The sequence below is a fragment of the Gossypium hirsutum genome, chromosome D09 (genome assembly GCF_007990345.1).
Source record: "Gossypium hirsutum isolate 1008001.06 chromosome D09, Gossypium_hirsutum_v2.1, whole genome shotgun sequence".
Lineage (NCBI taxonomy): Eukaryota > Viridiplantae > Streptophyta > Magnoliopsida > Malvales > Malvaceae > Gossypium > Gossypium hirsutum.
This window is the reverse complement of record NC_053445.1, coordinates 983281-1055369: the sequence shown is the minus strand read 5'-3', so window position 1 is coordinate 1055369 and position 72089 is coordinate 983281. Positions and strand designations below refer to the sequence as shown.

The 72089-nt window shown below is 32.1% G+C and overlaps 3 protein-coding genes and 1 pseudogene across 4 annotated transcripts in view; 2 read left to right on the top strand and 2 right to left on the bottom strand.

Moving 5' to 3' along the window:
- The window catches only part of LOC107931311 (uncharacterized), a 2454-nt gene extending 1434 nt beyond the window's left edge, over positions 1 to 1020 (bottom strand). The window contains exon 1 of the mRNA XM_016863170.2: positions 604 to 1020. Coding sequence (XP_016718659.1) covers positions 604 to 957 — 354 coding nt within the window. The 5' untranslated portion in view covers positions 958 to 1020. The remainder of the gene's footprint in view (positions 1 to 603) is intronic.
- An 11481-nt stretch (positions 1021 to 12501) lies between these two features.
- LOC107931331 (NAC transcription factor 29-like) lies at positions 12502 to 15039 on the top strand. The gene is given in 3 exon segments (NM_001327328.1): positions 12502 to 12781; positions 13909 to 14186; positions 14651 to 15039. Coding segments are annotated over 3 exon segments (783 nt in total). The 5' UTR covers positions 12502 to 12561; the 3' UTR covers positions 14936 to 15039.
- A 25311-nt stretch (positions 15040 to 40350) lies between these two features.
- Positions 40351 to 42779, top strand: LOC107931317 (protein DETOXIFICATION 44, chloroplastic-like; annotated as a pseudogene).
- A 2564-nt stretch (positions 42780 to 45343) lies between these two features.
- Positions 45344 to 58785, bottom strand: LOC107931342 (protein CHROMATIN REMODELING 24). Of its 2 annotated transcripts, XM_016863214.2 has the most exons (22): positions 58447 to 58785; positions 58218 to 58331; positions 56699 to 57630; positions 56488 to 56618; positions 56343 to 56397; positions 55927 to 56058; positions 54341 to 54448; positions 54158 to 54213; positions 53997 to 54087; positions 53074 to 53208; positions 52901 to 52978; positions 51958 to 52167; positions 51804 to 51875; positions 49934 to 50014; positions 49742 to 49860; positions 48674 to 48785; positions 48313 to 48381; positions 48121 to 48215; positions 47284 to 47412; positions 47090 to 47155; positions 46869 to 47001; positions 45344 to 45879 (listed from the first exon to the last, which is right to left on the bottom strand). In XM_016863214.2, exons 1-22 carry the CDS (start codon positions 58550 to 58552, stop codon positions 45715 to 45717), a joined length of 3189 nt encoding a protein of 1062 aa, XP_016718703.1. In that variant the 5' UTR covers positions 58553 to 58785; the 3' UTR covers positions 45344 to 45714. The 2 variants fall into 2 exon arrangements, with proteins under 2 accessions (XP_016718703.1, XP_016718704.1); XM_016863215.2 differs by lacking the exons at positions 45344 to 45879; positions 46869 to 47001; positions 47090 to 47155; positions 48121 to 48215 and having other exon boundaries at positions 47283 to 47412.
- Between the last annotated feature and the right edge of the window lie 13304 nt (positions 58786 to 72089).

Here is a 72089-nt window from a genome sequence, read left to right as displayed (position 1 = left end):
TAGCCCCGGCTAAAAAGGGAATCCTCTCCCCCTCCTGCAAGCCAACTGCTATAAATAACAGCAATATTAACTTTAAAAGACTCTCTCCTCTTATGAACATTTATGTTCTGCATATTCCTTTCTCTTAACTTCATCCAAATTCCTGGCTCAGATATGGTTAGATGGAACATAACTTCTGAGAATATATTTTTAATACAATCCAATCATCTCAAACACACCCACACCCACACCCACACCCACACCCCTACACACTACACTACCACACAGGCGAATCTGCGGATCAACCTTGATCTCAGGTACAAATGAACTCTCTTTCATAGGGAAGTAAATTGAAGCATAGAAGATGTTTTATGGTAAATAAAGAATCATGATGTTAACTGCTAAGGATATATATATATATATCATTTTTAATTCAGTGAATTGAACTATTAGCAAGAAAAAGAAAACACCATTGGGAGTTTATAGACAACAGGTAGAATCGAAATATGGCACAAGATATTGCAATTATACCAAATGCAGCTAGAAATATGTAAAGCAAGCACAACAAAACGAACCCAAGCTAGTATTTTTTGGTTTTAAAGAGTGGGGGATTAATTAATATACCAAAGTAAAGAAGTGAAGAGCTTTGGGGAAATCACCCTGAGCCTGCAATTCCTTCCCTCTCTCCAACAACTCCACAGCTTCAGATACTCTGCGACTGATGAGGGAACTGGCGTCTTTCTCAGCTTGACTCACTGGGTCAAAACTGGAAGCTAAAACATCCATGATATTGGACTGAAGCAATTTAGCATTGTCTAGGGCAAGACTGTTACTGCTGGGAAGGATAGGAGAGGAAAGGAAGAACAAAAGGAAGCGCCTGCTGGTGGTTCCAAGGTTCAAAAATGGGGTTCTCAGGGTTTTAGCGTTAGGATTGGGTGAAGAAAGGAAATGGGGAATTGGTGCTTTGTATGCACCCATTGCTGCCTCTGCTCTCTTTCTCTTTTCTTGTCCAATTTTGGGCGGTTGGCGTTTTTGTAGGTTTTTATTATTAAATTAGAGCCACAAACAAATTTATGCTTAATTCATATCCCCTCACTTAACACCAGTGATTTAAATTGTGGTCGCGGTCGCGTTTTCGGTCGCGTCACGTTTATCGTGATCGCGGATATAACGGATACTATTGCGGTTACTGTGGGTATCGCGGTCATGAATTTTTTTTTAAATTTCGCACAACTTATTATAAAACATAGTAATTATAATTATAATTATAAAAAGTCATTTTTAATGATTTTTAGAGTTTTGAATATTTAGACTTTGATTGCTTTTTGCTGTTATTTAGACTTCTTTTTCCTTTTTTTTTGAATAACATCAGATTGGGTTTTTATTAATAGAACAAAATTACAAAAACTGCACACTTATAATCCTAAGAAAACGGGACAAAGCAGATGGCCAAAGGTAAAAAAAATGTAGATATTTTTAAACTAACTTCTAGAATCAACATTTATTGCACCGATTCTTTGTCCAATCAGAAATTGCTGAAATCTGCCCTCTCTTCTTCCCATCATTTCATTTTCAGTTTGACGATTTCCTTTTTCAAAACTTTTCCTTCTGAACCGTTCCATTTTCTTATTGTTTTGAAGCTTTCTTCCTTCCGTTCTTCCTCTCCCGATGCTTTCTAGTCTGGTTCACATAGCCAATCGTATCTTCTTTGTTCTTCAACGTACTCAGGCCCTCAGGGACCTCCATTTCCAAGTATACCTCCTTTTTTTGTTCTTTGTTCTTTTTCTCGTTATCTTCTTTGTTCTTTTTCATTTTTTTGATTGAACAGTGTTTCAGTGTTTCTGTTGATTTTTGTTTAGAGGAGATGATTTTTTTTAATTTGCTGTTAACGGAAAATAACGGGAATAGCGGCCCATTATTGCCGCAATTGGCCGTTACCCGTTAAATTGCGGCCGCGATCCACCGCTATCGGTGTGACTCCGCTTCACATCGCTATTTTCAGCAATTGCGATTTCGGACGGCGCCACTACCGCTATATAATGGCCGCTATTTCGGTAACGGACCGCTATTTAAATCCCTGCTTAACACCCTGCCAACGGTTTTAACGGATTTTTTTATTTCAATACATCTAAACTCGAGTTTTAAAGCTACTCCATACTCATGATAAATAATACATCTTCATTCTAGTAATGCCCCGAGAACTAAACACATGCAGGCTCAAGTTACACTCCTTGTACGTTGCTCCATTTCCTTTTCTCTATGTATGTCATAAAATCACCTCTCAATCCTTCACATTTTGATCTCTAAAAAATACTCGTTTCTCATTTTGGTATTTAATTTTTTTCTCAACTTAGTACTCAAAATAATTTTTCCATATATATTTTTGTCCAATTTTGTAACGATGTTTTAAAAAATAGATAGATCTATAAAAATATACCACGTGATGTTTTTAATTAAAAAATACATATATTTTTATCATATATTTATATATCAATTTAAAAAATTATAAAACATAAAAATAAATATATAAAAAATAAAGAAAAATATATAATAATAAAGTACAAAAGACAAAATTTATAAAAAAAATCCATTAATTTCATAAAATAATCAAATGTTTTTAACACAAAAAAGTCTAAAAATATTTTTGGTATTCTTCTTCGTGTTCATCATGCTCTTCATGTGAGAAAAGAGAAGAATTAGATTATTTTTAGTTTTATTCATAGTAATTTAAACAAAAACAAACCCAAATTTGTTTACAATTCCCTTTAACTAAAATTTTGTTTAATTACATTTATTTTACTTAATTTAAAATCCAAATCATCTTTCTTTTAAAGTTTCAAACCAAAATTAAACTAAATTTAAGAAATTTCTAAATTCTAGCGTCAACGGCCACTATCGACCGCTCCTTACCGATAATCGTTTGAGTCCAAATTTTATCATTCTCTTGTTTTTAATCCCCTATTTTCATTTTTAGTATTTATTTTATTTTTCTCTCTGTAAAAAAAAGCATTTATTTTTTTCAAAAGAACACTAGATTTTTGTATATATACAAATAAATCTCGAACTTCAACACTAAATCTAGGAGTTTTTCACCGTCAAATTGTCTTCAAGTTTCAATATATTCTTTTGCTCTTTATAAGTTTCTCTTTCATCGTTTAGATCGACCAAACAATACCCAAAAAAATCCATTCTTGCTTTAGCTGAAAATTGGGTTGATGATTTTTTATATCCGATAACACACGTAATTGACATATTTTATTATTTATTTTGATTAATTTTGGACATTAATTTTACCTAATTTGGCACTTAATCAATCAATTTCCATATAGATATAATTATTGTCTAATGTGTCGAGAAACAAATGAATATACAAGTTACATAAAAGATTTGACAAAAGAACTCGAGTTGAGACACAAGACAAAAAATTTTAAATTATTTTATTAATATTATTTTTATTAACACTTCTTTATTTTTAAACTTGTCATTGTCTTCACCATTCTTTTAGCTTTGTTTTATTATAATTATATATATAGGAGTAAGCGCTCGACCGAATCAAGTGAAAAAATTTTAAGTTAATCGAGTTGATGTCATCCTAAAATTTCAAATCGAGTGAAACTGTTCGAGTTAAATTAAAAAAATAAACATGTCAAATTAAAATCTTGTTATAGTATAACTAATTCCATGTTAGAGCACATAAATTTGAAACCATATATATTTAAAAACTTTTCAAAGCAAAATAAAAAATAAAAATATATTTTAGTATGACAAACTTAAATCATTAATTAACTTATTTAGGTCCCCAAAATTATTATTTTAAATTATTTTAAATTTTTAACTTTTTTATATATTCTTTAGAATTTTCTTACAAATTTTTATAAATTTTTAAAAAATATAAATTATAACGCCCCAAATTTTAAAAATTTGTTTGATAAATTTTATCAATAATTAAATATTTGTTTTAGTGGTTGAGTGTTTTGTTTATATGTTTAAGATCGGGGGTTCAAGTCTTCCTTCTTTAATTTTTACTGTTTATTTTGGTTCAAGCCCTATCCTTAAACTCTCGACTTAAGTTTATTTTTATGTTAATTTGTGTTAAGAATGAGCATAATGGTTCAAAGGTTAAACTTCTATATAATCTTTACTTTTGTGTTCAAGTTTTTGTGTAAGCGTGGGGTGAATATTTTATACTAGTCCGCAAATTGGTCTATTTTAAATTGATTAGATTAGTCTCGTTCCCTCTTTTCTTTTACGTTCCTCTTTTACTTATTTTTTTTCTTTTCTTTTATTCCTTTTCTTCATGTCGTTTCTTCTTTTCTATTACTTTTTCTTCTATTTTATCTTTGTCAACTTTCGCTGTTGTTACAGCAAGGAAGGTTTCCTAGTTCATTGTCTTTCGATTGAAGGTATAATTGCGTAAGTTGTGTTGATGAAATTCTGTGATTATATGTTCTTGTGTGTCAATTGCCAAAAATCAATTTCTGCTTGTTTTACCTGTTTAAGTGTGCAATTAGTTGTCTTTTTAGGCGAGGATCCTAAAGGTAACGTCCCTTCAACGCGTTAGTTTCGTATATCGTTGTTTTGTACGAGGTGAGTGTGTGAATTTTTGAGATTTGGGTTTCCTCGTCGAAGCTTTCGACATAACTCTGTTTTGTTCGACTTTTTGAGCATTCGTTTGGGAATTAACTGTTGAATCAGTCATTGGTTGTTCATTGTTAGGTTTCGGAATTGTTCTTGTTGCTTCTATGTCGACTCTACATCATGTGCGTAACAAAAACCTTGATTTTTGCGTTCAGTAAAAGCCGAAAAACATGGTTGTCGACGCCACACGGTCGTGTAGTAGGCCGTGTGAACCACACGGCCATGTGTTAGGGCGTGTGATAGGCCGTGTAACTCATTGTTTTGAGCCACACGGTCGTGTGCTAGGCCGTATGGACCACACTGGCCAACCATCCAAGCTATGTAGATCCACACTAGCGTGTAGGCCAAAAACTATGATTTTTCTTTGGGGCCGTAAACGTCGTTCTAATAAAACGTAGGCTTACCATAGGGTCCGTACGATCTGATTTGGGTTTTAAAACCATTAACCGATAATTTGCTTCTGTACAAGTTGTTAATTATATATATACATTCGATATGTAGACTGATGAGTAAGTGTATTCTATACTAGATGTGTTTAATTTGAATTTGTAACACTGTATGCTTATATTTGATATCTGTTAAATCTGCATCTGTATTGGGGATTGAGATTGAATAAAGGAAGAAACATGAGCAGTTTAATAGTCTACCAAGACTGGTGGCTAAGCCACGTATATGTATCTGACTCTGACGGCTTATCGCACTCTATTCTGCTAGCTAGTCTGTGACATTTTGAACGTGACATACAATCACTATGCGGTGTGTAGGGATGGATGGGTACTCGATGCCCTTTTTGGTGTGTAAGGTGGGACAGAGATGGTGTGTGGTGGATGGGGTAGGAAATTTGTATATGCATCTATTATAATCTGTATCTATAATTAATATATTTTGTTCTGCTTCTATATCCAATGCTAATAATTTTTTGAATACTTAGAAACTGAATATTTGTTCGGTAATTTATGCTTAATAAAAATTATAAGGTGTGCACTGTGTCTGTAAACTCATTTTGTCTGTTGATTGATTCCAAGTAACCTACCGATTTAGGCAGTTCAACGTAGCAGGAGCTCGGTCATTCTTGGTTGGATTATTTTAATATTTTATTTGAAGTTATGCTATTGCATATGTTTTACTTAGATTGCCTATCGCTTTTAAAGACGGTTTGACTAGGTTGTTTATGTTGTTCTAATGGTTTGAAAACTTTTAAGTTTTTATTATTTAAAGTTGGTTGCCTTCAGAATCAATTAGTGTAACACTCTAAATTCGATCATAACTTTCAGGCCGGGTTTGATGTGTTACATAAATGTAACACCCCTAACCCATATATGTCGCCAGAATAGGGTTTCGAGACATTACTGAGTAATCATAATCTGTTCATTCATTTCAAACATTTCAAAAATAATAAAATGATTCATCATTAACATGCATAGAGTCCCTTATTAAGCCTTTGAGGGTTTGAAAACACTTCCGAAATGATTTGAGACTAAATCGGGAACATTTGAAAATTTTTGGAAAAAGTTGGAAAATTTTTAAACTGCAGGGTTCACAATTTGATCCACATATCATTTAAACAATAACATTATTCATTCCATATCCAATTCATGAGTACATAACTCGTGTATCTCATTTTTATGTTTCGAATAACTATCCCATTTTCAATTCACATGCAATATCATTCAATATCAATCATAGTACCGTTTTATTTAATTACCCCTATTAACACGACTCGAACTTGGATAGATACACGGATCCAACCAACACACCGGTTTGATACCCAGTGCCTCATCAGATAAATCCGAAGTAGTAACTGCATCCAATGCTATATAAATTTGACACCTAGTGTCTCACCGATTAAACTGAAGCAAATTGGCACCCAGTGCCTCATCGACTCGAAGTTGAAGAAATCCTTAAACTTTTCCTATCCTATGGCATGCCATTTATATCCGACTCAGCCTGATACAGATAATAGTAATTTAATTCACTTTTCAAATACAACCAATATCCAATTATCATATTTGCACATTATCACATTTACACATATATATTCATTTCAATTCAAATAATCAATACATTCATAATATATAAATCAATTCAATCCATTTCAATCAAATTTAATTCAATTCAATATCAAATTGCCAAATACTCACCTCAACCACTTACCATATGCATTAAATCAAAATACAATTAGTAACTAGGTTCGGATTATAGAAATACAAGCCGTGAATTCCGAGCTATTCCACATCGATTTTATGTTTCCCCATTTTAGTTGAGGATTTCGATACGATGTTAGCTATGAAATTAAAACAATTAAAATTCATCAATACAATAAAATTTCAATTTCATATTGAATATTGAATATTTCAATTTTTACTCAATATTTGCCTAAATTTCAATTTAGTCCCTGGAGCGAGACTAATTTTTATTTTTCACATATAATTCTATATTTTCATACAAATTCCACTTTAAACTAAACTTAACTCCTTATTTTCACTTAAATCCCTAAATTTCAAAATTTTCACAATTTAATCCCTAATACTCAAAATTTTCAATTTGTTCTACAATTTAATCCTTTTCCATTTCTAACTTAAAAATATATCAATTTAATCCCTAATACTAAAATTATTCAACATTAACAACATTTAAAAACTCAATCAATGCTAAAATTTCAACATGGGTCTGGTAATACTTAACACCGGGATTCCAAAAACATTAAATTTACAAAAAAATGACTAAATTGACTAACCAATTAAACTTTGAAATTTTGGAGCCCTAGCCTTGCGTGACTTCTTCTTTTCTTCTTTCTCTTTTTCTTTTTTTTTTCTTTCAAATTTTGTTTGGCTTTCTATTTCTTTTTCTGTTACTTATTTGTTTTATTTTTATTATATAATATATATTTACTTAATACTTAAGATAACATATTATAATATATTTTAACTTTAATATTATAATATCTATAAAATAAATTTTCACATAATTTACCTAATGCCATCCCAGAAACAATGGTAAAATTGTCTCTTTAGTCCCTTTAATTATTCTTTAATCTATGATTCAACTTTCACCCTATATGCAATTTAGTCCTTATACCTAATTACTTCTAATTCAATTAAGTTCACTTAACCGAAACCTAATTAACTACACAACTAATAAATATTTACGAGTCTGATTTACGGGAACGGAGTCCCGAGAATGCACTTTTTGACACCCTTGACTATCAGGTCGTTGCAATAAATTTTAGAATTTTCTAAAATTATTTAGATTTTTTTTGCATTTTTTGTTGGCTGAGAGATTAATTTACTCAATTTTGAAATTGACAGGGACAAAGGGGTATTTACAGCAATCTGTTATTCGAATTATTCAGTTATTCGAATTGTAAATTTCAACTAGACTCAAACTCAAAACTTAAATAACTCGATTAGATTAACTCAAAATTTAAAAATAAATCGAATCGAATCAATTTTACTCACCCTAGAGAGTTTAGAATATAAGTTGAGCAAGTGACAACCACATTTATTTTGTTTTTAGGGTTTATTTTATTTAATACACGTATTAAGGATGGGTTTGGATAAGCGGTGTGTTTACCTGCGATTAGTGTAAATAGTGATGACGATGAGATTATATAGTATAGCGATATTGTAGCGTGAGACAAAAAGTAAGTTAAACACACCGCACTGTACTACACCTCCCATCCAAACCCACACTAAGATAGAGATACTGAAGAGTGAGGCACATTGGCTCACAACCAAAACCATTGTTGTTTTTTTTTTCTTTGAATAAAATTTCTCCTTTTCATATTTTCTTTTATTATTATTATTTAATTTTATATATTAGTTTGATATAGATTTTGGTCGATAGTCAATTCGGAAGTTAGTTGTGAGATCCAAACTCGCACTTAAAAATTTCATTTCAGTATTTTTTTGTTTCTCCGGTTTAAGAGATAGACACCGTTTTCTCACAAAGTTGTACTGACATTAAGTCAAAAAGAGCTCATTGATTTGATGTTGATAGGCATACAGTTGGAAGCACGAATCAACAGTCGGTCGTATTTGGTCTATTGAATAACACATTGGCATGTCTAATTAAATAGTTGGTTGAATATGTCAAGGGAAATAGCAATTGGATCTAATCGACCCACGCGGTTGAGGCCATTGGTTCAAGCTGGGTCCTTCTAGTACGCTAGGCTATAGGAGAGCTAAATCGTGAATGTGTGTTTCATGGTTGTTCATTTGGTAAATGTTAGTTGTTGGGTGTTCCAGCAATTAATTTACACACGAAAAGGTTGGCGGTCTGAGGTGTCCTCGATCACTATAACTGGCTTATCGATTGAAGGAGAAAATTTGTTATCAATGATTAATTTGAAACTGGAGCAAGAGTTAAGCCTGGACCTAGAATTTCATCATATCAGTTTATTTAATTAAATTTTGTTTCTACTTATTTTTGTTGTTATTTTGATTTCAATTGTCTTTATTATTTTTTACTTTTATCAAATTTCATTTCTCTTTTTTATTTTTGCACAAATCGTCATGCATCATAGGCACAGTAGCTGCTTAGACGCGAAACCTAGTTGAACCAAACTACAATTTTACATATATCAGTCTCTGTGGGATTTACCCTACTCTCTATACCGTTATTTATTTACTATTTAGGCATAAGAATATTATTTTTGGTGGACTCGACACCCATCAAATTTTGATACCGTTGCTAGGGATCATGTCTACAAAGACGAGAAATAATTCAAAGAAATATTGAACTGTGTAGTAAACCTATTAAGATAATGAAAATTTTGCTTTAAAGGTTTTTATAGTGTAAGCAAATGTATCCTTTGTTAAAAGAAATTTTATAAATGCATAAAATGCGTCAATGTGACATTTATCAATTACACCGATTGTTGAATCGAGTAAAAATATTACAATAAAATTTATAATAACTCATGGTGACATAAGTTATTTCTCAAAGGATAATTTAAAAGTTGAAATTTGTTAAAAAAATTGTCGAGAAACATATTTTTATAGTATATTTGTCTTAAAAATAAGAGTAAACTATCAAATAGTCACATTTGTTTACTTCACGTTATATTTTAGTCACTTATGTTTGAAATATTACGTTTTAGTCACTTAAGTTAACGTGTTGTAACGTTTTAGTCATTGAGTCGTTAATTGCCATTAATAGTGTAACGATAAGTTGACATGACACGTTGAATCATCATTTCAAAGAAAGGTTAAATTATACAATTGGTCCCCATATTTTTTCGTTTTTAGCAATTTAATTTTTTTTCTTTTATGTTATTTTAACTTTCATTTTTTCCCTTTATTTTCCATTCTCTTTTGTTTCTCCCTCTGTTCTCCATCTCTTTTAACCTAATTTTTCTATGTTTTCCATTTGTTAAAACTAAAAGGGAAGAAGAAAAGAAAAATAAAGAAAAAAATAAAAAAATAAAAGTACAGGGACTAGTTTTAACAAATGGAAAACGTAGAAAAACTACGTTAAAAGAGATAGAGAAGGGAGGAAAACAGAGGGAGAAGTAGAAAAGAATGAAAAAAAAAGTTAAAAGAACATAAAACAAAAAATTAAATTGCTCAAAACAAAAAAATGGTGATCAATTGTATAATTTAACCTAAAATTTTTGTTTGAAATGATGGTTTAACGTGCCACGTCAGCTTATTGTTACATCGTTAACGACAATTAACGGCTCAGTGACTAAAATGTTATAACACGTTAACATAAGTGACTAAAACGTAACATTTTAAACATAAATGACTAAAATATAATCTGAGGTAAACCAAAGTGACCATTTTGATAGGTTACCTAAAAATAATTTAGATCACCTTTCAAAATTGATTCTCTCTCAACGAGGTGATGTGATTGCGATCATTATCGACAATCTAGGATCATTACCGCATAGAATTATTTACTTTATTTAACAAATTAGGGGGTAATTGTAAAACTATAGTTTGAATTCTAATATTTGGAGTGACAAGAAAGACCTTAACTATTATTATTCACTTATAAAGGCGTTACTATCGCATATAATTTCCATATTATTATTAAATACGGTAAAAGTATTATAGAGGTCATTATGTTAAGAATTGAATTTCATTTTATCTTATATATTAAAAAATGGGTAAATTGATCATTGTACGTTAGATAAAAGAGTAAATTGATCCTTCTGTTAAAAATTTATTTCATTTTTACTATTAAAAACTAGTCCATGTACGTCATCATGAGGTACACATGACACACCACATGTAATTATCTGGTTATTTCGTCTTAGCCATGCCCGTTTTTAACAGTAGAAATGGATGAAATTTTTAACAGAAAGGACCAATTTTCTATTTGATCTGATGTACAAAGAAAATACAATTTAACTCTTAGTACAAGAAACTTTTTAATACTTTTACCTACCAAATACAATTATTGATAATATTAAAAAACATTGCCCCATGCTAGATCCCATATAAAATATCAATCCTATTTGTAGAATCTAAAAGATCATTTTTGTCGAAAACAACTTAAACTTTTTAAGTAATTGGTACATTTCCTAACAAAAGGCCGAGGTCTAAGGTTTAATTTTTGTCTTTGATTTAATGAGGGTATTGTTTTGTATTATAAATTTTTGTTTCAGAAACAAATAGTAAAAAATTAGGTAAAAATATCATAGAAACTCTTATATTAAGAATTGAATAATAGTTTGCCCCTCTACTCAAAAAATAGGCAAATGAGTCCCTCTATGTTAGATCAAACAACAAATTAGTCCTTTTATTAAAAAAATCATCTATTTCTACTATTAAAATCTAAGCCCTGTACATCAGAATGAGGAACATGTGATACACCATAAGTAACTATCTGGTTATTTTGTCAACCCCGTCAGTTTTTAACAATAGAAATAGATAAATATTTTAACAGAAATGACTAGTTTACTATCTGATCTAACATAAATAACTAGTTTATCCATCTTTTAAGTAAAGAGGCCAAAATGCAATAATTTGACTCCTAGTATAGGGTTTCCATGATACTTTTACCCAAAAAAATTATAATTGGAAGTGAATAAGTAAATAATCTTGTAAAAGTATCATAAAGGACCTTGTACTAGGAGCCGGAATGCATTTTGCCCTGTCTACTAAAAAAATGGGCAAATAGTCCCTATATATTAGATCAAATATCAAATTGGTCATTTTTGTTAAAAATTTCCATTCATTTTTGCTATTAAAAACTAATCATTGTACATCAGCATGAGGTACACGTAGCATACTACATGTCACTATCAGTTTTAAAGGATAAATCCCAAGACTATACATGAACTATGGTTTAATGTGCAATTGTATACACAAACTTTGATTTTGTGCAATTTTGTACATGAAATTTTGACTTGATCCAATTCTTGTAAATTATTAACACAATTTTTTATATAACATCATTTTATGTTTATATATTGCATGCATAAATAATTATATTTATCTAATATAAAAATAAATTGATGTATTTTTATTTAAATGTGTATGATTAAATCAAAATTAAAGCTTCCAGTATATAATTGAACCACAATTAGAATTTCATGTGTATAATTGCACTAAATTAAAGTTCATGTATACAATTACACATTAAATCAAAGTTTATGTATAATTTTGATATTTATCCCTATTTTTAATAGATAAATAAATAAGACAAATTGCTCTTTTACCTATTATACAATGACTAATTTATCATTTTTAGGTAGAAAGTGCAAAGTACAGGGACCTTCGTAGTACTTTTAAGATAATAATCCTATACAAAATAATATGGCCCGAATCTTAATTAAATATTTCACTTTTTCCGTTGAAATAATTAGATAAACTTTGACTAAAAAAGATAAAAAAGCAGTTGCAATTTTAGAGTGAGTTGGACTCTTTCGCATATATATTATCATCTTCCTTTCAATAGCACTGAAATTTTTTTAAGAAATCGAGTTCTGTAAAAATGTCGAACAATTTCGAATTGGGTACAACGGAAAATATTAACAACAATGAGGAAGATGATGAAGAGCTGTTGAACTCATTTCCGGCGGGTTATCGGTTCAAGCCACGCGACGACGAACTCGTCCTTTTTTACTTGAAGCCCAAGCTGCTGAATTTACGATTACCTCCCAATAGAATCAGGGATGTTGAATTGTACCATTACAATCCACAGCAGCGTATAGGTATGATTTAATAATCCCTTTTTCTACTTTCATTTAAGTATATTGAAGATGCTTAATGTAGTATGTTAATCAGTTCTATTGAATTTTGCTTCTTCTTTTTTCTGCGTTATAAACCCTAATGAATATAAACACCATGTTAATTACTTCGAACTTTTAGGCTTCGATTAGTTTTATTTTGATTAATTTTCTTTCTTTTTTACAATTCCAGTTTTTTAATTGATATATCAATAATTTCGATTTATTTTTGTTCATGAGATTCAAATTTGTTAAATGCTATTTTTTTCTTTAAATATGGAAAAAGATTATTTTTGTGTGGAAACACAGTAAATTATTGTTAATTTTACACACTCCATGATAGAATTACAAGAACTCATGAAACAGGATTTAAAATTTGGATACCAAATTATTAGGGCAAAAGCATCATTGTTAATTTACAAGCTTCAAGATTTTTAATTTCTTAGTTTAAGAGAGAGATTTAGTTAGCTAAATTAAACTTTTTACCTAAATTTCTCTTGATTTTAACTTGAAAATAACTCCATGAAGTGAGAGATGCTTCTTGATTTTTTTGGCTAAAAGAAAATTATATCATAACCCAGAAAATAACTAAAGTAAGCGATTTAGAATTCCCATCTAAAATATGTTTCAGTGTTACTTGTATCATAAGATTTTGATTTTGTATACTTTAATTTGTACTAACATGTACCAATAATTATAATTATTTTTGTCACATACTCATGATAAATAATGTAATTAACTTATGCTCTACTAATATTTTTGTATTAGATAGAAATTTGTAATTACTTTGAACTTTTATATTCATATTTCATACTACGTGGTTGAAATTTATGTGGTAATAGTGAGATTTGTAGCTGAATGTGTATTTAATGCAGATAAAAAAAATATAGTGTTTCTTCAATTGTTTTCCTATTTTAGTTATATATATATATAGCTAAGAAAGGGTACATGGTTCCAAAATGGTAGATTTGTTATTTAGCCCTTTAATTTTTCATGAAATTATATGTTGTATAATAGTAAAATTATAATAATTTATGATTCATTTCTGACTTCAAAAACAATTTTCTGGCTTCGTCCCTGTTTAATGTAAGTTGTAATATTGATTGATATAGAAAAGTATGGATCATATGGAGAAGAAGAATGGTATTTTTTTACACCAAGAGAGAAAAAATACCGAAACGGATTTAGACCGAACCGAACAGCAGGTGATGGATACTGGAAAGCCACCGGAGCTGATAAGATCCTTAGATCTGAAAGCCATGAAATTGGATATAGAAAGGCTTTGGTTTTCTACAAAGGAAAACCCCCTAAAGGTGAAAAAACAGATTGGATGATGCATGAATTTAGACTCAAAGATCCTCCCGCTAAGCTTTCTCAAGATGAAATGCGGGTATTCCTTTTAACTCAAAACTTTCAATTATGATTTGATATTGTACCCTTAGAAGTATTATGTTTGGGATGTCTATGCTCGAATATGCATTGGGTTTTGTCTCCCGTACTCTAAAAAGAAGTTTACAGAATTTAGGGAACACCTAAGCATCAACATTTGGCTTTATTGGGGTTTGAACCCAACAATGCCATATAAGAGCATAGGTTGGAACCCTACCAAGGCTAAAAATGCTAAAAACATTTCTTATTGGATCAGGCATTCCCACCAAACTCCGTGAATACTCTGAGCTCTCCTCGGAGTAAGGAGACAACTCTGAGACAACTTCGAGTGTAGACACTCCAAACACAATACCTCCACCGTTGAAAGTTCAAGACGGACTCAGATAATGCCGTCCACTCAACAGATATTATTATGGTTTTTTTATACCTCAAACCAATCGCTTTGAAATTGTTTTTGTTTTGCAGTTAGATGATTGGATATTATGCAAAATTTATCAAAAGAGTGATAAATCAACGAAAAATTCAGCTTTAATATCAGATAATCCACAAGGAGTCGTGAGTTTTGAGTATGGAAGTGATGAATTTGGAGAAATGGATGATAATCTTTATTGTGATTATCTGATGTTTGACCATAATCCTTCCTTGTTGCTGGACGATAATTTTTGTGATTATTATGATCCGAGCTTAATTCCAATGGCGATGGTGGAACAAGGTAGAATGGACAGTCCTGATAAAAAAACCACATCATGACGACAAACATTTCAATTGAATATTTATTTTTGTTTCATTATCAATGTTTGCTTATAAACATTTAGGTTTGAATCGTTTAGATGGATAACGTATGCATATAATGTGTTTCCCCATAAATTATAGAAGTGGACAATTGTCCTCCTTTACACACTCCAACTGATGCACTCCATCTATGAATAGGATTTTTAGCTTAAATATCCACAATTTTTAGGTTGAATAACTCAACTCCATGAATACGGAGGCAACTCCCCAACCGTACGACTTGGACCAAAAAGGTCTGAAAAAGAGAATATTCTTTGATCATTTAAGTGTGTTTGGTTTGTATATTTCTCCTTGGTTATTTGTTGTTTAGCTTGATACAGGAGCAAAATTGACCCCACTGTTTATTAATCCTTTACTTGACATTCTTCATTTTGACTTGAAAATGTCCCTTTCCAAAATATACGCCATAACTTGGAAAATCTCTATAGCAAACAAACCACGGTTTTTTTTTCTTTCACCTCTTTCTCCTAACACCCTATTCCAGCCCAACCCAAAAAATAGTCTAATTTTTTTATCGAACCTAACTTACATTAGAACTGCTAAACTCAAGTCTTGTTCTTAGTGTTACATTATTTTCAAGCCATATGACCAAACCCATGAATAGTTCTATCTTGTTCTATTTCTAATCAATTTCTAATACTTATTTCTAATTAGAATTTCATACATTTATTTAATAATATTTTATGTTAATTAAATTATATTATTAAAAATATTTCATAAAGATAACTTTGGTGTGTATATATCTTTCCAAATATATTTTCATACATTTATTTAAAAATATTGTATGTTAATTGAATTATACTAAAAGTATTCAATAATATATTTATAAAAATAACTTTTGCATGTATGCATTTTATACACAAAATTTTGCAAATATATATATGCCCACCCATATACCTACTAATTTGCTCTCATAATGGGAAATTATGCACCAATAGTTATAATTATTTCCATCTATTATTTATGTTTACCACATACCCATGATAAATAGTGTAAATAACTTTTACCTTACCATATCTTCAGTATTACATCGAAATTTGTAATTACTTCAAACTTTTATATTCATGTTTCATAGGAAGAAGAAGATCCCTTTTGAGTGGATATGTCGTTAAAGGCTTTGTTGAAACAATCAATGGTAGCGACTAGTTGTTCGTTCAAAAATAAGGGAGATGTAACATCGCCGGAAAAAAAGAGACAACTTTAAGGCACATTAGGGTTTGATTGGTCAAGCAAAAATTCAGGGCTTTTTTCGAGATATGGGTATTCATGACCGGGTAGGTGCAATTTTGGGGATAAATTTGGATGGGACGGTTGCAGGAGATAGGTCGTCTGGAGAGTCTAGGGTTGTTACTGCAATGACAACTGTGGAATATTTTCCCATGGAGATTGGGGAAGGGAAAAACGATTGCGTACTTCACTATTTTCTTTGGTTTCTATGCTACCAGATTTAACAATAACCTCGACTAAGTATGATATTGTTCAAGCTTTTGATTCACCGACTGACCCTCTCTGGCAGGGCATCTAGTCACCATGAAAATCCTTAGTTGGAATGTCCGGGGTTCGGAAAATCCTCGGGCAATTCGAGCCTTCGGCGTATGCTGAGGAAGACAAACCCCACTTTAGTTTTTCTGATGGAAACAAAACTACAAAATTCACATATGGAGAAAGTTCGACAGAGTTAGGGATATGTCCACAGTTTGAAAGTTAGTAGTGTGGGTACTAGAGGAGGATTGTCACTTTGTTGGAGAGAAGGATGTCTTATTACTCTACGTTCCTTTTCAGGAAATCATATTGATGCTTTGATTGAATATGATGCTGATGGTCACTCCTGGAGATTCATGGGTTTCTATGGTCATTCAAAAGTATTTAACTGATAGTTGTCTTGGGAGTTGCTGCAAGGTCTCTCGGATGGGGATCATACTCCTTGGTTTGTGATGGGCGATTTTAATGAGATTCTCTTTTCCCATGAGAAATAGGAAGGTTGATTGAGGGATGAACGTTGTATGGAGGCTTTTCGTGCTGTTCTTCAAGATTGTGTGTCGAAACTATTTTTTTGAAAAATAAAAATTTTAGGTTGTCGACTTTAAAAAATGAAATTTGGGAGTCGCCACCAATCTTTTATTAAGATGTAATTGGGTCACCTAAAAACGACTTTGGTCTACGAATTTTAGAAAAAACAGGTCCGGGAGTCGGTTACGTATGAGGAAGGATTAGCACCCTCATTACGCCCAAAAATTGGTACCTAGTTAATTGATTAATGTCTTAAGGTCGAGAATTTGGAAAAACGTAATCCTTAGCAAAACTTAAAAGGCTACGTATTAAGACCCTTATTATTTCAGAGAAAGAAGTAACCACACCCAATGCGTTAGGGCACAGCATTCTAATTTTCCCCAAAAATGAATTGGGCCAAAATACTTGTGCAATAAAACTTTAAAAGAACATCCACTTATCCAAGATTTAAGAAATCACACCCAATACGTTAGGGCACGATTCCTCTAAAATCCCAAACTCGGAATATTTCCTTTACTTTAAAAGAACATCCACTTATCCAAGATTTAAGAAATCACACCCAATACGTTAGGGCACAATTCCTTTAAAATCTCAAACTCGGAATATTTCCTTTATTATTTTTAAAAGAAATCTTCATTTCAATGCGTCACATCCAATACGTTAGGACACAACGTGTTAAATTCCCAATAATGAGTTTTTAGTTGGTTTAAAGAGCAATCCTCGATTGTTAGATTTTCAAAAAAATCGGAACCCAATACGTTAGGGCTCAATTTCCTTGAGCAATCCTAAATACGAGTATTATCTCAATTTTGAAAATTATATTTTTAAATTTGAATTTTTTTAAAAAAAATAAAAAATAAAATGATGTAACATTATTTTATATGCGCAAATGTCATAATAACAATGATAACAAGTACAATAATAGCATAGAAATAATACAAACAAATGAATATAAATAATGACATGCAAAAGATATTAAATAAATGAGCAGAAAATATGCAAACATAAATTAATAATCGAATAATTAAAATAAATAACAAAAAATACATACAAGTACACATAAAAATACATAGGTTTGAAATAAATAATATCAAAGATAATTAAATAAATAAAACAAGTATATATATATAAGTACGCGAAAAATACTAATTTGAAAAAAAGCATAACTACATGTTTTTTTTAAAAAAAAACATATATACAATATAATAATAATTACATATAAGAGTTATAAGATAAGATAAAAACAATTGCATTATCAAAAAAATATTGATTTTTGAAGAAAATATGAAAAAAGGACTAAATTGGATTACAAATAAAAAATATGGGGTAATTTCGCAAATAAATAAAGTCTGGAGGACTAAATTGCATACGCGAATTACATAGAGGGGCTGGAAGGGAAATTTTCCCTTCTCCTCTAAAACGGTGTCGTTCAAGAAGGGTTAAATTGAAATTAAAATAAATTAAAGAGCGAATTTAAAAAATAAAAAAACCTAATTATAAAGATATTTAAAGGCGGGGGGGCTAAAAGCGCAATTTGCCCCTCCGCTAAAAAACACGCGGATCCTGGGTCCGGGTCGGGTCGACACGCGGATCCTTCCCTCAAAACGGCGTCGTTTTCAATTGGCTATTTAAGCCGAAATTAAAACAAAAATTACATTTCAAAATATTTAAAAAAAACAAATCTTTCAAAAAAAACTCTCTCAGCTCCTCAGTCTTCCGACCATCGGTCGGTCATCGGACGGTCACAGGTCACCGGCGACGGCACCGCCGTCTGCGGTGGCCGGAAAAGGAGAAAATCTCTTATTTAAACCTTCCAGCTCTTCCAAGCTCAGATCTGGGTTCAAACCCTTCGAAAAAGCGACAAAAACACCCTAAAAGCCCTCGGAACCTTTCGACTTCCAATCGTCTATCCTTGGAGACGAACCTCGGCCATTCCAACGGTGATTCAGAAGCAAACCAAAGTAAGTTCTTTACTCTTCGTTTTATTGTGTTTTAGTAAAGTAAAAATAATAAATAAAAAATAAAAGAAAACAAAGAAATAATTGATGCAAAAATAAAATATCAACCTTTTTGAGTTTTGGTTGATTCTGTGTTTGTAAAATATCGTGCCTTTTTTATTTTCAATTTTTTTGGCCTATTACAATATATGAATGGCTCTTTTATAGCCGAAGTATTAACAACATAAAGAAACAAATCTTTGATTTGATTTGCAAATCTTCAATTTCTTTCCATATCTGTTTGTTTCTTCCTTTTTTTGTTTTGATGTGCAGACAAAGATTCGGGAAGGCGGCTCGTGCGAAGGGTGCGAGACTTGCGGCTACGGCGCGAAGGCTTCTTCAGAAACCTTAGGGTTTCCGCAAATGATTTGGGCCACCGAGCTTTGGGCCCCTGTTGTATTTTGGGTCTGGGCCATATAGGCCATTTGTAATTTGGACTGTTTATTTATTGTGGGCTGGGTAAAAATATGGGTATTACATTGTGATCTTTCAGATTTGGGTTTAGAAGGAAGGTGATGTTGGATATGGTGCCCTAAGTGTAGTATTTTCATCAATATACACTTGTAATTTTTTTCAAACAGATTGATTAATAAAAAATATTCATTGATTACATTAATATACTTTGTATAATTGTCCTCACATGGTTTTTGAACACAAAGCAAAATGGAAGCAAATGTTACTCACTGGTTGTCTAATGTTTAACTAATACTAAGCGATATTACGTGGCCGAATCATAATACGAAAAGATAGCTTGTATTAGTAGACAAACTTAAACATGTCCTTAGTCTAATTGGAAATTAGCAAATCGATTGAAATACTAATATGCCGTCTATCAAGTCTAAGAGAGGAAATTTCTTGTCTTGGGCATCGGAGCGGATGACTCGTAGAATATAGAGACATATATATGATTGATTGGATTGGCAGTACATCGAACATGGCCAAGAAGAATAGATATTTAATCCGTTTATGGGTTTATTCACTTGTGACGTTCATAGTGTTACAGACCTAAATCCTGAGTGGATAATGGACTATGTATGTGTGACTCGTACATTTTGATGTAAGTAAAAGTCTGAGTTCAAATAGATAAGGAACCAAAAGCTAGTGCGTTGGATGTATGACTTTCGTAGTATGTAGCGTCATTCACAACAGTGGAATTCATAGCCCAAAACATGAGTAAATAATATCCTCACATTGGCATTACATGGTTGATGAAAAATAAACACGGCCACGAATCGTCCGTCTTTGTGATGGATTACTTGATCACCATTTGATAGCGACTGACTTTTCATGAAGAAAGATGTAATGGCTACCATGAGATAAATGTTGGGAAATGTGCCCATATTGTATTAAATAATAATTGTTTTCTATTTATTTGAATAATGAATAATTAAATAAAGTTAATTTCATATTTCACTATTATGTTTTTTGTATTTCCGTCTTTCATATTTTGCATGAATAGCGAAATTGTGACAAGTAAATATTAGCTCATTCATTGTCTAAACTCAAACTAATGATAAGTGGCATTGTAAGAACGTTTACATTGCAAGAAAGACAACTTACTTCAATAGATAATCTAAACGAGTCCGTAATCCCATAAAAGAATCAAAGTGAGCATTTGATTCAAATATTGATAAGGATTTTATGTCGTTTACAATTCCAATTGAGGAAATGACTAGTCTTGGCTATCAGAGCAGCTGACTCCACGGGTAGATACATAGATGTATTTATTGAAAGAATGATACATTGGACTGGACCTAAGATAAATTAATTCTAAATTCGTTTGTGAATTAATTCACTCGTGACATTTATGGTGTGGTTTACCTAAATCCTAAGTTAGTCATTGACCATACGTATGTAACTCATATGCTTTGATACGAATGAAGGCTTATGCTCTAAAGATGATCAAGTCGATAGCCAGTATGTTGGGCACATAATTGTTGGAACGCCGACACCCCCACGGCGCAGCAAAAATTAATACATCCGGTGATCCAAACCATGGATCCATGTGTGAGGAACAAATTAGGGTGAAATAAGGTTTCGAAATTATCGAATCTTTAAACTGAATAGACAGCGACGCCTCGACAATGAGTATTCTATTCTACTATTGAACCAAGCCGTAACCTTTAGTGACTCCAGCGTCTACGCAATCCACCCAGTTGACAATGAACGAAAGAAATCCCCAAAATTGTTTTGAAGAAGACTTTGCTTGACGGCTGCTAGACTAGTATATTTTTTTAGGGTTTTTTCTTTTTAAAAAAACTGTCTAATATATTCCTCTTATAATTGGTATATATAATGAATCATAATTCATTAAATGAATCAAATAAATATAACAATATTTTAAACCGAAAATTATAATTACATTAATTATAATAATGACTTCGGTAAACTATATTTATTTGAATTTATATACGAACAAAAATCATATAATATGTTCTCATTATGTGTACAACAACCTTGTACACATAATATGTTCGATATTTGATTACCCAATTAAATTAATTCTACAATTAATTTAATTCATGTGACAACCAAACACAATACAAACCATTTTTTATTCCGTTCATTTCAACCATAGGGTGTGATCCTGTAGGTTCTTGTAACGTTAGCAGTAATACTAAAACAATTCTAATGTTACAAACAATGAGTGGCATCTAGCAATGCATCATTGCTACCTAAGTTATAAGAAATCATGATTCGACATAACCTTTTTGCAATTAACCTTCCATGCATTAATCCTTAAGTCCTTTATGTCTGGGTTCGACACAAGTCATGGAATAGTCACACTTGCATAGTCCATCCCATATTCCTTGATATCTTGAGTAGACTATGATATACAAATAAGTACGACATCTCATATCAGCTTATTTGAGCATGGCCATGCATTTCTAGTCTCACTCAATCAAGTGGCCTAAGATATTACTCCCACTATATCGGAGGGACTTATCCTATATCGATCAACCATATCCTTCTACATAGATCGTGGTATATCCAACATCAGCCTTTATAGAACAACCAGTTACGGTGTACATTTGACTGTATCAAAAAATACAACTGACGATGTTGGGATAATGATGATATCAAGTCTGAGGATCATATACATATTAATCACTATGAGTAATGTTGTGATAATTACATTATAATCTAAGAAACATACACATAACGGGTCAGTCCAATATGTTGTTCTCTAACATACATATTCATGCATTGATTTTGACACTCCATATCAATGGCAACTCTTTATCATCAATCAACTACATGTTAGTCTTAACGCATTATTGTTGTTCTAACCAACAATAATACTTGACTAAGGACCCTTTTTAAGAATAATCATATTATTCTCAGGACATTATTTTAAAACAGTTTATTTATACACATAGAAAAGAAACTGAAATTATAATGGTAACGCCTTCTATTAATAAACATGATAAATCAAGTATGTTATTACAACCATCTCATGATTGATTTTTTGGCATACTCTAACAATGACTTGTGTAAGGCATGGTTTTACTAGCAACAGTGGAATTCATAGCTCAATTAAAGAGTTAATGATATCCTCTCATGGAATTGTGTGGATTGATAAATATAAAACGTGGTCACGAGTTGCTTGTTCTCGAACAAACAATTTATCACAATCATTTATTGACAATGATCATATTAATCATTAAGACGACATAATGGTGACAATAAGATAAAATAAGATTATATTAAGTGAACGAATTTAACTCAAAGAAATCAAGAATATCATATGAGGGTAACACACACATGAAAAGGTCATTGGACAAAGCAATTGGATAAACTGCTTTCGTTAAGAGTATACAATAAAAAGTTTTCAATTATGGTACTTCTTGTATATTGATTCCATAATTAAGTAATTGCGAATTATCGGAACGATACTTTTGGATATAATTGCAATTACTAGAGCCTAATTATATATGTTTGATTGATCTCTCTGCTAGCTTAATAAAAGCACGATCGAACTGCTTTTGAATCAGAAGGAAATTCTACGACTTTAGAAATAATTTAATTGAGTCGATTTATTCGATGTGGAACTAAATTTGGCGGTTGTAAGAATTGTTCAACTAAAGAATTTGATTAAAGAATTTTCTTGAAAAATTAATTTGGAAAATATAAGTGATTTTTGGGAATATTAATTTTGATAAAGTAAAATTAAATTAATTAAATTAATTAAAAGTAATATAATATTTTTGAAAATTAATTTTTAAGTCAGGAAATTGGCCCAATGAGTAATTGAACTTAAAAATTGGACATGCGATCGTAAATTGAGCCCAGGAACACAAAACTAAGACCAAAATCCAAAAACTGGTTGAATCGGGTCTGGTATGTGAAACTACACTGACAATCCAACAAGTGGCTGGACCGGACCGATCAGGCCGTCATTGTCTCGAACTGAACTGGCAGCAACGAAACTAGCCCGAGGTGTCGGCGGCTGCGACGGCGACACTCTGGTGGCCGGAAATGGTCGACAACGGTGGGTCTTCGGTGATTGAGCAATGGAAGAATTACTCTTCTACCGGGTCTCTACCAGAGAGTTTGATTTCAAATTAACTATTCCAAAAATAATATTATTTTAATAGATTTAATATTTAATTTAATACTTATCTTAATAGTATTTTATTAATTTAATATTAAAATGATTATCTTAATATTAAATTTAATTTAATGTTTATCTTGTAGATAAATATTCTATTAATTTAATAATGTTTAATATTAAATTTAAACTAATATTTATTAAGATAAATATTAAGATAAATATTAGATTAAATTTAATATTAAAATTATTAAGTTTAATCATAGTTGAACTCTCTAAACTCTCTCTATATAAAGAGAGCTTTGGGTCATTATTTTCATACACTTGAATTCAAGAAAAAGTTGTAGAGAGAAAATTCTCCGAAAAGATTATTTCAGATAATTTCAGATAATTTCTAGACATATTTTTCTTATTTATAAATTGGCCTAAAAGTTTAGAGAAATTGTGAAATTACCTCACTAGTAATTTTTGTGAAAAATTTTCTAATTCGAAGCGAGTCCGCACTCAGTAGATATGAGCTTGAGGATAGCGGAGAAGACTACTTAGTCGAAGAGTTCGTCCTAGACAAATCGAAAATGAACAATTTTTATTAAGTGTTTATTACTTTAGATATCACAACCAAGTTCTCGTTTTGGAAAAAAAATTAAAACTCTAATTTTTCCCTAAATTTATTTTCCGCTACGTTTTTCAAACTCGATTTTCTAACAATTGGTATCATGAGCTAGGTTCTGCTCCATCTATAAGTTTAAATAAATAATCAAAATAAATTTCTCTTCTTCTTGAATGATTGATTGCATAGAAAGTGGCATTCTTTAAATCTTATGCATGTTTTGAGTTATATATGGAAATGGATGCGATATTATATATTTGTTATATAAATTTTTTTTCTGCCAAGGTTGTGGTTCTTAGGAAATAAATCGTGGACTATCATCTCTGCGTAAGACTTTTTTTTAATTCATAAAATTTTTCTGAGCCAGAAACGGACATAATACTTAAATGTAATTTTTTCAAAAGAAATCCATGACGAGGAAAAGATGGAGCGATGGTGGTTAAAGACCGAACGAATGCCTTGTGATGAAAAACTATGTAATTTTATTTTTTCAATTATTTTCTAAAAATAGAACCATGGAAACTTTGACTGGTAATTTTATTTTAATTATTTATCTCAATATCTATCTATTTTATAATTATTCATAATATTATTTAATTGTTAATATTATTTATATTATTTATCTCCTTATCTATCTATGTTAAAGATGGAGCGATTGATGTTAAAGACCGAAAGAATGCCTTGTGGTGGAAAACTATGTAATTTTATTTTTTCAATTATTTTCTAGAAATAGAACCATGGAAACCTTAACTGGCAATTTTATTTTAATTATTTATCTCCTTATCTATCTATTTTATAATTGTTTATAATATTTATATTATTTAATGTTATAATTGTGATATATATATGAGATGATCCACAGTTGATCAATTAAAAATAATAAGTGTGGTAATGAGAAAATACATGTGTTGTATTGTTCTATTCACTTCTTTAGATTATTTGATTACTGTGAGAAGTGTGGTAATGAGAATGTGCATGTCTAGGATTGGCTCTGGTTAGGAAAGACTTGATTTTCAAGCAATCAAATTTGGCTTACCTTCATTTCCTGGGACCCTACCTAGTGCACAGTTCATATTCATTTCTTCAATTTTTTTATGGTTGATTGATTCTTGTGTATGAATGAATGTGAATATTATAAAATTGTCATAACATTCCATGCATATTGTGACACCCCAAACTCGACCGAGACGAACCGGCCCGAATTTGAAGCATTAGATTAGTCACCTAAGTGACTCTTTGGCTAACGACCACCCAAGACACACCCCGATCTTATAACACCTCAATCTTATCTAATTATTAGTTATTTATTAATGTGGAAACAAATTATGAGCCAATTTTAAACTTTTCTTAGGTAATTTAACCTAGTGACATTTTTGTCATTTTACCACCTATGGTAAAACTAACCCGATTTTAGATCTAAGTGTTTACCGACCTTTTAGTCAAATTATGGAAGCCTAAAAATTTCAGCTTAATTTGAGTTCGCTTACTATGTCTAATTCAAGTTTTATTATTAGGAACTAAATTGTAACTTAAACAAATTAGAATATCAATTTAAAGAGATAAAAATTCAAACCCCAAAACCCACATGGTCATGTCCCCCAGACTATGTCATTAAAAAACTGTGTTCGCATCGTGAAAAACTTTTAGACCGATCAACACGCCCATGTGGAAATCCCACATGCCCCTATGTGATAGCTCCAATCTCCACACGCCCGTGTCACTTACCCACACGCCTGTGTGCAACCTCTCACACACTCGTGTGGACAGACACATGCCCCTGTGAAAACCACTACACCTATTTTTTTTGCAAAAAACTTGTTTTAAAACCCAATTTTGCATATTTTAATGGCCAATTAAACCCGATTTAACTACGATTAATTAACATACATATACATACACCTTCAATTGAGTTTATTGACATCAATCAAGCCTCAATTATTTAGAATTAGGCAATCAATTTCATGCATAACAAACACTGAATAAATCAAACAAGTGGTGTACCTTAGTCACTAGTAAATCATTCCATGGAAACTTCTTTTAAACAATCGTTAGTATAAATTTCATGCCTCACACACCATGTTATCAAGAAATAATACACCATAAATCATTAATTAATTAAACTCAAATTAACATGCCTCAAAATTATTATAAAATCATCCAAAATAAAATGTCCAATGTCCAATGTCCAAAGTCCAAAGTCCAAAGTCCAATTTACAACAAAAATTAAACTAATATCCGGGAGTTCCACAATGCCCGATTTCAGTCTCTAAAACGTGTAATAAAGTCTCTACCAAGCCTAAATCTCTTGGAACTCTCTTGCTTGGCTTTTTAGCTCCTTAAGCCCGACAATTATCTACACAAATTGTGGGGGTGTGAGCTTTAAAAAGCTCAGTGAATGTTAATAAAAATGATTAGTAAATTAACATTCAAATCATGCTTAAATCACATCCAATCAATCATCAATTATCAACCATAATAATGAAACATGTCAATTTAATTTCCATATGCTTTATCAATATCAAGAATCAAATATTCCTGGCTTACAAACATCGAATGATATAACAATAATCACACATAAATATACTGGCATACACTTCTCATGGCTTAATTGGGTGAGCAGACATCGGATAAACAAATCTCTGAAATCCCACAAATATCAAATACAGTCCACCGAGTTGAGCGGGTCGAAACACACGCTCCCTTATTGTGCCTCTAATAACCAAATGAGTGGAGACTCATGCTCAACACTACCTTATCTACTCCAAACAAATCAGTTCACCGAGAGCCTTATGCTCACAATGTCACAAATAAAGGTAGGTACTCACAAATCCTATGGCATGCCAACTATATCCAATGGATCCACCATGCATGTTGCCAATATATTTAGTCAAACATAGCATATAAATCAATCATTATTGTGCTCAATTTAATGTGACAAAATGCTTATGTGTAACATGTAACATAGCCATTTAACATCCAATTAAATCAAGCATTTTATTTGCCATTTTCCAATGTTCAATTACCAATTGTAACACCAATATATCATGATCAAAAACTCTAGTAACCATGCTCTAATCATCAATATAATTAGCCTAATTAAATTGCACAAAATCACCTAAATGCTTACCATTATTCAATAAAAATTCAACTCTTGTACATATAATATCAATCTTGCAAAAATCAGCCATTCAACTATAATTAATCAATTGAAATCATCAATTAAGCTACTAATTAAACATAAATGAGGGTCAATTTACCAAATCGCCTTTAGAAGCACTCACCACACAATTTATTCTACCACAAACAAGTGATAAACCAAACAAATCCAAGCTTCAATTCCAATTAGCTCGGTCCTCTTCAAGATTCGGAGCTTCAACAAAGATAAAGTAGAAATTACCACCTTTCCAATGTTGTAATAAATACAAATTTTAATTAATTATACTAATCGAAATCCTCTCATAAAGATACCTTACCGGATTTATAACATCAAGTCAAAAACTCGATTCCTCATAAAATCGATCTCTCCAACCCTCCTAAACACTTTCAATCATCAATATTAGACCAAATACGCTTATACTAAGCATCAATTTCATCATTAAATCAATTTCACAAAATTTCAGAAAAATCAGTTCATGAAAATGATGAAATTCGGATTTCTTTATATTACCTCACAAATCATGTTTAATCTTGATAAATAAGATAAAAAAAACCTTTTTAATAAATCTATTTTGAGTTGGAACATCCATTGATTTGTGGATTTCCTCTCAAAATTCAAGATCCACCATTAAAGAACCATGTGTTCTTGGAAAAAGATGACATTGATAAAAATCCTTTAATTGACTCTCAAATCATGTAAAAATGTTTCTAACCATCGTAAAATAAAAGTTTAGGATTGAAGATTACATTTGATTAGCTCTAAATTCGTTGATTGAAAATCTTGATTCAAGAAACTTGAGAAATTTCAGAATATTTTTGGCTACTTTTAAGAATAATTTTGGGTGAATTGAGAGAGTATTTTGAGAAAGAAATTAGTTGGATCTATTCTCTAATGATAGATCTTTAAAATAATGCAAAGAAAATGAATTTTAAAGCTCTCTAATCAGATCTAAAACATGTGAAAATTGGGCTAGATATATTAGTTTTAAAACTGAAACCATCCACCGAAAATTTAAAAGTTGGGAAATTTTCCTAATGCCCACTCCCACATTTCCCTTACTTTACCATTTAATCAATTTCCTCCAAAATTCAAAATTTTAAGGTTTATTTGCCATATAAATACTCTAAAATTTTCTTGTTTTACAATTAAATCCTATTTAATTAATATTTAAATTTTACTCAAATTACCCCTAATAAAAATTATTTTAAAATTCTTTTTCAACCAAAATTGATTATTTTCAGTAATAATTATTTAAAATCTTTAAAATTAACTTTTCAAGAATATATTTTTTAAAATTTTCTAGATTTTTATTTAATCGATTTTAGATGAAATTAACCTCCTAAATTAAATTAAAAATTACTAGAAACCCTATAAATTCCTAGTTTTATACTCGAAACCCAAAAAATATACCCGAAACTACTAGACCCAATTTAGGGATATTACCCATATACTGGAAGCATGTCATATAGATTAGGTAAGAATTCCACTAGGGCTATTGTATGATCATTCTTGAAATCTAGGACAAAAACCTTGCATGTTTTTTAAACTATTGAGTGGGAGAAGGTCCTTAAACAAGATCTGTGGCCTCTATTGATGGTCACTAAGTGCATGTTAAATTTTCAACCCAGTTCCTACCCTGGCTGTACCCTAAGGTAAACTTTATCATGTTGGTTCGTATGGAGTCTTGAGAATTAAGATTCACGAATTGATTGGATGTAATCCATATTCTTACTAATTAATCATGTGACTCCAAAACGACGTAATTGATAGGTGTGAGAATGATCGTGGCAACAGAAAAAAATGTTTTTTCAAGGTTTTAATACAAGACACATGCATCATACTACATTCTTGATATGTTGCTGAAATGAAAATATTTGCTTAATAAAAAGATAGCAATTAATGCATCTTTATTTTTTTTCAGTTCAAATATCTCTCCTACTCCTCTTATTAGCATTCTTACTGAGAATAAATTAAATGGGGATAACTTTCAAGAATGGAAACGGAACTTGCTAATAGCTCTCAACTGTGAGAAACAAAAATTCGTTCTTGACGAAATGTACCCTCCTGAAGCTCATCCCAAAGCGAGAAATTGCTGGAAAGATTCTGACTCGATTGTTGGATGTTATATGTTAGCGAGCATAAGTAATGTATTGCAAATGCAACACGAGAATTTTCATACTGCCAAAGAGATCATGACAAATTTGAAGGATTTGCTCGGAGGTCAAGTCGCATTGGCTCGACAACTTGCTATTACAAATTTGATGAACTCTCAGTAGAAACCCGACACTCCAATCAAAGAACACATGCTTAAGCTTATAGGATTCTTTGCGGAAGTAGAGGACAATGGGGCTAAACTAGACATGAACACTCAGATTGAAATTGTGTTCAAATTCTTAACCAATGAGTTTGTTGGTTTTAGGACCACTTACAACTTGGGGAACAAGGCACTTACCTTGACTCAGCTCATGAAAGAATTACAATCCTATGAGTTGATGCTGAATGATGGTAAGCTGGTTCAGGAGAAACCTAAGACAAACTTAATTGTGGGCCCCTCATCCTCTAAGGGGAAGCAAAAAGTTAAGGAAAAAAAGAAACCAACTAAGTATTCAATTCCACCTCATGTGGATAGGAAGAAGGCTAAGAAGTAAAAAGATCTTAAAAAAGATCAAATGTTTCTTCTGCAATAGGAAAGGGCATTTCAAATCAAACTATAAGGATTATTTGGATTATTTAGCCGAAAATGAAAAATGTATGAAACTCTTTACAGTTGAAGCTTACTAAACCATGTGTGTTTTTCCTTATAGAGGTTCAGTGAAATGAGAAGTCTGTGTGACAAGAGCCTCTCATTGTGGACCAGACATGGAAGCTATTTTTCAGCCGAAGTAGTGGAATAATTTATTTTACACTTTGATAATTTTAGGAAGATTGTTTTAAAGAACATATTTTATGTACCTCATTTTAAGAGGAATTTTATTTCTGTAGCATGTTTATTTTATGACGATTATACCGTGACATTCAATAAAGGGATTGTTATTCAGAGAAATCGTTATTTAATCTGTAATGGATGGATGGAAAATAATATCTACTTTATCAAACCAAATAACTATTGACCCCCTCCGGACGTACCAGTGTCCAGAGTAGAAATCTTACGCAAAAGATGTGAAAAGCAATATATGTAAGTATACAGGTCAGGTTGTAATATAGTTATAACGGAGTAGATAAGTACTTCGAAGATTGTACCCAAGGGAGGCGAGTACTAAATTAATTCTAATCTAAGCATAAATAGATCTAATTAACACTTTAATTGAATTATAGTACGAAGATTTAAAAGAAGGGTTTTGGATAAATTATAATAAAAATAATAAGGAAAGAAATAAACAAAAGCAAGAAATCAAATAAGAAAATATATATCAAGTCTGGGCATGGGTGATTAGCTCGCTTTGGTAATCGTAATCAACTTTCGTCTAGAGTTTTCTCGTTCAATCAACTAGTCAATACCCAAGTAGGATCTTCCAATACATCCACTGAAATACTGAGTCGGCAAGAACTACTTATCTTCTAACCTCACAGTCCAAACCAATTTAGTGTTAAGGTGTTCACGGATAGGTCATACCAATTTTGGGTTAATTCCCGCCTTGATGACTTCATAAGGTTGTCAAGCCCAGGGTTTAGGTTCTTCCTTTCCTGAACAGATTATCTGTTCAGAAATACCTACAAAACCTCCACTTACTAATCCTCCATAGGAGGATTAGTTCCTCATGGATCTAGTAAGCAATGTAAACTCTAATGAAAGAATGAGCATAAAGAACAATTTCAAGAATAAAGTTTAGAAGAAATCTAATTATATTGAATTTAAGTCCTAAATCCTCACAGAGTTTGAGAGTAATTTCATAATCTGTCTTCTCCCCAAAAGTAAATAACAAGAACAATAATAAAAATCTAAAACCTAAGAGAAGAGAAAAACTAAAGACTAAATTAAAGTGAAAATTATACAATAGAACAATGTGTGTATAACATGTGTTAGCTAAGCTAATTTATAGACTTAGGATGGTCGTCACCCTTAACCCTAGATCAATAGACATTCCACGTTCCTGAGCTCAAAGTTGGATTGTGCTAACCAAAATGTCTTTGGCTCTTATTAATTTCCCATACAGAGACGATGTCATGACACACCTGGTCCTGTGTCGTGAAATCGAGGGGAGTATGCTTAGCTTCAGGGTGTCTTCAGGGGTATGTCGCGACATCCCCATGTTGTGTCGCAACGTCGAAGTCAGTCTTAGACATCTTCAGTTCTGCTCCCTATATTGCTACATCCCATGCTCCATGTTGCAACTTAGTGACCAGTATCGAGTTAATGCGTCTTCTAATGATCTCCTACACAGTCAAAAAGTATATTAGCTCACCCGTAGGACTCATTCGGCCCTTAAGGTCAATAAAAGACTTGAATAACACAATTTATTGAATTTAAATAAATGTACGAAAACTTAACTAAACTCCGACTAAAATGCTTGTATTCAAGCTCCTCAAATGTGAAAACTAGTTTAATCTGCTACACCAAATTATGGCAGATCAAACCCCTTCACACTTAAGTAATTGCTTGTCCTCAAGCAATATGAACAAAAACAATAAATGAAAAGACAACCCTTGAGCAAGTATGGTACAAATGTTAGCTTTGGAGCACATGAATAAGTATTTCATATTCGTATATAATCTCAGCATGAGATATAACTGACTTAACACTTTTGATATCAAACACCTAAGTTCAGTATATTACAAAGCATACAAGCAATAAGGGTCTCAAATGTAAAGATCCATCAATAAATTATACAAATAATTTGATTATCCTAGTAGAATACAAATAGGCATAAATGTAATTATTCAATATGATTTCAAATTGTGAATAAGTTTACCTAAATCACATAAAGTTTTTGGGCTTGTAACGTTTTGAGGCTTAGGACATGTATGGATTTCAAGAATAGTAAGCATAAAATAGTTTCAAGTACGAAGATAGTTTGACAAATCATATTGTCCCCTATTCTCCCCCTTAGTAACCTTTTCCCGCTCATCGCCTTATTTCTCCTTCTTTCACCTTCTTTATTTCTACATATAGGAAATCACAGCCTAATATAACAATCATGGTTAGCTCACGAGTTTTTGTACACTTAATGAATGAGCTTTTCTATTTTTGTGGCTTTGTCACATTTTTTCTTTTTTAATAAATCTCACTCACAGATGTTTTTACTTTTCAAATACTTTTTCTACTCGTTTTGATTTGCTTCTTGAATTTTTCTTTTGTTACACATATTGGCCAACCTATAATTACTATATCATACTGGTCCCTCCTATTTCACTCTATTTTTACAAAATCTATCATAATGTATCTACTCAACTTTCAATACGTATGGCCAGACATCTATAGTAGTCTAACTCAAGACCAAAGAAAAAATAGGTAAGTACAAATTGATATTTTGGCTCAGGTTTTGTACGAAAGTTCATCAATAAGTGTTTTCTGGCTCAAAATAAGTACTAAAGATAAATAACAGGTTAGCTTTTTGGCTCTGGGTGTATACCAAACAATGCCTTAGGTCATCCCTAAGCATCTCAATATTCACAACTCTAATCAACCAAACAACCATGAATCCAACAATTCATCACTTATCATTCATACTAGCATGCTCATTTCCTTGTATTCTCTACATCATTTGGTACATTCAATTACTTTAATGCCTATTTACAGCGTAATATATAGAACTTAATAGTCTAATAATAAAAAATTTAAAATCACCTATCCTTATGCCAAATTTATTGTAAATACAAGCAACCTTTGTACATGCTCCTAACCAATCACTTGTATTTCTACAAGCTCAAGCACACAAATGGTAAGAAAAATTAAAGAAAATCATACAAATTAAAAAAAAATTCTATGTTACCCCCCACACACTGTAGAGAACATATTTTCCTCAACGTGTAGCCCCTAAAAAGATAAGAAAAGAAGTTACCCGATTGATCGTGATAATTCTATAGGCTATTGTTGTATGTAAATATAATGTGCGAGTGTGCGAGTGTGCAAGTATACATGTCGAATCAAGTAATATAATGATAAGTAAGATCGTCTCCACAGGGATCAGATAAGATTAACTTGGTTAAGTTGCTGTTATGAAGTATGTGAATTATGCTAAGGAAAAACAATGACAAAAATGTAATGGTAATCAAAGTATTGATGATGTGCACAATATGTAAACAAAAAAATATGCTATGGCAAAGATACGAAGACAAAAGTGAGAGGGTCTACGTTGTTGAATAGAAAAGTTGGGATTACTATAAATCTACCCTTATAAACCAATAATGCCTCGGCAAACTCTTAATCAACTTACTGCTCAGAATGGGTTTAAAATGGTCTGATTCTTTCGAGAGCAAGACCTAATGATACCTCACCTAAGGAAATATATGTTTATAGACCTCAAATGTGATTCCCAATATTGATTACTCTTCACTCTGTACAAACGTTGCTCTATGTCTAGAGATTGCTATAGGCATTTTGTTGAACACCCACTCATATCAATCATTTGTGGTCCAACTAACCTAACCTTTTCAGAATTACATTATGTTTATAAACATACTGTGCATTTATCTATGGCTAGAGACTACATGCATGCAATTCAAAAGAACAGATTGAATGAAACAATAAAATAGATCAGATCCAAGCTTCAACATTAATACAAATTTAAAGTATCATCCAGTAATCCCAACCCGATGAGATTTAACTCATGGGTTGGTTAATCAAATTAGAATTCAAAATATCATTCAACATCTTCAATAATTAATTTCGTAAAGAAGCAATTTAAGAAAATAAAGGAATAACTTCAAGAAGTTTTCACCGATCCAACCTCAACTCTGGTGGTGCAATGTCTTGCAAAGCCCAGGTTGACTGTCTTCTTCTTCTCCCTCGTGTTTTGCTCTGCTGCTCAACCTCTACTACTACCCTTGTTTTTTCCTCAAGATCTTTCCCCCGAAAAGGACTTTCCAAAACTCTCACTTTTTCCTAGAGTTCTTTCTTTTCATTTTATAATTTTGTTTTCTCTAGCAGGTCCCTCAGCTCATGCATTTTCATCTCCTCTTTTTAGGTAGATTTTCTGGTAAAAATACAGTTGGGGCAGGTACATGTTGAGTGCTGACTCGGCGTCTTACTGGCATTGCCATGGCATCAGTGTTAGCAAATTGACCAACCTTTTCCCACGACAAAACTTCACTCATTTACTTCATTTTCCTCTTTCTGCACCTGCCACTCAAACAACAAACAAATCCTTTCCACCCACAAGTAAAAGTAACATTAATAACATTTAAGCCCAATCCAAGCTCCATGATGCAATGTTCTAAAAATATACTAATATAATACCTTAAAATGCAACTAAATTCACCTAAGTACAAGCAATTAACCAAGTTTAAAGGCCTGAAATATAATTCTTTTCAAGAATTATCACACCCCTAAACCTGAATTATTGCTTGCCCTCAAGCAAAATATGCATGAATGCAAGAATTATCATAGCAACATAATCACCTTTGTACTGCCAAATCGTATAGAACATATTTTTGTACTTCAGTTCTCAGCATCAATGGGAAATGTGGGGAATTTGGGGGGAAATTAAAAAATAAAATAATTAGAAATTCCCTCTCTCTTTTTTCTAACCATTTAATTTTTTAAAAAAAACATATAGATGGCACAAAACATAGAAATAAAAATATTTTTACTTGCTCACACAGAAACTCAAACATAAGACCAAAGGGTAACCTAACTCTTTACCACTAAACAGTAGGCTTATTCTAATTATACGTTGAACAAAAATAATTTATAGACCAAATATTCACTGATAAGGGTTGGGCAAAAATTAATAAAGATTCAAGGTAAGAGATTTGAACATAAGATCTCTCACACACAAACACAACACTTAACCACTGAACCAAATTAATTTACTTTTTATAATTTCACAACTTTTAATTCAATAATAGGACGTGACCACTTTTGGTTACATTAACTCAATTTCTTCTAACCCGATTTTTGGAATGTGACAGACCTGTTTTTAGAAACCGCATGTCCTAACTCCACTTGTGGCTAATGCTTGGGCTTATCTTGAAGCTATTCGGTTTGCGAAGGAGATGGATTTTCGGAGGGTTGAATTCAAAGGTGATTCTCTGCTTGTAATTACAAAGATGAAGTCCACTGCCACTAATAGAATTTCCAACATATTCATTGTCTTAGGAACAGAGCCGCTCACCTTATGGCAAAGGAAAGTATCACTGACAGTGTGATTCTTTAAGGGTCAATGATGGTTTCATCACCATCCATGGCGTGGTGCATGCGGAGTCGTTACATGTTGGACAGGTGATTTCTCCACAATCATGATGGTGGCGGGGACTCGTACTTCAGATCTGGGCTACTGGCAACGGTGTGACCGTGTACCGAGGTTGGTGTTTCGGTGGATGCGTTACCCAGTCCGGGCGGGCCATCGCTAGAGATGTAGACCTCTATCTAGTCTACTACCATGAGGGACAACAAGGTTTTTCTTCCTCTGGAGTTGGGCATTTCAACTGTTTCTTTGATTTTCGAGATTAGGGCTCCACAAAGGCGACTGGGTTTTACTTTAGTTGTGGGTAAGAAGTAGTAGTTATCTTTTTATTGTTTAGGGTTTTTTTGGTTTTTTAATTGCAGTCTATTTATGCCTTTGTGTGATACGTTGTCGTTTTTAATAATATATAAGCCCAACTTTTATTCAAAAAAAAAAATCATTACTAACCCTTTACAATTGCTAATATGAATATTCTTTTTTCTAATTTTATGAAATGTGAACAATTAAAGTTTTAATGGTCCAATTAACTTTTTTTAATTTAAAAAATAGTAATTAAATTAAATTTTATAATTGAAGGCGAAAATGATAAAAAAAAGTTAGGGGATAATTTTATCATATACCTAAACTAAAACAATTTAATAATTTAGGTTATAAGTATTATTTTATTATTTTTCTAAAAAATTATACTTAATTTAGAGATTCAAATCCTTAATTTAGAGATTCAAATCACTTCGAGTTACTTGTTCAAGCCATTTACAGTTATGTTCATTTCAAGTTTGATTCAAATTCGAGTTCATGTCAATTTTAAGTTAGATCTTTTTTTTTTAATTCAGGAAATGTAAATAGTGTAAAGAACTCTTTACAATTGCTAATATGAATATTTTTTTCTAAAAATGTTTATGAATGTTTTTAAAATTTGTTGAATTTTTTTATTTTTAAATTTATATGAAATGTGTACATAGAATTTCCACGAAAGTAATCACATCAACGCCATTAAAGTTTTAATGGTCCAATTAATTTTTTTTAATCTAAAAAGTAATTAGATTAAAATTTAAAATAGAGGGCTAAAATAATAAAAAATTATGATAAAAATGACAAAAAAATAAATGTTACGAGATAAATTTATCATTATACCTAAAGTAAAACAAATTAATAATTTAGGTTATAAGTATTATTTTTATTAATTTTTTTTAAGAATATATATTTAATTTAGGGATTCAGATCATTTTGAGTTATTTATTCGAGCCATTTAGATTTATGTTCATTTTGAGTTCGATTCAAATTCGAGTTCATGTCAATTTTGAATTCGGGTTTGGCAACTACTGCAAATAATGCAAAGGACCTTTACAATTGCTAATACGAATACTTTTTCTAAAAATCTTTATGAACGGTTTTAAAATTTGTTGAATTTTTTTAATTTTTGTGAAATGTGTTCATGGATTGTTATGAGAGTAGTCACATCAACGTCATTAAATTTTAATTGTCCAATTAACTTTTTTAATCTAAAAAAAATAAATTGACTAAATTTTAAAGTTGGGGGCCAAAAATGGTAAAAAAAATTGTGAGCAAAATAACCAAAAAAAAATTAAGAGATAAATTTATCATTATACTTAAACTAGAACAAATTAATAATTTAGGTTATAAGTATTATTTTTATTAATTTTTTAAAATATTATACTTAATTTAGGGATTCAAATCACTTAGAGTTACTTGTTCAAGCCATTTAAGGTTAATTCATTTCAAGTATAATTCAAATTCATAGATTGCCACGAGAGTAATCACATCTGTCGAAACCAATTTTTTTTATTTTGAAAAATGGGGATCGACTTTGAAAATAAAATGGGAGTCGCCACCGATCTTTAATGTGGTGTGATCGGATCACCTTGAAAACGATTTTAGGTCTACAAATTTTGAGAAAATAGGTTCGGGAGTTGGTTACGCACGAGGAAGGGTTAGCACCCTCGTAACGCCCAAAATTGGTACCGAGTTGATTGTTTAATGTCTTAGTCTCGAGAATTTGAAACGATTTTAAAATACGATCCTTTGAAAAGAGAATTCGAATAAAATGAATTGGATGATAAGACTCACTTATTTTAAAGAGATAAATTGTCACACTCAGTAAGTTAGAGTACAACATTTTAAATCCTCAAAACTAAATTCATCTCTTGGCTTTTAAAACCTATGCATTTTGAGAAGGATATCTGATTATTTGGGTCAAATGAGAAAATCAAAACCCAGTAAGTTAGGGTTCGATTTCACAAAATTTCTAAATATCGAATATCGCCTTTATTTTCATTTGTTAGGAAAATTCTCGTCTCGAGAAAACAACACGTCACATCCAATTCGTAGGACACAACGTATCAAATTCCCGAAAATGAGCTTTTTATTTATGTTTTAATTAAAAAGGACATTCGGTTTCTTAGATCCCCGAGGAAGATTGGAATCCAGTAAGTTAGGACACAATTTTTTCGAGGATCCCAAATTTCGAGTGTCGCGTTATTGTGAAAGACTTTTTGTATATAATGATTTTGATATTTAAATAATATTAAACGCAATCTTTTGAACAAATAAAAACCATGAAATAATAACGTACAACGCGAAATGGTGATTCATGAATTAATGTACGCTAGTGAACGACAAAGAATCGATAGATACGAGCAAGCAATACAATACACGCAAGAGTAATTATCTCACATCATATACAAATAATAACCTTAATATTCAAAAGCTAATGAACTAAAAACTAATCTTAAACGAAGCTCCAACCAAATTAATACCAAAAATATGCAACAAGTTTTTGAAGAATAAAATAACATGGAAGAAGGGAAAATATATTTAGAATAAATCATATATATAGAGAGAGAAATTTGAAGTAAATTAAAAAATAAGGTTAAAAATAAATACTACATAAAATAATAGTATCCAAATAAATTTTAAGATAAATATCATATAAGAAGAAAATCAAATACATAAAATAATATACATATATTAATTTAAGATAAGTAATATATAAGGAGTGAAAAGCTTCATGTAAGTAATAATATATGCTAATATGCAAAAAGTGAAATAAACTAAATATATGCGGATATTTAAAAGAAGTAAAGTATCTATACATAGTAATAGGTATAAATATATATATACAGTTTAAAATTAAATAATATATACATTACGTACATACATATATGCATAATAAAAATAGTTTAAAAATAGTAGTAAATAATAAAGTAATATATATGAATAGGTAGATAGAAATGTAATCAAATATAATAATGATAACAATAATAAATAGTAATAAAAATAATAGTAAATTAATTAATAGCAAAAATATCAATCAGGATTAAATTGGAATGAAAATAGAAATTCTGGGGCCAATCCGCAATAAATAAAAATGAAAAGGGGCTGAATCGGGTGCACGAGGAACAAGGGGGGAGTAAAGCGGAAAATATCCCCGCCCATCAAAACACGGCGCGTCGTTTAGGATTAAATCGAAACAAAAATAAAATGAGAAGTTCAATTTAAGAGGAAATGAAATTAAAAAAAATCGAATTTGAAATACTATTGCAAGGTGGAAGGACCAGGGTTGAAAATAACCCATTTAACAAATAACGCGCGGATCCCCCATGGAGCTGGTCGGGTCGCGCGCGGGCTGCTGGGCAATGGTCAATATGACACCGTTTTAAGGCCACTGAAGCAGGCCCTAAACGGCGCCGTTTTTTACACAATAAATGTCAACTTTAAAATCCTAAAATCAACACCTCAACAGCAGTTATAGTTTTGAACAAACTTAAAAAAAAAAAAAGAAAAACTAACATCTTCCTCCCCAAAACGTCGTTCGCACTATTTCGCCACTCCCGGCTTCCCCTATCCAAACTCCGATCGTTACGAAGCGAACAGGGGTCCGGTACACGGCTATGAAGGTAAGCCTACTCTCTATTTCTTTTCTTTTTACACAAAATTCGTAAAAAATAACTAGAAGCCAAAAATAGAAAAATGAAAATCTTCAGCAAAAAAGAAAAGAAAGAAAACAAATCACCTCCTTTCAATTTTTGATTGATTTTTTTTATTGATTCTGTGCACGCGCCTCGTTTATAGATTCTTAAATCAACCTTAATAGCTGAAAATGAAAAAAATAAAATCAAAAAATCAAAAGAAATTTGTCCTTTTTCATTTGCTGTCGGTTTCTGCTTTTTTTGTTTGCTTGTCGTTCTTGCAGGTACGACGTACGCGCAACGCGTGGCGGTGTGTGAAGGCCGTACGGAGGCGTGCGTGGCTGGGGAGAACGGCGCTGGAAGCTGCTAGGGTTTCAGCCTCTGATTTTGCATTGGGCCGCATCGTGATTGGGCTAGGGTCTAGGCAAATTGGGTTTAAATTTTAATGGGCCCTAGTGGATTAGCAATTTGGGCCTGATGTTGGGTAGTTTAGGTATTGGGTTTCTCTTAATTGGACTTTGGGTATGTAATTTTGGTTTTGTTTTTTAAAATTGGGTTAATGTAATGGACATTTTGACTTTTAATTTTTTTTATTTTTATATTAGGGTTTTAATATCTATATTGGGCCAGGCAAAATTTGGGTGTTACATCAGCGTCATTAAAGTTTGAATGGTCCAAGTAATTTTTTTAATCTAAAAATAGTAATTTGACTAAATTTTAAAGTTTATGGCCAAAATGACAAAAAAAATTTACGGCTTGTTTGGTTCGATGTAATGGGTTTACCATTAGGCGCCGAATCGGTGGGCCCCACCTATTCCGGCGTTTGGTTCGCTGTAATGCCTATTACGCGCCGAATCGGTTACGTATGTATTCCTCCTTTCTTACCGATTTCTATTCCCTGCCCTTTGTTCAGTTTAGCTCCCGTTTAGCATTCTTATCTTTTCTATGCCCTGTTTTACCCTCATCTTCCCAAGCCAAAATCCACCTCCAGAACTCTCCCTCCTAACATCAAACAGGCCAGCAACCTCCACCGCTCCCGTTTCACTTTCATTTGTTGTTTTGTCGAACCAAATGCACCCGAACTGTTCTTCAAATGCAGTGAAGGGAAGTCCAAAAACAGACTTCTGTTCTTCAAATCCCAACAAGGTAAACATTTTATTTCCAAAAAAAACCGTCAAGAAAACCTTTCCAATTCAATCAAGGTAAACATTGTCTGCCCTAACATTTTTCTTTCAACGTGTTTTCCCTTTTATGTTTTTAAAATGTCTATGATGGAAGATTCAACATTTCTAGAAACTGAATCATGCATTAGTTTCAGGTTTTAGAAAGTTTAAGACTTGATTCATCAAATTAGTTGAATCATGTAACTATCGTTAAAAATTGGCATCTATCTATTGCACTACCTGCTGCATTGGCTTTGGCTGCTGATCCCATTGCTTCACTTGTTGATACAGCCTTTGTTGGCCATTTGGATACTTGTTTTTCTTTTTTTATTATTAATACTATCATACCAAGCTTGCTTTTGTAGCTTTATCTATTAATCACACAGGTAACTATTGGCTGATAAATATTAGTTTTTTTGTGGTGAAGGGTCGGTTGAATTGGCGGCAGTTGGGGTATCTGTATCGATATTCAATCTGGTGTCGAGATTGTTTAATGTTCCTTTACTTAATATCACAACATCCTTTGTTGCTGAAGAGCAAGCATTGATTAGTAAAAGCAAGGATGGTAATTTTCAGTGAAAAGATTATACAATAACTGCAATACTTCATGAAAATGATCGTTTGGTTGAACTTTTAATTGACTCTGGGGTTTGGTATAATTAAGATGGTGAATTTGAGCATCAAGGCAAGAAAGTTCTTCCCTTCCTTAGCACTTGCTGCTGGACTTGGCATTGCAGAAGCGGTTGTACTCTCAGTTGGCTCGGGTTTCTTAATGAATATCATGGGTATACCTATGGTATGTCAGGATAACTAATGATGTATTTGTAATTATATTTTGGAATTGTAATGCTTTAATTTCTTATATCTTATTACTTTTATTTTTCATAGGATTCGTCGATGCGTGGACCAGCGGAGCAGTTTCTGACATGGAGAGCCTTTGGTGCCCCACCAGTCGTAATTGCACTTGCTGCTCAAGGCACTTTTCGTGGATTTAAGGATACAAAGACACCTTTGTATGCCATTGGCAAGTATTACAGCATGCCTTATGTTTCAAGTTCCCTCAAGGGGTCTCTTTGCTGCTTATAGATAATTTCTTGCTTGAACTAACAGGTGCAGGCACCTTACTAAATGCAATATTGGATGTAATCTTGATATTTCCCTTTGGTTTTGGCGTTGGTGGTGCTGCAGTTGCTACTGTGATTTCTGAGTACGTCAATAATGTGGTAAACTTAATAATTCTAGTGTATTTGCCTCATAACATTTCTGCTAATTTTGGATGTTCTATTCATTTTTTTATTTTTATTTTTTGAAACTAGATATCTGATTGCTATTATACTTCTGTGGGAGTTGAATGGGAAAGTTGAACTGATCTCTCCTAAAATTGACTGGAGTAAAGTTTCCCTCTACTTAAAATCTGGTACATTTCTTGCTGATCTTAAGTATTACTTTCAGTATCTGCTTATTTTTTCTTATAGTTAAGCTTCATAAAATGAAAATAACAACAAACAATTGAATTTTAGTATTGAAATTGTGATGGTACCTGCAGGTGGACTACTTATTGGTAGGAACAATAGCCACTCTTGGAACTCTCACACTTGCAACATCACTGGCAGCTAGGCAGGGCCCTATTCCTATGGCTGGTCATCAGATTTGTGTACAAATTTGGTTGGCTGTATCTTTGTTAACTGATGCTTTAGCACTCTCTGGTCAGGTAGCATGTCCTTTGGTTTTTCATTTGGAAGACCCCAAATGTAGGATGTTTATGACAATACCATATAAAGTAGCACCAAATGAAACCTGTTGGATGTATTTTTGGTTTCTGTTACAGGCTCTTCTTGCAACTAATTACTCCCAAGCGAATTACCAACAAGCTCGCAAAGTGATTTACAGTGTTCTAAAGGTTTATAAAAGCTAGTTGTCCGATTCTTCGAAATTGAGAATTTTATTAAATTATATATTTATTATTAAGAATTTTATTAAATTATATATTTTAATTAATATATATTTAATAATAATTATGTTAAAATATGATTAAATTATTTATTATTGATATTAATAATTTTATTAAAATTTAATAACAATAACAATAATCATTTACCTAAACAATTTCTGCTAAGGGTATTCTAGTCATTTTAGTTTTTTTCCTTATGCTATTACACCTCTATTCCATTCAACCAAACACAAGAATACCATTACGCCTCTATTCCATTCCATTCAACCAAAAAGAAGAATTACCTATTACGCCTCTATTCCATTACACTTCTATTCCATTACAGCAAACCAAACGTGCTATTAGGAGATAAAATTATCATTATACCTAAACTGAAATAAATTAATAATTTAGGTTATAAATATTATTTTTATATTAATTTATTAAAAAATATATTTTATTTAGGGATTCAAATCACTTTGAGTTACTTGTTCGAGCAATTTAGAGTTATATTTATTTCGAGTTCGATTCGAATTCGAGTTCACGTAAATTTTAAGTTAGGTTAGTTTTCAACTCAAAGTTAGGAAAATAATATAAATCATGTAATGAACCTTTTACAATTGGTAATATAAAAATTTTTTCTAAAAATCTTTATGAAAGTTTTTAGAAATTATTTTTTTTAATTTTTTATAAAATGTGTACATGATTGCCATGAGAGTAGACATTTAGTGTTGTTAAAGTTTTAATGATCTAATTAACTTTTTTTATATAAAAAAATAATTTGACTAAATTTTAAAGTTGAAGGTCAAAATGATAAAGAATTTATATGAAAAAAAAAACAAAAAGTTAAGAAATAAATTTATCATTATACCTAAATTAAAATAAATTAATAATTTAGGTTATAAGTATTATTTTCATTAATTTTTAAGAAGTCATGATTTAAATTCAAATCACTTCAAGTTACTTGTTGAAACCATTTAGTGTTATCAAGTTCACATCAATTTTAAGTTGGATCATTTTTGAGCTTTTATTATATTTTATAAAATGTGTACATTAATTGTTAGGAAAGTTTAAAGTAATTTAAATAGTCCAATTAGCTTTCTTATCTAAAAAAATAATTTGACTAAATTTTAAATTTGAAGACTAAATTAATAATAATAAAAATTATGACTAAAATAGCAAAAATTCAAACTTTAGGAGATAAATTTAAGGTAAATTATACTAGCTGACAAAATAATCACTTAGATTTCAATTCGGTTACTCAACTTTTAAAAAATAACAAATCAATAACTAACGTTATTGAAAAATGATAAATCAGTCCATCGTTATAGCTGACATGACGAATTAACTTACCACATTTGACTAGTAGTAAAAAAGAAAAGAAAAATGATTGGGTTTTACTTTTTTCCTTCTCCGTGTCTTCCTTCTTTTTCTTCTCATCTTTCTCTTCATCTTCTTCTCCGTGGACCTTTTCTCCTTATGCTTCTTTTCTTTTTTCTTCTTCTTCTCTTCATCTTCTTTTACCACCTCTTTATCCGTGTGTTCCTTCTTTCTTCATCTCCACCTCCTTGTCTTTTGTCTTTCTTTCTTTTGTTATCTGTGTTCTCATCATCTTCTTCATCTTTGTGCATATTCTCCTTCTTCTCTTTCTTTTTTTCTTCTTTATTCTTTATTTCTCCAATTTCACTATCCTCTGTTTTACCTTATCATTCTCTTTTAAGTTTCTCCCCCTTATCCTTCTTATGCTTCGGCTTTTCCTTCTCCACTAATTTGGTCTTCTCCACTGTTTTTCCTACTTATGCTTCACTTTCCTTATGCTTCAACTGAATACTGTTTAAATAGAAAAAATAAAAATTTCTAACTTTATACCCAGATTTCTAACATTTCAAGTCAAAGAAAATGGATTTTTATACCCAAATTTGTTTCTAACTTTCTTCAAGCAAAAACAACCCATGAATGCAATTAATCTTTTTCCAAGAAAAAGGTTAATATAGACCAGACATGGCACATTGGCTAGTGAGAGGGATTGATGAAGTCGATGGGCGATAAACTTTTCATTGAGGACAGAAGAGTTAACTTTGATTTTGACGAGGTCGATGGCTATGGTGGGAACCTCAGTGATCATGATGCAGCGGAGGGCGTTGGCCATGGAGGCGTCGGTGTCGTGGGAGTTCCCAAATTGACTCTTGGGAATCGCTGGTTAAATGCCATATCAGTTTTCCATTACATCCATAACAAAAATTAATTTATTATTTTTCAAAAAATTGAGTGAATAAATTAAAATCTGAGTTATTGTTCTCATCTACCCCAAAATTAAATAACTGATAATATTTACCCATAAATTTATGATTACACTTAAATAAAGTAATAATTTAGGTTACAAGTATTATTTTAATAATTTGTTTTTAAAATTATATTTAAATTCAAATCCGAGATGAAATTTGTAGGTTAGGCAAGTTTAAGTTTTAATGGTCAAATTAATGAAATCAAATTTGGAAGAATAAATAATTGAGTTGCATAACAAAAACAAGCATAAATAGAGGTAAAAACAATTTAAACAATTGTGCAATATTGGAGCCAAAGTGATACACAATAGCATTAAGTAAAAACAATTTTTATTTATAGTTAAGAATTATAAAATCAAATCAAATCATAATGAAACAAAAATAAATTAAAAATTGAACTAAAATTAACCAACCGAATTAAAATTTACACATGATAACACAAAAAAACAATAAACCATACACATGGTAAAACACATTCCTTAGTACTCAAAAACTTAAATCCTCAATTTCAATCTCTCATTGAGAGAGTAAAAGAAGGCATCAACAGGTAATTTTGAAATCCTAGATTTTTTGTGTACAAAAGAGCTGTGTTTAGAACAGTTACCACCCACAAAATTATGCATTTCCACCACAAAATCTAGAGGGACCATCGAAAACTTGTTTGAAAATTCGAGTCCAAATGCTAGGTAGTTTTCTATTGTCAGGTGGAACAAGCCTAGATACAGGCGTGCTAAATACAGATACAACCAAAGACCTTATCTATACATTTAACACTTTCTGGAGTTGTCCAGTTATATCATCTACACCTACTTCAGTTTCTTTTTCAGTTACCTCTGCTGTCTTCATCTTTTGGAGCTCTGCATTCAGTTCAGCAATCTGCTTTTCTATCTTGGCTCCCTTATCAGGCAACCTCAAAATTGTAATCTGGCACAACAATTCAGAAGATTATAACACAAGATTTAGAAGAGTTATGCAAAAACAAATTTCCTGGTGGAGCCAAGGTGGTATCTTCAAAAATTGAGTATGAAATAGTAAGAGTACCATGGAGACCCCTATACAAGGAGTCATATTGCATTTTGCCCTTTTTACTCAAAAATAGGCAAATTAGTTTCTATATGTTAAATCAAAGAACAAAATGGTCCTTTCTGTTAACAATTTCATCCATTTCTACTATTAAAAACTAATGTGGCTAACGAAACAATCAGACAATTACAACTTATACTAACATACAAGGACCAATTTTTAATAGTAAAAATAGATATTTGCTCTTAGATCTATCGAACAAGAATTAACTTAACCATATTTTGTGTAAAAGAGGCAAAATGCAATCTGGCTCTTAATACAAGAGCCTCCATAATACTTTTAAAAATGCAACTATAGGCTAATGAAAAGAACCATATAATTTCATTGCTTGCATACACTTAATTGTCGAACACGGGCAAGACTATGCGAACAAGATGAATGAAATGCAAGAAACCATGCTGTATTTGGAAAATTGAATTCCAAAGAGTGAATTTGAATACAGTGTGTTGTATACATTGTGAGGAAAAAATTGAATTAAGATTCAATATATACCCCATAGTTGAAAGAGTATAAAAAGACAATCATGCAAGTCATATTTAGACTGGCTTTATTATACATTTTATACTAATTTTGAAATCCATATCCTTTCTTTCAATAGTAGGATCAGAATATAATTTTACAAACAAGCACAACCAGAGAAAATAAGGTTAAAAATTAAATAAAGTAAAATGCAGCCACCATCCTGATCTTGAGGGAAGATAACTCAGCCATGCAAAAAACTTCAGTTACGTAATTTAGTTTACTATTATTTAACCATTTCAAAAAAGAAATGCACACAAGATTTGTCATGCACAACACTGTCAAGCAAGAAATTTGATTCAAAACCATACCTTATTAGCATATATTTGGGACAGCCGGTTAATTCTTTGTTTAATTTCACTCTCAGTTAATTTAGCTACTTCAATAGGCGACAAGCTTTTCCTGCTCATCATGATATCCTTTGGCTTGAAAGCATATACAGCCCTGTCAAACATTTCAGATATAACTATCATGTTCCACACAGATATGTAAAGATTATATCATGAAAATAGTGGATGATCATAAGAAATACCCATCAGGTTTCTGTTCAACAGAAGAACTTGAAGATGAATGTCGCACAACCATATTTTTTTTTTTCCTGATTCCGTTAATGTTTGGAATGGTTAGAGCTTTGACAGAAAAAATGAACATACTATAATACATGAAGCTAAGTACACAATTTGGATCAAAAGACATTAGGGGGAAAGAAAGAGGCAGAGTTTTCACCATATGTCTTCGTCTTCTTCCTCTACAACTTGTACAGGTGCTGTTTTAGAGAAAAGTAGACTGTGATGACTAACTCCTGCTATTCCCAGTGTTTCCAGGAATTTTATGTGGGTTTCCAATAACTCATCCCTGTAAGACAAATTACAAAAATCAGAACATAGAAATACGTGAATGTCATAAACAGTTCCAGAAAAGTCAAAAATTTCGACATACTCCTGCAAACAAGCAAATATTATGTTGCTTCATAAAATTGTATCTAGTGAACAAAAATGATAACATTGTTTACTCATTTAGGTTTTTCAGAAGTATTATGATCAACCAAAAGAAAAGTTTCAATTTTTCAAATAAATTATTTGAAGACCTAGATTCTAATTGAAAGCAGAATTTATCGGTTGGACATTTTAATTTATAGATGTGGATATTAGAACCAAGAGTGGGAATATTCAAGACACTAAAAAAAACAAGGGAGAGAACTAGACAAAAAGAGAAGCAACTTAGACATAAAAGAGAAGTAAACATATTACATAAATATAGATAACAGTTTAAAAAGAAAACACAGCATTACTCATCCCAACAAGTAAATAAGCAATTTGGCACAGGTGTCTACATTCAAGAAAACTATAGCATGTTCAAACACAGAGTAGTTTTTGTTAATACTCCCAAAGAAAGATAAATTTCACCATACCGCTGGCTTCATTATCCTTTATAATTTAAATTATTTCACTTCCATTAAAATAAGGTATGAATAGCAGAGTTATGATGGTAGGAAAAGAAGTTCTAATAAACAACGCGATAAAAGTAAATCATAGTATCATACTACTATAGATAGAACAGTACATTTTATGTTGATTATCATGCTCTTCATGTAATTGCTTTTGGGTAAGTGAAATGTCAAACCCCTGTTTTGGAAGACTAAAAAGTTCTCGAAGATCCTGAAAGAAATATAAAAAATCTAAGTATGTCTATCACACATCACAAAGTACTAAATGCTTAAAATAAACAGGACAAGAAGTTTTAATTAAAGAGTACCTGCTGGCTGAAGTAGCGAATTTGTTCTTTGTGCTCAGTTGCCGTCTTAAATAATCCCCCCTTGTATATCTAGATCACAATTTTTAGGCAAAGTAGTGAAAATAAACACATCAGTAAAGAAATTAAGGAAAAATGAGACCACGGCTGTAAGGCTGGAGGCAAGGAATCCTACACGTAAACTAGAATCCAAAGTTCTCATATGTTATCACGAAATAGTTATTGTTGCCAGATAAAATTTCTCTTTATGCACAACTACAATAATTACGGCAATGTCAACCACCTGGGAGTCCCAGCAGGTTAACATATAGGTACTGTAAATGAATCAATATGGATAACAAGAAATTTCTGAGATTTCATCAACCTGCTTTCTGTATATCTTTTCTTCAACAGTTCCACAGGTCATCAACCTGTACACAAGGACATCCTTCGTTTGCCCAATTCGATACGCCCGATCAACACTTTGGTTATCCGTGCTGCAAAATTATTAATTAGCTTATTAACCCTGAAACAGGATATGCCCTTCCCAGAAAAGCAAAATCAGTTTAGGTTAAGAAAGCACATTTTTTAAAAGCATAGCAGCAGAGTTAGTTCATAGTAGAGAAAAATAGGACTAGGAAAATACAATTGCAGAACTTTTTATCATTTCAACAATTGTTCTCAACATGCCCAATCCTGTCTCACGTCCACCAACCTCATGTATGCCTCAAGATGTTTCAAGTATTTCACCATATTGTCTCAAAAAGAAGTGATAAATTTAAATAATTTTGCCAAAAAATAATAAAAATTGTTGAATGTATTTCTTTCAGGACTTTGGATACAGACATATACTCAGCAGGCAAAATTTAAGCGAGTATCACTTGGCAACTCTTTCATCCACCTTTAATGGAAAATTCTGCTAATGACTACAGCTGCTGGGCAAGAAAAAGCTGTTACTTATTAGTAATAAATCCCATCCACCTCCCAATGTGTGGTGCATGCAGACATACACAGAAAGAATCCTACTGAACCAAATAATTTTGTTCAAACTCTGTTCTATTACTTGAATATCAATCTTCTTATTTAACAACCTGCAACTATAGGTCTAATAGAAGCCCCAAGTGAGTATTTTGTTAATAAATGCTTCAGATAATCGATATAGGTAATCCAATTTGGAATAAACTAATTTTTGGGTGAGGAAGGTCCGAAACAGAACATGAGCCCTCACAGTTTTTAACTCAATCGGGTGTTTGAAACCACGCGACCAAGATGTAGAGAAAAATCCACCATTACATTGTTAGATATTAGATAAACTGATGGCCAAAAAAAAAACAAAGATATTGAATAAACTAATATCAAAGACTAACTATTTTACCAAATTCCTCATTTCTTAAAAGGGAGTATTAATCAAATTATACCAGAAACAAACTGAACTGAGGAGAAAAAACGGAACCTTGGGTTCCAAGCAGGATCGACCACAATGACACGATCTGCTTTTGTAAGTGTAAGGCCCAGACCACCAACTTGGGATGTCAGAAGAAATATAGGAGCCCCATTACCTTCTTGAAAATCCTGAAAATAGAAGAGATGAAAATATAACACCAAGAGAAAATTTAAATCAATTTAATGTTAAAGAAGCACTTACATTAACAATCTTCACTCTATCACTTGCTTTCGTGGTACCATCAATACGTAAAAATTTGTAGTCGTTTAACACTAGAGACTCCTGTGATCAATAATAAAACATGATCACAAATTGCCTTGGGCACAAAGTCTAAAAAATTAGAAATTCCAAATAAAAAACAAAACACAATTCAAAGAAGATTCATCTTTGATATATTGCAGAGAATTTTTATGTTGCAGGGTAAATCAGTGAATCCACAAGTTGGGTTGCAAGCAAGACTACCACATGCCCTATTTCTCTTTTTAATTCTCCTTTTCACTATACCCTAACACATATATGTCACCATTCCAACATGCTTGTAGAGTCTAAAAAAGCTCCATTGGCAACATATTAGATAATTTCTCAGTCAAGGAACTCTTGGTTTCTTGGTTCTCAAGTTTGCATTCAAGCATTTAAAAACAAGTCAAAACCACGAATTTATAAAATACTATATACGGAAAATTCTTTTCAAGTACTTTGAGCAATAATTTTTTTTTATTATGAGTATTAATTTTCTTAAAATAAACATCATAAAAAGATTATTAATACTTTAAATTTTAAGATTAAATAGTTATAATTTATTAAAATTCAAATTAATCTTTTTCTTAATTTCAACAGCCCAACCTTCTCAATCTCTTTAAGCTTTACCATGTCCAAACAAATTTGACCGCGTCCTAACCGTAGCAATTTTTTTTGTTTGTTTTTTCTTGTGTTCCAGTCAGGTACGTATTCCAGTGTGTCGATTATGTCCGTGTCAAATACCAATAAAATACCACTACAACCAAGGTTCAAGCATGTCCATGCTTCATAGGTTTCACCATACAGAAAAGCATATGAAAGTAAATGCCAGACCTTTGATGTATTCAAGAGAAGAAAAAAAAAAGAATTGTTTTTTTCTTAATCGTGAATGAAGACAATTGTGAAACCCTTAAAATTTCAAGTTTCAATTTCAGATAATGATTAAAAAGGTTGATGAATTTTATGGGAAAATATTTGATACACTACAAGTAGAAATTTTAAACTCCACAAGCATGGTTGGAGTGATGACAAGTGTCCTATAGATATAGTAAAATATTTTTAAAAAATAAATATATAAAAGAAAAGGAACCCATGGCAAATTTTTAACTCTGCTTGTGGAGTTAAAAAGTTACACTGCTTGTGTACTAAATACTAACCCAAATTTTATATGCTAATCACACTATTGCAATACATAATATCATAAAGAAATTTGTTTCATATCTCATGTCAAAATGGGATAGACTCCATTCAGGAAAATTTAATGGATCAAAAGTATATGTTGCAACCTCAAATGGAGCTAGGATTTTTAGCTCACCACAAGTAAGCAACCAAGAAGACACGCCATGTTACCCAATTTATTACCTATCACTATTAAGAAACTTCACTTTCTTCTCTTCAGGCAAAATGAGTGAGAAATAGACATCAAAAGGTAGTGTCTATTTAATTGTTGGGAAAACAATTATATAAATATATGGTACAGCTGCCTCACAAAATTGGCAGATGTTATAGAGCAACCTCTGCAATCTAAGCAATAACTCAGCTAATGCTACCATGAACAAAAGCATAAGGTAATACCCCAGAGAAAAGGAGGATCAAGAGGGAAGGATAAACAACAAACAAAGAAGGGGCTGGATGGCTTATTTGAAGAGTCCATTGTATTACTAGGGGTCAAATTTTAGAAATGGCAAAAAGTTTCTTCCCTTGAGGTAAAACTTAGTCCATAATTTCCTACCAAATTGCTCATACTGACAACTAAAACTCAGAACTTGAAAAATTAGACAGCATGCTGCCATGAAAAGGTAAATGAGCCAGCAAGTCAAGATCTAAAACAAACCTGAATATGATTGAGCATTTTACGAGTTTGAGAAAATATAAGAACATGGTGGCCCTCTGGAATTAAAGTGTCCTGAAAAAACCATAAAATGCATTCAACTTAAGAAGATTATTTATACCTTGGAATAAATCTATACATAAGCAGAGCCCCTGACCAAAAGTGAAAGTAAAAAGGATATTTTGCATGAGAGATTGTCGTGATTATCTTGAAAGTCATTCGTTTCAGCAACATCAGCAACATGCATTGCCAATTTTTCAGCGACACTAGCATCTTCTGGATTTAGCATTGAATCCATCCCTTCTAGTACATCCTCGGCAGCTCTCTTTGTCAAGAGAAGTGGATGATCACATATTTTTTTAAGAATCTGTTTCAAAGAATGGGCACTTTTTCTTATTACCTCAATAAGATTAAAAGGAACTAGCTAACTACATCAAAACTGTATAATCCAGCACACAAACTGTTTCAGCTACTCCACATAAATTAACAGCTAATTATAAAGAATAACAGATCATACGCAAGTTAAATATAACCAGAAAAGTCTGGATATTAAAGATTGATAAAAGAGACAGGTTACTTTAAAAGTGAAACTTTATCCTGACAAAATTTGAGAAATAATATATTCTAACCACCTAGATAACCTAAAATAAATATTCCAGGCAAGCAACTGCAATGAAAGATAATTCCTCCAATTGAAGCACTACACAAGAGAAATATCTCTTCAAAAAGGAGATACAGAATGCACATCTTATGACAGATTCAGAGAAGAAAAACATTTTCATAAATAAAATGGAATATGTTCACACAACTAAACTTTCAGTATAACAACAAATAATTATCAAAAAGCGGGTGCCATCATTGGATTCTTTTGGCCAACAATCCCTAGAGATTTTAAACAGACTGGAAGCACACAACTCTTGTGTTGATTGACAACCAAAATACCTGAAGAATGTTCCTTATAGCTAAAACCTCCAAATCTTAAAGAACAATTGATGGTTGTGCACATCAGCACATAAGAAAACGACTAAACATAAAAAAAATCAAATGTGTGTGTAAACTGGAGGAAAAACAGATGGGAAAAATTGAACAGAAAATGGTACCGTCAATGCAGCTAGAGGCGAGCCATCAAAAGCTGAAAGAACTATCTCACTATTCAAAAAAGCTTCGTACAACCGTCGCTAAAAGGGGAGACACAAATAACCATGAGCAATAAAAAAAACTAATAAATCCACAATCAAGAGTAACATTCAGAAAAGTAATGCTAAGTTTGCACCTGGCAAGCAGTCAACTTTAACCACACAATGATCTCATTTTTCTTAGAAAGCTTGGCAGTTGACGTATCATCTTCACCAAATACCTCTTTCTTTAACCGGCGCAAAAAGCAAGGTTGAATACGTTCTCTTAGCTCCTACAGAGGGGGAGGGAAAAAAGATAAAAAAATTATGTTCTTTCATTTCAAGACACATTCCATGACCATAACAGAGAAAAAAGAAAAGGCAACAAGTAGGCATTATGGCTCCCAAACTTAAAGGACAATTATATGATATAATTTAAGATGGATAGCAAAGCACAAATAATTGAACATTAAAAAATAAAAAATTGGCTCCCCTGAATTGCAATTTTTCACTAATAAATTTCACCAGAATGCATTTACTTGTAACATCACCAAAAACCTCAGCATTTATATGCAATCAGATTTTACCAAGATCTTACATGGTGAACTTGAATACTTAAATGTATATTTTTGTTGAGGACATTTAAGCATAAAGACATATGATAGTGCCTCTTAAATCAAGTTTGTACAAAGTCATGTGGGATGCAGCAAAGATTGATGTGTACGAAGTCTAAAACAAAATAAAATTACTATAGCTATGGATGGTCAGGAATCAAGATAGATTATAGATTGAAGTCTCTAAAACATCGCATTTGAAAAGCAGTTTGAGATCAAAATCAATTTTTACAAAGTAGTCCTGTGAGACTAGTAGAAAAGATTGATGTGAGCTAAAGCAAATGGCAAATAACAATGCCCATGGTAAGCAAATGGCAAATAACAATGCCTATGGCAAATGACATAGTTTCTGCAACACTGCATCTTCACGGAAAGCAATTTGACTTTAACATTAGAATAATTGAATGATGCCCAGGATTGAATCATCAAAGCGCATTCTTATCAAGTAATACTTATTAAAACAACACCTTGGCAACCGTTGAGCCAATACGCTTTTCCCTCTCAGAAGCATTTTTGTCATTTCCACGTAAAATAGCATGCTCGTATCTTTCCTTGAACCTGAGAAAATATCCAATCCTGTTACATGCTGCAGGAGCATAACAAACACCAGTTGAGCAAAAACAATTACCATTTATTATCACCGAGTAGCTCAGGACAACAGAAGTTGAACAAGGCCCACAGTTCCTAATACAAATCAATAAAAGACAAAAACAAAGTAGAATACGATAATCCAAAGTTTGCTTTCAAGATAAAACAAAATATAGTGCATTTTGGAGTCAAAGAAAAATGAAGATAAATGTGAAGATGTTACCTTTAGATTATTCTGAATTGGTGTGCCACTTATGACTATACGATGAGCACTTGGTATATCAAGCAAACTTTTTGCCCTTTGTGTGGTAGGATTTTTTATGAGATGGCCCTGGAACAGTAATGCAGTATGAAAGTCAAGCAAAAGAACATGAAGCTCTTACAAGAAAAATGACGCATTCAAAAGGAGACAAGATTTTATGCAAATGCAAAACATAAAAGATATATGTTAAGTGAGTTGCCATCCTAGTGCTGTCATCTTCAGCAGGCAACCATTATCTGACGAAAATTCATCGATAGTAATCATATATCATTTGATTATCCTAAAACTCCATCATTTAATGGCCCCACTTTATTTTTGAAGCTCATCACGCTTCAATAGTAAATCATTTATAAGGTATCTTAAAGCTCATATGACTTACCTGCAAATAATAAGTTCTAACTACGCTAGAAGATTAGATCTTAGGCCATCTTTTGCCCCTCACATTGTACAATAAATATTTTATTACCAGCTTTATGTGATAAAATCCATCTAAAAATACTTGGCAGTACAAAATACTTTTATTATGCCAATAGAATCAAGAAGAAACAAAGGGGAAAAAAACATATTTATCCCTATTGTAGAATCATAGAATCAAGAATATTTGAAAATGTTGTTTACCTCTATTCTTTAGAATTTAGATCAATACTTTGCCTTTTATATTGGATGGATTCTTTAACCTTTAAAACTTAAAATAAATGCTAATAAGGGGAAAAAAACAAAAGATCTCAAATCCAATATACATACATGAATGCATGAATACACTCATTAGATGTACAACATTTATTTAGTTAGCTGTTTCAGCATTGTCAAGGGTGTCAGGCACACTCAAGGTGCTAAGACATCCCCCAATTAAAATAAGACCGATTAAAATAAGACACATACATATAAATAAATATAATATATAATTATGTAATACATGTAGATTAGAATAAAGAATAACTAGTAAGGTAAAATATGAAGGAAAAAAAAAGAACTTACAAGACAAACTACAAAGCCAAAAATAGAGCTCTGTTTTTTAACACTGAGCAACATTTCCTCTATTTTTAAACAACAAAGTAAACTTTAAAATCAACTGACCATAAAGGAGAAAGAAAAATTAAAAGCAGAAAAGAATAGTAGAGTAGATAGAGATTAAAGTTTGGCCCCCAAAAAAGACAGATTAAAGCTAAAAATAGGGTGTTGGACAGAGGATGAAGATTTAAAAAGAGAGGTTCACTGTCTAGTGCTCATCTAGGTAGCTAATCTGAAACATCTGAGGGTTGCATATTATAGCCAACAAAGATAAACTATATCCTATCAGCACCGTCCTCCCCATTCAAAGATCTGGTGATAGGATGCTCCGATGGAGCTACATTAAGAGTCAGTTAAAACAAAGTAAATACATCAGATTTTTCCTATTCTGCATATTCAACAGCTTTCGAACATAAACCCCACAAAAAAAATATAGAGCAAAACACTGCCATTAAAAAAATAGAAATTGCAAAAATTCATTACGCAACCAAAGCCTATAAATTTTAAATTACAGGCAGCATAGCAACATTGTCTACCTCATCAAGAATCATATAGTCCCATATGATATCATCCTCATCCTCGTCATCGTCACGGTAGTAGCTTTCTCCTTTCAAAGCTTTAGAATTGTTTCGTACAATATCGTAGGTTGTAAGAAGAATCCCTTGGTTCTACAAGAAATAAGAAAATTCAACAAACATGAAAACACTAATGTGGAACAGAATAACAAGCCCAAGAGGAATTACAAGCATTTTTGTGTGAATGCTATATGCACAAATTAAACAGCAAACAACACCATAAATGAATAAATAATGTCAAATATCCAGAAACTTCTAAAATCAAATAGAATTTCATGTTAGCCAATGTTGAAATAGCCTGAAACCTTGAAACTTGCAAAAAGAAGTATATGTTTATATTTAGCATTATTATGGGGTGTTAAATCAACAACCATGACCTGAAGCACATCTTCGAGCTCATATTGCCGAGTTTTAGCAGAAGTCGCAAAGTACCTGTGCAGAAGCCGAAATAATGATTATTCATACTAATTCAGCATCTTAACATCAGAAATACTGTGAAATTTTTAAGTCAAGTAGCCTCACTCTCTAGTCTTCCCAGAAAGCCCTACAACCGAGAGTTCTTTGATCCAATGAGAGAGCAATGTTTTCGGGGCAACTATTAAAGCTCTTTTAATCAACTTTGAATGAAACAATCCTGCTAGAAAGCCACAAATCTGCCCAAATAACAAATAAAAAAGTTTCCATATGAATATATATGACACACACACACACACACACACACACATTTCCTTACCTGCATTGTTTTTCCCAGGCCCATATCATCCCCTAAGATTCCACCCTTACCCTGGCAATGCAAAGACCAAAGCCATTTCAATCCCTCGCGCTGATGCAGATACAACATTTTTGCAACTTTAGTTGGAAGCTTAAAGGTTGAATTTGGGCCACTCAAAATAAAAGGCTGGTCAACTTCTAATGAGTATGAATCATCAAGCTCATCAGCTTCCTCGGACTGATCAGACTTCTTCAAGTTACCACCACATTTAACAGCTTTTTTAAATCCTTGCTTTGAACTCAATACTACACAATCATTGTCATCCTCTTTTTCTCCATGTTTTGATGCAAATGACCTACCCACAGACATCAATCGCTCATATGCATTCTTAGGTTCATTCTTCTTTAGCCTTTGGAAGTTTTTCTTAGATTCATGTACCCTAGTAACAAAAGTGTCATTCCTAAAGTCACTCTGTGATTCACTCTTTTCTTCTTTTTCTTCAACATTTGAATCAAAAACCTGCCTTGCAGACACCAATTTGACATTAAGCTTTTTTGACTCTTCTTCATAAACATCTTCACGCAAATCAACTACATCCTGAACACCACCTACAACATTCTTACTCGAACCTGATGAGGTATCAGATGGATCAGACATGCTGGAAAATGAAGACTCGGCACTAGCATATTCTGGAATATTCCTTTTAGGGGCTGACTTTTTCTCTATAGAAATAAGCTCAAGCTTAGAGCTCAAGTCATTTAAAATATCTCTAATTTGACTTCCACCCTCACAAACATTCTTTGTTTGCAAAGGTGAATCAAAATCACAAATTCCAGAAAAATTAGGTTCATTGGGAATCGAGGTTTTATCAGCACCCCCACCATCTCGAGATGAGACTTTGCACAAACGACGCCTACCCTCAATCTTCACCTTTACAGGCTTTGCTTCCTCTTCTGAAATTCATTTATTCAAAAAACAAAAACAAAAAAAAAACCACAAGCACGTTAATTGCAGAAAATAAAGTAAAAGGAGAAGGGAGGAGAAAAGAAAAACAAATAGATCGTCCTTCTGAAAGCAAAAACAAATGAGAAAAAAAAGGGGGTAATGATAGACATCTAAACATATAAAGGATAAAATCTTTCAGATAAGAGAATTAAGACCTATAAACAAAAAGCAAACCAAAAAAAAAAAAACAAGTGTACAAATAAAATATATAAAAACCGATTGAATAAAGCAGAAAGAAAAACATCTAACAGGAAAAAAAAGCACAATATATTGTAGAAGAGAAAATCAAAACCCACACTTTAGCTCAATCGAAATTATATAAGTACATATATCCCTACTCAAAGAACTCGGTTCTAATCTCCGTTCCAAAAATTTGAACTTGGTTAATACTGAAACCCATTTAAAAAATGAAGAGATGTAACGTCACTATGCTTTTTAGTAAAGAAAACCAAAGCCCACCAGATATGCAATAAAAAACAAACAAACAAACAAGAAAATGGCATCTAAGCAGTAAGAAAAAAAAGACTTCTTATACCAAGAGGAGAATCAAAATCGGTGATTTCACAGAAGCCAGGAATAGAATCATCTGTATGGGATTGTTTGCAAAGACGACGCCGAACTTGAAATTCCTCCTCATCAGACTCTTCTTCTGCAAAAGCCACAACAATCGAACCAATAATCACGACATAGCCCAAAAAAGAAAAAAGAAAAACCCTATTTTGGGAGGGGGGAGGCAATAGAAAGGAAAAGAGAAGAGATTGTACTGGTGGGTTTGGGTTTGGGCGGTGCAGAAAGATCGTGAAGGAAACGGTAATGGCTGTCGTTTAAGCTTACAGCCTTTCTAATGCTGCTCTCCTCTTTGTCCGCCATTGAAAATGTATCTCCTAAAGGCTAAAACTCAACATTTGGAAAGATTATATATAGAGAAAAATTAAAGGGCGTCACTCCTTTTCCCGCTTTTGTGTTGAATTTTTGAATTTTGATCAATTGAAACAACAGTTTCTTCTCTTTTCGAGTATTTAATTTCTTTTTCTTTTTATAAAATCAAACTTACAAATGCGAAAACTCTTCGTATTAATAAGGTTTCAACCTTAATTATTAAGGTCTCAATAATTGATTTGCAGGATTATCCATATTTTTATGATTTATAAAATAAATCAAGAGAGGCTTTGCTCATCATGGGTTGGAGCCGGATGAATGAAAATTTTGAGATTTAATTTTTAGGATCAGGTGCACTCGGAAAATGGGTTTTTTTACCCGAGTTAAGCCCGCTTGAAAAAAAATCCAAAATGAACTCATATAATTCGTAAAAGTCCCACATTATTTGAAAAAAAAATTCATTACCAAGAGATCATTAATCTAAAATCCCCTCCGAAGCTTTGAATTCGAGCCTCAATTACGAGAATTACCTGAGATACACGCATAACATGCGTGAACTTTAAAAAACTCTGTGTGAGACCATCACAAACATATATTTCAATACGTAGCATAACACATCTAAATCATCATAAATATAACTTTTACATAATTCACATATCATCAGATTTAATGAACATAACAAGTTTTGCTTATGTAATAATGCACATTTCTAAGGATTTTCTATCCATTTCCGCTACACACACTAATATCGAGTTCCCCAAAACTTCTTCATCCGATAACACACCATTTATGGACAAGCCATCACATAGATACCGATAAACGATCACATAACACATCGTGGACAAGCCACCACATAATTGCCAATAATTACCACATAATCACAGTTAAACTACCACATAGCTTCCTCTTTTCACAATCTCACCCCATGCATGTGATATGACCATTTTAACACATATGTTTCACTTTTCACATTTTCCACATATTAATGCTCGTAACTCATATTTCTCGGTTTTTACACATATGCATATATCATGCTCACATTTTCACATATCACATAGTTTTCACTTTAGAATACTTTAATATACATATTTATATAAAATATGGATCTTAACATTACATACATCACAAATCATGGATTTTCACAACACTTAATAGTTTAGGACACTTACTTGGATTCCTCTTTGATTGAGTTTTTCAACTCCACTCGAGTATTTAATATACTCACAAATTAAATTAAATAACATTTTATTAAAAATAAATAATATTATATTTCACTTAAAACGAGACTTAGATCCCACAACTTAAATTGTAGATCCGATTGCCACAATCCTATTAGAGGAGATTTCACTTGGATTTAAGCCGATAGATGAATCTATCGCATCAAACATGTATTTTAGTTAGATCTATCGGATTTGATTTTTAACACTTAAAGTTTTAATCATTCGAAATAGTTCTCACCATCACTTATTCTTAAATCGAGACTTAGATTGATTGTCTTCGTTATCACACTAAGGATCTCTTTGATCAGTATCGTTTGGTCCTTCAAGTTGATACAAAATCACATTAGTATTTATGTTAAACCAATAATAAAATAACTTGATGATATTATCACCCTAAACCATTCGGCCAAACCATGGTATTACTAAATTGAAGAATTTTACGAATCGAACAACCTTACTTAGACTTGATTTAATACGAGATGATCGAAGGATCAAGAATGGAATGAGACAAATGTTTGAGTGATCTAGAAATAAATAATCGAATAAGTGAAAGAAAAATATGAGTTTTAGTCACTAAGGAATCGACAAAAGAAAGAGGAAGCAAAAAGGAAAAAAATTTGGTCACTGGCGACGGCTCAGCGGTGGTTCGACTATGGAGGAGCGGCAGTTCGACGGTGGTGAGAAAATATTAAAAGGAGGAGGTTTCGGTCACTACATTGGAAGAAAGGAGAAAAGAGAAAAGGAAGAGAAAATAGGTGGAGGAGGAGACCCGTGGTGGTTCGCTGTGGCGGTCATGACAGCTCACGACGGTGGAAGGGAGGAGGAGTGAAAAAAGGCGACGTCTATAGTGGTTAGGAGGTCTTTGATGGTGGTGGAAGGCTCGGTTGGGGTGGTTGGAGAACAAAAGTTAAAAGGAGGTGGTGGTGGTTCTATTTTGATTTGAGAGAAAAAAAGATGAAGAAAATGAAAAAATAGAGATTAGGGTGCAAATAAGGGTGGTGGACGGCACAAAGGGTGTGTGTAGCTTGGTCAACCATGACCAGGTTCATTGTATCACAAACTTATGGCAAGAGAGGAGATTTTGGCAAGGGAGTGAAACAAGAAATGAAAAAGGGGATGTGTCTCACAACATAAGACAAGTTTAACTTGCTAAAGGAGGAAAGGAATCCGAGATATGGCAACAAGGGGGGTGGATGGCAAGGCTTGAATGCACATGCCAATTGTGTGCAAAAAATTAATTTTAAAAAATGAGAACATGGAGGGTACAAACTAGGAACTTTTAGGATAGTTAATGAGTTTCATTCCACTAAGCCACAACACTTCCTTGTGTTCATTTTTGTGCAAATAATTTAAGACATAAGAAATGGCAGTTTCACTATATTACAATTAATAGAAAAAAATGGGATGTGACAAAGGGTTGAGGAAGACATTTTGCAAAAGCACAACTACATTTTCAACTTTTTATTTTTTTTTCCAAAAACACTCTAAATCCAACTCTTTATCCTATCTCTAAACCTTTTAGTAATTGTAGATATTTATTTTTTGTTACAGAGCTTTTTAACAATAATAGTTTCGGGAAATATTGTTCTTTGCAAAAGCATGTTTGGGAATAACTACCTTTGGGAGTAACATCATGTTGGAAACAACTAATCTTGGGAACAACACTATGTTAAGAATGGCTACCTTTGAGAACAACATAATGTTGGGAGTAACTAGTCTTGGAAACAATTTTCTCATTCAACAATGAGGCAATCTTATTTTGGGTTATTATTATGAACATGTTAAATTTGAATATTTGTATGTTTATATATATATATATATTTAAAATAACTTAATTGAAATAATAAGTTTTCAAAGTGACCTCTGTTATTGAAATTATTTTATTTTAAAATATAAAAAATTTTGTGCATGTAACTTAAGCTACGCTAATATTGATTGGCCCAAAGGAAGGTTAATATTTAACAAAATTACATGTGCAACTATAGTAATAAACATGTGACGATTATTCGATTTTACATGTGAGCAATAAATCGGACCAAAGAAAGATTTATTGTTCAACATGTTTTTATTGTCTTTGTTTGATTACTACACCAAAATATCACTTACAAGTTAATATTTTGTCCAAAGAAGAAATTTTAATGGAGTATCAAATATCTTGAGATGAGGTTTACCTTTATTCTAATTATTTTGGTTTAAATTTAAAGTCTTATATGAAGTTGTTTTTATTTATTTATTCAACTATTATTATATTTGCCAACATCAATGTATGATGTTTTAGGATAAATATATATACATATATATACTATTATCATTTAATTTGGTCAAAAGATGAAATTAAGAGAAATATTCTGAAACAAATAAATTCAAATTTTGGCTTTGGATTTTAATTAAGGATGTTTAATATTTTAAATACATTAGTTGAAACAAAATGTCTCCAAAGTGATCTCTTTTGCGTAGATTAGTTTATTTAAAATATTAAGATGATTATATGTTTTTGTGATTCATGCATTTATTAATTAACCCAAAGGTAAATTAATATTTGACAGAATATCAATGACATGGTGATAAATGTGTGACAATTATAAGGTACTTTATGCGAGTAATAAGTTAGCCCAAAGATTGATTCATTGTTTGACATAATTTATTGTCAATGTTTGATTGTTACAATAAGATTATCGCTTACTGTTGATATTAATGTTGTGTTTGGCTTCTTGAGATGGGATTAGCCACTATTTTGAATTTATTGTTTACTTGTGAATATTCATGTGAACTTGTTGTTATCTATTATGTTCTATATTTAGCTAGTTCATCTTCTGCTGCCACAATATCTGCTAATATAAATTCTATACCCATGCTTAATGAGACTAATTTCAAGGGACGAAAAATTCACTTACTTATATAAATTCTATACCCATGCTTGGGACTAATTTCAAGGAATGGAAAAGGCACTTACATATAGTGTTTGGTTGTATAGACATAGATCTTACACTAAGGGGAACATAATCTGAAGAGATTACTCAGGCCAAGGTTTTGCCAAAAAATGATAAGGTTGAAATGACATTACTTTGACTTCTTTGATGTCTATGAAGTATAAGGGTCAAGGAAACATCATAGAATACATTATGAAGATGTTCCATGTTGTTTCAAGACTTAAGACACTTAAGATAGATTTTTTTGAGGAATTGTTTGTTCTTATGGTCTCGGTATCGCTTCTTGCATAATTTAACCAATTTAAAATTAGTTACAACTGTCAAAAAGGAGAAATAGACTCTAAATGAACTCATTTCTCAATGTGTGCAAGAGGAAGAAAGGTTGAAACACTATAAGTCTAAAAGTGCTCATTTGGTTAGTGCCTCTAAAGACAACAACTTACATTTTGAATAAAATACCCACTAAAGTAGCTACAAAAACACCTTACAAGCTTTAGACAGGTTGAAATCTTAGTCTAAAGCATTTTCACATTTGGGGATGTCTAGTTGAGGCAACGCCTTGTAGGCCACATGAAAAAAAGTAGACTCCAAAACAGTGAACTACTTTATTAGTTATTTTCATTGATCTAGGGGCTATGAGTTTTATGATCCCACAATTGGAAATATTTTTTAGACGAAAACTATAATATTTTTTTCAGGATGTTCAGTTTGGAGGGAGAATTAAGGTTAAAGACATTGCTTTTGAGGAGGAATTGGATTATAACTCAGTTCTTGCATCACTTTTGACGATGTTCAAGTTTTCATACCTATCATTGATTAAGAAGTAAATCCAAAACCTCAACAAGGCAATGTTGAGTAACTCCCTATTCGAGATGATGTGATTGTTCCCGAAGAACAAACTCAACAACCTCAAGAACGAATGTCATTAAAAGTTCAATTAAAGAAAGAGTTATAATGACTTTAGTGGAATATTTTGACCTTAAGCTGCATATGATGAAACATTGATCATACATTTATATGGTGCAACTAGAAAACTTTGTGTCTAATAATGCAAAGTTAATTATTTGCAAATTAAAGAACTCTATCTATGGGCTTAAGTAGACTTCTTGTCAATAATAATACAAAATTTACCAAATGATTATCTTATTCGGTTTAGAGATGAATTTGGTCGATAATTGTATATACCATAAGTTCGGTGGGAGTAAGGTTCTATATTTGGTTTTATATGTTAATGACATACTACTTGTCAATAATAAGTTAAGTCTCGACTAATACCTCAAGCATGACTTGGAGATTAAGGAAATGCATAAGGTTCCTTATGCCTTAAGAGTGGGGAATCTAATGTATGCTCTGTTACAGTATACCCAAAAACTAATCATGAGATTATCGTAATCACATACTCATTTTACCTTGTTTATTAATATAAAACATTGTCATTATTATTTCAGTTTCTTTTTTTTTGTATATATAAACTGAATTGTAATAAAGTCCTAAGAAAATATTATTATTCTTAAAAGGTCATTAGTCAAGTATTATTGTGGGCTTGGATAACAATAATGAATTGAGACTAATGTGTAGTTGATTGATGACAAATAGTTGTCATTGACATAGGGATGTCAAAATCAATACATGAGTATGTGTTAGAGAACAACATATTGGACTGAACCGCTATGAGTATGTTTTTTGGATTATTATGTAATAGTCACAATATTACTCATAGTGATAACTATGTATATGATCCTCAAACTTGAGATTATCATTGTGCCAACAACGTGAGTTGTATATTTGGATACAGTCAAAATGTCTACCGTAACAGGTTGTACTATAAAGACTGATGTTGGATACACCATAATCCATGTAGTGGGATATGGTTGATCAAGATAGGATTTATCCCTCCGACATAATGGGAGCAATATATTTGGCCTCTTGATGGTGTGAGGCAAGAAATGTAACAGCCCGATTTTGGGCCTAGTCGGAACAGTGGTTTCGGGACCACGAATCCAACGAAGAAAAATTTATTTTTCTTATATTTTTATGGTCTACGATTTCACGAAATGATTTTGTGAAAATTTCGTTCGAAAATGTCGACGTTTGGGCACTCAATTTAGTAAAAGGACTAAATTGTAAAAAGTACAAAAGTTGAGTTCTACATGTTAGAGGTGTTCAATTGTTATGAAACTTTAAATTGGAGGTCCTTATATGGTAATTAGACCATTGGTTAAGTTGGTAGACAAAAATGGGCATGAGATAAGTGAAATAGGAAATTTTTAAGTTAGGGGCAATTTGGTAATCTAGTAATTAAAATGAATTAAAAGGGAAAAAGATGGCAAATTGGGCTCATCTTCTTCATTGGGACGAAATCAGCAAGGGGGGGAGCCATTGTTAGGGTTTTCAAGCTTCCAAGCTCCATAATAAGTGATTTTAAGCCCCGTTTTTAATGTTCTTTACGTTTTTGGAGTCCCGGTAACTTGATTTTGCTTATTCTAGCAATAATTTAATCTAGGGTTTATATTTGGAAAAATACCCATATGTGAAATGTGTTTATTTTGATGTTTTATGGTAGAATATGAAGCTAAAAATTATGTTAAGCAACTTTTGCTAAGCGATTTTGAGTGAAAACGAGTAAAACGACATAATCGATAAAAATACTAAATGTTCATAAGTGTTAGAGTGGGAATTTGGTGTTGTCATAGAAGGGAAAAATGTTCAGCATGTCATAATACATAAGAATAAGGGATAAAGTTTAATTTCCGAGCCTAGGGGCAAAATTGTAATTGTGTGAAACTTTAGGGGCAAAATGTAATTTTGCCAAAATGTGATTTTTGGACTGGATTGAATAATGTAAGTGTTAAATAAGTTAAATGTGTTATTATAATTCAAGAAAGACAAGGAATTGACTTTGATTAGTGAAACAAAAAATGAGAAAAAGTGAGAAATTTCCCGATTGAACATTCGGAATAAAAAGGGATACGAATGAAGTGACAGAAATGATCACATATGTGGCATGGACTGTGTGTAGGCCACTATATGAAAGTGAAAGTGTTGGTCACGTGTGTAGTACTGTGTGAAGGCTACTACGTGAATCGATAAATAATGGTTACATGTGTAGTACTAAGTGAAGGCTACAATGTGTACCGAGAAGCTTTGGTCACGTGTGTAGTACTGTGTGAAGGCTACTACGTGAACTGATAAATAATGGTCACATGTGTAGTACTAAGTGAAGGCTACAATGTGTACCGAGAAGCTTTGGTCACGTGTGTAGTACTGTGTGAAGGCTACTACGTGAATCGATAAATAATGGTCACATGTGTAGTACTAAGTGAAGGCTACAATGTGTACCGAGAAGCTTTGGTCACGTGTGTAGTACTGTGTGAAGGCTACTACGTGAATCGATAAATAATGGTCACATGTGTAGTACTAAGTGAAGGCTACAATGTGTACCGAGAAGCTTTGGTCACGTGTGTAGTACTGTGTGAAGGCTACTACGTGAATCGATAAATAATGGTCACATGTGTAGTACTAAGTGAAGGCTACAATGTGTACCGAGAAGCTTTGGTCACGTGTGTAGTACTGTGTGAAGGCTACTACGTGAATCGATAAATAATGGTCACATGTGTAGTACTAAGTGAAGGCTACAATATGTACCGAGAAGCTTTGGTCACGTGTGTAGTACTGTGGGAAGGCTACTACGTGAATTGATAAATGATGGTCACATGTGTAGTACTAAGTGAAGGCTACTATGTGTACCGAAAAGCTTTAGTCACGTATGTAGTACTATGTGAAGACTACTACGTGAATCGTAAAACTTGATCATGTGTATAGTACTATGTGAAGGCTATTACGTGAACCGTAAAAATTGATCACGTGTGTAGTACTATGTGAAGGCTACTACGTGTATCGAATGATAATAGTAACATGGGTGGTACTATGTGAAAACCCCAAATATTTGTTGTTATACCGACATGTTTAACGAGATATGAGAATGTGATTGAAATGTGATAAGTTACGAAAGAGTGACTAAAGTGATGAAGTCTTGCATTGTGTTATAAAATAAATGGTTATAGTGCTATGTGAATGAGAGATATTGGAATAGAATAGATTTGGACAGTGACAGTGATGTTAGTTTGAAAAATCACCAAAAATTGTAGAAATTGATTTAGTGGTTGAATGAGATAAGAAATTAAAGTTTATTGAGTCTACTTTCATATAAAAGAAACAGAGCAAGCAAAAGAGTTGTATATTTTGAGATATTTGAATTTTAGTGAGACAGGGTTGAAATGATTTCGGAATCCCCTATTCTGACTTTGGAAAATCACTAAAAATTGTAAAAGAATAATTATGAGTTATAATTTATATGCTTAGAATCCTTGATGAGTCTATTTTCAAATGAAATAAACGAAATTATCATCCAAATTCTGTACAGTGAGATAATTCATTTTTAGTGAAGAGAGGTCAGTGATGTTGAGCAGTGAAACAGGGGTGAATTTAAAGAATAAACTGTACTAATTGGCCAAGTAAAAAATTCTGAAAATTTTACGGTAAGAAGAAATGTGAGTCTAGTTTCAGGGAAAATTAACGGATCTTAATTTGGAGCTCCTTAGCTTCAGATAAAAATGATTTGGTGACACTGACTCAAATAGACAGCTTTGAATTTAAATATAAGTGAATAGTGAAATTATGTATAATGCTATTTAAGCATGTTTTATACATAAAGAATGTGGAATGGAGAGGAGGAGAAGGACAATAAAATGTATGAAAGAACTGTGTATAATGGTCATATGCCCGATTATAATTGGTAAATGTTAAATTGAATGGTAAATACGTATTGGTACCGAAGGAACTATTGCGATGTTGAAAAGCAATTGATCAAATATATAAGAAATTTAGTCTTGATATATATATGATAATAATGATATATGGATGATTATATCATTGAGTTGCATTGATTAATTCGGTTTATGTGATGGAAATGTCAAGAACATTTGTCTTTGATATGTGATGATGATGGTTTAAGCTCATATGGGAAAATAAAGTTTCATAGTATAAGAGTGTGGTATTGAAATATATATATATTGGATTGAGAAATTAATTTGAATTGTGAACACGAAATATTGTGAATTGAATAAAATGGAAATGGAGCTTTGAATTACATGAGTAAGTATCGGGTCTCGTAGGCCCTATTTGTTATGAATATAATATTTTGAGGATATGTTATAAAGAATTATAAAAGCATGTTAAAAATTTGAAGAGTTTAAATTTGAATGAAATTTTGTAACTCGGTTTAATACATTTACATGTGTAAGTGTTCTAGTAATACCTCATACCCTATTCCGGAGTTGAATAAGGGTAAGGGGTGTTACAAGAAATGCATGGCCATACTCAAACAAGTTTATATGAGATATCACACTTATTTGTTTATTATAGTATGCTCAGAACATCAAGAAATATGAGATTGGATTATATAAGTGTGACTATTCCATGACTTGTGTCCAACCTAGATATTAAGGATAGTATGATATAATACATGAAAATATTATCACATAAAGGTTATGTTGAATCACTTGTAACACCCCTTATCCGAGATCGTTGCCGGAGTCGAGCACAAGGCTTTATTTGATTTAACTTAGCAGTTCGGAGCATAAAAATTTGCTTTTAAAATTAATTCGCTCACGTTCAATCAATATGTCCCTAAAAATAACCCTCGAGACCCTAAAACATGCAAAGAAAATGATTTGGGTCCAAACTAGAAATACTAAAAATTTTCCGAATACTTAAACAAATCAAAAATAACTTATATCACTATTCACAGTAAAGTTGTCCACTCGCGCAATAGTCACTAATTTAATTATAACTCGAGTTATGAAACTCAAAATTCAAATCTGTAAATTTTCCCTGAAACTAGACTTAAATATCTTCTTACTATAAAATTTCCAAAATCTTTAGGTTAGCCAATTAGTACAGTTTATTAGTTAAAGTCTCCCCTATTTCTCTACTCGATAGTTTTGACCTCTTTGTACTAAAAATCAGTTATCTCATTGTATAGAATTCATATAATATTCTCGTTTGTTTATTTTGAAAATAGACCCACTAAGGATTCTAGAAATATAAATTATGAATCATAATTCTTTCTATACAATTTTTAATGATTTTCTAAAGTTAGAATAGGGGACTTTAAAAAACAACTCTGACCCTGTCTCACTAAAATACAAATATATCCTAATATAAAATTCCTTTGCCTACACCGTTTCTTTCGTGTGAAAATAGACTAGATAAGATTCAATTCTATATCTCATTCACTCTCTAATTCCATTTTTACTATCCTTGGTGATTTTTCAAAATCACGTCACTGCTGCTGTCCAAAAACTGTTCCATTGCAAATTTTTACTCTTTTATAATTTCTTTGTATTTACTATCATTTAGGCATCCATAACACCACACATGTTCTTAATTAGCCATTTCAATAGCTAACCATTAGCCATATCATATAAACACACTCAAAATGACTAAGTCTCTATACATGCCATAGCTTTACACGTTTCGAAATCACATAATACCGAGATGTCTGTAGATAGTGTGAGACGAACTCCGACGTCCTTGTGATCCTCGAACTGACTTGGCGATACTATAAAAATAAGGAAAATAAAGAAAGAAAGCATAAAGCTTAGTAAGTTTACCAGTAGATAAATAACAACATTTATCATAAATAATCATAATCATAAATTTCATCAAACATTAGAATCTTTACTTGTTTCTTTACTTACTCACTTACTTGTTTACTTACTTGCTTACTTAAATAACTCATGATTATAACTTACTCCTCCCTTGCTGAAATTTCTTTCTCAACTGATAATTGAGATATTCTCAATCCTTATAACTCACCAGACATAGTTTTACATGGGATGTTTTCTGTACTGCCAATGCCATATCTCAGATATGGTCTTACATGGGAGTTCTCATATCGGTGCCCATGCCATGTCCCAGACATGGTCTTACGGGGGACCTCTCATCTCGGTGCCAACGCCATGTCCCAGACATGGTCTTACATGAGACCTCTCATCTCGGTGCCAACGCCATGTCCCAGACATGGTCTTACATGGGACCTCTCATAATTTCAATGATGTGAATGCCATGTCCCAGACATGGTCTTACATGGGATCTTATTCCCTTAATGTCATGACATTTGTATCCGATACATTCCCAATGTTTCAACGGGGCTTTTATCACTGATTTTCTGTCATCTCATACTTAAGTCAACATTAGATATTTTCATGAAATAAATACATAATTGCTGAAAAATAACAACATTAATAATAATTATCAAAATATTGCATTTATTTACCGTAAACTTACCTCGGTACAAAATATGATCAAATCTAGCACTTTAGTCTTCAACCTTTTTCTTTCCCCGGTCTAACTCTGAATTTTGTTCTTCTTGATCTATAATAGAAAATTTATCTTATTTAATACTCACATTCATCAAAACAATCCTTGACTCGAACTTTGTAAAAATTACGATTTTGCCCCTAAACTTTTTCATAATTACACTTTTGCCCCAAAGCTCGAAATTAAACTTCATCCCTATTCTTATATTTTATGACATGCTGAACATTTTTCCCTTCTATGGCAACATCAAATTCCCACTCTAACACTTATGAACATTAGGTATTTTTACCGATTATGTCGTTTTACTTGTTTTCACTTAAAATCGCTTAGCAAAAGTTGTTTAACATAATTCCAAGATTCATATTCTACCATAAAACATCAAAATAAACACATTTCACCTATGGGTATTTATCCAAATATGAACCCTAGGTTAAATTATTGCTAGAATAAGCTAAATCAAGTTACCAGGACTCCAAAAATGTAAAAAAAAAAACTTAAAAACGAGGCTTGGGATCACTTACTATGGAGCTTGGAAGCTTGAAAACCCTAACTATGGCTTCCGCCTTGATAAATTCGGCCAAATGAAGAAGATGAGCATATTTTGCCATCTTTTCCCCTTTTAATTCTTTTTTATTACTAAATGACTAAAATACCCTTCAATTAAAAATAATCTATTTTACTTATCTCATGTCCATTTTTGTCCACAATTTAAACAATGGTATAATTTCCATTTAAGGACCTCTAATTTAAATTTCATAACAATTGGACACCTCTAATATGTAGAACTCAACTTTTGTACTTTTTATAATTTAGTCCTTTTGACTAACTTGAGTGCCCAAACGTCGAAATTTTCGAACGAAATTTTCACAAAATCATTCCATGAAATTTTAGACCATAAAAATATAACAAATAATTTTTTCCTCATCAAATTTGTGGTCTCGAAACCACTGTTCTGACTGGGCCCGAAATCGGGATGTTACATCACGACTTTTTCTAACTTGGGTGGCAATGATACATTACTAGATGTCACTCATTGCTTGTAATGTTATAAATGTTATAGTATTACTACCAACGTTACAAGAGCCTAGAAGGTCACACACTATAGTTGAAACGAACAAAATCCAAATACATTTGGCATTGTATTTAGTTGTCACATGAATTAAATTAATTGTTGAATTAATTATGTTAACCAATGGGTGAGGGATTGTGTGACCTGTCAGATGTGTAAATATGGTCATGCTGCTAAACCTGGTCTACTTCAGCCTTTACCAATTCCTGATCGAGCTTGGGTTGAGGTCAGCATGGATTTTGTAGAAGGTTTACCAACTTTGAAGGGGAATGGCACTATTTTGGTGGTTGTGAACAAATTGACCAAATATGGCCACTTTGTGGCCCTCTCGCACCCTTTTACAGCAATAACAGTTGCTTAGGAGGACCTTAATCATATTTACAAGTTACATGGAACACCAAAATCAATTGTCTCTGATAGGGATAAGATCTTTATGTTAACCTTCTCGCATAAACTTTTTAAGAGGTTGGAAACTTGGTTGAAACTCTCTACAACCTATCACCTTGAGACATATGGTTAGATAAAGGTGCTAAATTGATGTTTGGAGAGCTACTTGAGATAAATGTCAGGGGAAAAGCTAGAGCTTGGGTTTTATGGTTGCCCTTGGCTGAATAGTGGTATAACACTTCTTACCATTCAACAATTGGAACTACCCAATATGAGGCCCTCTATAGGCAAACTCCTCTTCTTTATATTCCCTATTTGGCTAAAATGTCCATTGTAGCTTTTGTGGATATGAGCCTTTAACATGGAGAAGCAGCCAAACAAATGCTTAAATTTCATCTTCAAAAAGCCAAAAATCAAATTAAGCATTTGGTTGGTAAGAAACATAGTGACGGGCACTTTGAGGTGGAAGACATGGTGTACCTCAAGATTCATCCCTATAGACCACATACTATGAGGAAAACATAAAACCAAAAGCTTGC

Bases quoted from the DNA above. Each gene is read 5' to 3' on its own strand.
- LOC107931342 (XM_016863214.2), bottom strand. From the start codon at position 58,552: ATGGCGGACAAAGAGGAGAGCAGCATTAGAAAGGCTGTAAGCTTAAAC. The intron at 57,631-58,217 runs GTATAAGAAGTC...AATGAATTTCAG, and splicing joins CGATTTTGATTCTCCTCTTG to AAGAGGAAGCAAAGCCTGTA. The intron at 47,413-48,120 runs GTACTGTTCTAT...TTTGTCTTACAG, and splicing joins CATGATAATCAACATAAAAT to GGATGAGTTATTGGAAACCC.